Genomic DNA, 72,089 nt, shown 5'->3' on the forward strand with positions numbered 1-72,089 from the left:
GACAATCAGGCCTGGGGTGGCCGAGGCACTTCCTTATACCGAAATGTTTTCAACTCACCATTCGGACGTTAGTTTTAATGGAAGATTGGCGGTAAGAAAGAATAGAGTCAGATAGCCATTTGTGGCTGTGACTTCTCCAGCCCCGTCGCGTCCAGGATGGTCCGTGCGTGCGGACCTCTCAGTGGTTTTGCTCACCGACCTGCTCTCAGCTGACGCTGGACCTAAGCTGTCGGCACAGCCTGGAACCCCCAACACCTGGGAGGAGAAAGGGTCTCCTGAAGGCTCGTGGGACTGAATTGCTTGGTGGCCAGGCTGGACCACCGAGGGACACTTGTGTAGAAGACCAGATTCCTTGCTTAAATCTTAAGGGTTTGAGAATCGGGCCATTTTCCCGTGTTTACTTTGCGATTCAGTCGTGTCGTTTCCAAACTGCTTAATTCAACTTTTGTAAGCGTATTAGTTAGAGAGGATTCTCAGGTGAGATTTTTCTGGTTAATTCTTTGACATTCCGATCCCTAAAATCAGGCAACAGATAGGATCACTAAAAAGATGTTAAATTGTGCTATAATAATTCAGGGGCCCTTCGGAAACCCATTTGGATCGTCAACATACCTTTTTTTTTTCTTAATGAAAATGTACAGACATGCTGAAAAAGTGATTTTACAAATATATCAAGTTGAGATCTTTTTTAAGATATGTAAAACATCTCTGTGTAACTTCTTCCAGCAAGGATCTCTAACGTATAAGCTAGAGACTCGCTCTTCCCCCTGATGTGCCTCTTGTTTTGTGCTCAATTTAGTATCCATTTTACCTCTGTTATTTCTGCATTTATTGGATTGCAACTGTCTTAATGAGATTTAAATGAAAAATCCTGACGTGCCCGGTCCAGGCGTCATATTGAGCCCACATGGCTCGCTAAAGCAGGTACCATAGCAGCGGGGATCCCTAGCTGTCACAGCTGTGAGTAGGCTCCTAATTGCTTGTGACATGGGGCTGCCTTTTGATCTTGACCATGTTCTCCTAATTATTTAATCTTTGACAACATGAAAACATGTTTAACCACATACCATGAATAAAGATCCAGCCTGACTTTTCTCCCGGGGCCTGGTTGAGGCTGCGGACTCTGAACGCTAACAGCAGCGATGGTGAAAAAAATGTTTATTTCCTGCGCTCCGTTGCAGAAGAACTTGGGGGGCGGGGGGGGGGAGGGGAGGCCTCTCCACTCCAGACTTCTGCTGGTACATTTCCTGTTGGTTCTGAATGACTCTTGAAGCTGTCCCATTCTCAAGCAGCCTGATCAGGTTCACACTGGCTGACAAGAGTTTCCTGGCCTCGGGAAGGGAGAAAGGTCACTCTAGACAGACAAAGAGTGGATTCTGCCGTTTTCTGCTACGTACCCTGCCCATCATTTCTCTTGAGGAATATTCACATTTTCTTTTGTTTCGTTCACATGTCTGTTTCCTTCAACTGACTCTAAGCTGCTTACTGGTAGGCCTTTACTTGTTTAGCTATGTATCACCCGCGCTTAGTAAAGACGCCCTGAGCGAATGAACGAACGAGCAAGTTAACGGTGTCGTGATTGGATGGGTGCGTGTTAAATGATGTTTGTCTTCGACGACTTAGCCAATGGCAGAAGTGTAAATCCTGCGGCCTCCGAGTGAGAAATGCAGAAGAAAACCCGCATCTTTTTCTTAATCGCCGCAAAAATATTTTCACATGAACATTCCCTCCTGGGTCTCCGCAGCATAGCCCAATGTTCTGTAACTGACCAAGGCACTTCAAACTTTTTTGCTGTGGAGGATAGTTTAAGACGCCAAAGCCCAGAATTTACATGTTCCTTGGTAATGTCTCACTTTCGTTTACATACGTTGGAGGTATTTGTCTCAGGTCCTGAACTATGGCCGTTTGCTAGCAGAGGTGTTTATTAGGATGACAGGTTGTCCATGTGTTTTGTTTAATACCTGTGCACCTCTGTGCCTTAGAGGACTGTCCCGGGTTGTGAGAGCCTCCACTAAATTCTGACCCGGCCAGTTCGCACGCCCCTGATGCACGCTCTGCTCTAATTCTTGTCATTGGATCGGCAATCTCTCACATCTGGGGTCGCTAGATGTTTTCTGTGAAGAGCCAGGTAATAAATAATTTGGGCTTTGTGGGTCTCTACCACAATTGCTCGACTCTGCCGTTGTAGCTCAAAAGCCAACATGGACGGTACCTGACAAATGGGGAAGGATGTGTGACAATAAATCTGAGATTTGAATTTCTTGCCATCTCCATATCACTAGATATTAGCGTTCTTTTGATTTTTCCCCCCAATACGTACAAATGTAAAAACCACTCTGAGCTTGCGGGCTATAGTTTGCTCACCCCTGTTATCCATGGAAAGTGTGTAATATGGAACCAATGTGCAGCCTATGTGGGTCAGAACGAAGGTAGCAAGCACCATGAATGGAGGAAACCATTTTTCCCGAAAGGACAACACGATGATTCACTGTGAACTTCCTTTCAATTGGCTTCCGATAAACTTTTTTTGGTTCTTATGGCTGCTCCGGGCTTTAGTGTTCCGCATTTGCTCTGTGTTGCCCTGAGTCCCTTGGGGTCTTGCACAGGCTCGAGCCTCAACTAGGAGGTGCCGGTGTTCTGTCCGCACAAGACGTATTTCTGCCAGTGCCTTCTCTTCTGTGTTGAGAACAGCATGACCGCTGTGCCTGTTGCTTTGGCTGCAGGGAGGAGAAGACTTTTGGAGGGAGAAAGAAGATTCCTAAGGCGTCTATAGCCATGAGAGGTGAACCAGAGCTGTTGGAGAGGACAATCCACCAGTCTGGACAAGATTCTCTTTGGCCTCCTTGAATTTCTCTGCACACCCGGGTTTCTCCAGTCTGTGTGAGGTCTTAGGTGTCCTATTCTTAGTAATAAGGGAAAGGGGAAGGGTAAAGAGAGGTCCTTCTTTCTTCCCCGAACAGCACTTTTCTAACTATAAATGAATTTAGCAATTCACACATCCTGAGGCCTTTACCCTTAGTCTACATAAAAGCCTAGATGTTACAGCAGCTGGAGATTTCTAAAAGAAAACTCCTAAAATTTAGCCCCTAATTTTTTTCTTTTTTTTTTTTAAGCTTTTAACTTTTAGAGCAATTTTAGATTCACAGCAAAATTGAGGAGAGGTACAGAGATTTCCCACATAGCCTCTATTCACACACATACCCCACCCCACCCCAATAGTCCCCACCAAGGGAGTACGTTCATTACAACTGATGAACCTACATTGACATAACATTATCACCCAATTCCAAAGGCTACTTACGGTTCATTCCTGGTGTTGAATATTCTCTGGGTTTAGACAAATGCATAATGACAGGTGTCCATCATTATAGTATCATGCAGAATACTTTTCCTGCCATAAAAATCCTCTCTCCTTCACCGATTCATTCTTCACTCCCTGCTGAACCCTGGCAACCATTAATCTTTATACTGTCTCCATAGTTTTGCCTTTTCCAGAATGGCATATGGTTGAAATCATACAGTATGTAGCCTTTTCAGATCGGCTTCTTTCATTCAGTAGGAGGCATTTAAGATTCCTTTGTGTCTTTTCATGACCTGATAGCTCATTTCTTATTAGTGTTGAGTAATACTCCATTATATGGAGGTACTACAGTTTATTCATGCATTCAGCTACCAAAGGAAACCTTAATCATTTCCAATTCTGGGCAATAATAAATAAAGCTCCTATAAAAGTCACGTGGAGCGTTCTGTGGGGAGAGATTTCAGTCCTTTGGGTAAGTACCAAGGAGTGCAATTGCCGGCTCATACGGTTACGAGTGTGTTGAGTTTTGTACAAATCTGCCAAAGTGTCTTCCAACATGGCTGCGCCATTTTTCACTCTCAACAGCAACTAATGAGAGTTCCTGTTGCTCCATAGCCTCACCAGCATTTGGTGTCATCAGTGTCCTGGATTTTAGCTATTTTGACTGGCATACAGTGGTATCTCATTGTTGTTTTGATTTGCATTTTCTTGATCGCACATAACGCGGAGCATCTTTCCATGTGCTTACTTGCCATCTATATATCTCCTTTGGCGAGACATGTGTTAAGGGTCTGTGGCCCATTTTCAAAACCGGTTTGTTTTCACGTTGACTTTTTAGAGGTCTTTGTATATTTTGGATAATGGCCCTATGTCAGATGTGTCTTTTGCCAATATTTTCTCCTAGTCTGTGGTTCATCTTCTCATTCTCTTGATGTCTTTTGCAGAGCAGAAGTAGTTTTAATGATGTCCGACATGTGAATTCGGTCTTTTAGGGATCATGTAGGTTTTCTCCTATGCGATCTTCTAGGATATTTATAGTTTTGACTTTTACAGTTAGGTCTATGATCCATTTTGAGTTCATTAAGATTTTTTTTTTTAATGTTTGTTTATTTTTGAGAGAGCATGAGTGAGGGAGGGACAGAGAGAGAGAGAAGGAGACAGAATCTGAAGCAGGCTCCAGGCTCCCAGCTGTCAGCACAGAGCCTGGCGCGGGGCTTGAACCAACGAACCTCAACATCATGACCTGAGCCGAAGTTGGACGCTGAACGGACTGAGCCACCCAGGCACCCCCATTTTGAGTTCATTTGTGTGAAGAGCATATTGCCTGTGTCTAGATTCACTTGTTTGTATGTGGATGTCCCCTTGTTCCAGCACCATTTGTTGCAAGACTCTCTTTGCTCCAATGCACGGCCTTTGCTCCTTTGACAAAGACTGACTGTATTTGTGTGGGTCTATTTCTGGGCTCTCTATTCTGTTCCATCAATCTGTTTTCATCATCACCACTACCACACTGTCTCCATTACTGTAAATTTATAGTAACTTTCAAAGTTGGGTAGCATCAGTCTTCCGACTCTGTTCTTTTTCGTCAATATTATGTCCCTTAATTATTTTTGTAAACTTACCTTTGACATGAAATGAAATGAGACATAGAGACAATAGGATTTGGAATCATCAGAAATCAAACTCACCCTGGGATATTTTAATTCCCGGAGTATTTTTCTCTGGAGCTCATTCCAGAGATAGACAAAGAAATGGAGTAAGGCTGAGGAAAGATTTATGTACATCTTTTTTTCTTTTTCAGTAAGTCTTGTGTTCCAACTCCCATTTGTCACATAGAGCCGCATTATCTGATACTTTTTCTTGAAAATAAAAAATGATACATTCACATAGAGATGGAAAGGTATTTTCTTAGAAATTCAAGGAGCAAAATCAGCTGTCAATAAGCTTTTGGAAGGAAGGCAAAGGATTTGCTAAGAATGTGAGCGTGATAGAGCATTTCTAGCAATACTTGAGACACTATTTGCAACACCTGTTCTAAACTAAATAGAACATTCTATGGAAGCATTTGGAAAAAGCAACTTCATCCCGCCCACATCTTTTGTGTTATCACAGAACTACAGAATGCCAACATACTCATATCATTATGGACACATGTGTCAAATTGATCACACTCCAAAATCTCTATGATCAAAAAGTTCTCAAGTAATTTTAGTCCTTGACATAATCCACTTCTCAGTTTCAAGACCTTTTTAAACTGTTTCCACGAAGGCCGACTTAAAGTCACCCATGTGTGCAGAACGAAGAATGGAATGAGAAACATCACATAGCATCAAAATGCAGAAGGGGCTCTCATTTCAAAACAAAACCAATATTTGGGTTTGCCTTGCCCGCACAACTGTACTTTTGCACAAATGTCTAGGTTTTGGGCACATGGTTCTTTTATTCAAAGGTTAAGAGTAGGGGCCAGGGTCTGTTCTGATTTTACGGTTCAATTTTCAAAAATTTGTAAGCCATAAGGACGAGTTCACTCTAACTTCTCCAAACAGTTTCCATACAGGGTTACCATCACTGGAGAAAAATGTACTTCACGGTGATTTGTTCTACGTGGGCATCACACAGAATTGGGTAAATGGGTCCAGGCCCACTCAATCCACGCACCCATAATCTAAATAAGACGCATAAGCATTCAGGGGGACCGAGGGCGGCTCATCCTGCTGTGACAGAACTGCGTCTGTCTCCACGTTAATGACTCTCCTCTGCAAGTTCCCCCTCGGACACCCCTCTCAATGGAGAGAGTTAGTCCGTCCAACAGAGTCTAAGCGACACTTCAAAGAAGTGAGTTTTGAGAAAGAATAAGAAAACAGCTACCCGGCCCGACGAAGCGAACATTTCTGGTAAGGCCTGCCGGGCAAATGTTCTTGGATGCCGAGGCTACAGTCACACAAAGCCTGACGGTGACATTGTCGAAGACACGGGCAGACGGACGCATGAAATACGTGAGAAAAAGCGGGGTCCTCACTCTCAGCGCTTTCAGAATCCGGACCAGGTAGACTGGCTGTGGGAAGCGGCCAGATACAAAACACAAGGTAGCAGGGAGTCTCGCAGCCGTCCAGAGAGCATCTGTGCCCCAATCCAAGGGATTAAACAGTTAATGCACAGCCCCAACAGCAACCGTGCGTGGACCCTGAGCGTGCAACCCCACAGCCCAGCGCTGGCTCGGAGCAGGGTGGGGCTCGCAAAGGAGCACAAACGCACAGACCGAATGCGAGAACTCCGTGGAGCGAACCAAGGGCTATAAATAGAGTCAGATCCTGGAGCCACCGCTGGATCTTGGCAAAGACCTCTCAAGATCACAATCGGAGCGCGGGGGGCACCCAACCAGCCAGGGGAGGAGGGACAAAGTAACACTTTAAACGCCGCAGGAGGGTGGGTGGTGACTCACTGTCCATTCACTTATTCACCCCACGAAAGAATAGATCGTGGTTTGGAGTCAGATGCTGCCTGCTTTTACGAGTGATGTTCCCGAACATCAGGGGATCGCCTCTCTGGGACCATGTCGAGATAGAATCAAAATGGCAAAAGCGATCTCGGGGTTACAATCCGTACTTTGTTATGCTGGACTCGCTCCTTGCTTTGGGGAGTGTTTAAGAAGAAAATTCTGTTTCTCGCTGCGGCCCCTGCGACTATGGCTCCGTGGGCCCCCAGGGACGCTGAGCTGACAAGGTTGCCTCACAGGAGAGGAAAGCCTCGTTCCGGACGTTGGAGAAGGGCACCCTGAGGGGGCATCTGACGCCCTGGCGGCTTTCCGACAGCAGGTGGCCTGGGGCGACTTCTACAAGGCAATGGACATAATATTCACAACCTGCTGGTGCTTTACATTACAACGAGCTTAGAAGACACGGGGGACAGTACATTTCTCCTGACATTAAAAACAATAAGAGAAAAAGTTAGTGCGGGCCCTCTATACTATCAAACCTGGATTACGCCAAGCATTTGATAAATGTTCCCTAGGGGACAAAGGTAGCAGTATGCTGGCAATAGTCAGGGAACGGGGTGCAGAACGGACTCTTAGAGAACCACAGACCCTCGGATGAAAACGTCACTTGTGATGGGACTACCGATGGTTTTAAAGCTGCAGGCCCAGCAAGCTTGGTAGACGGCATCACGGAGCCCCACACGCCCTCACCTGGCTCTCTTGGTTCTCCCCTCTTTCCTTTCCTTTGTCCCCCACTGTTCCTTCCACCTCCTGCCGGTGCCTGGGAGACCAGGAGATGATCACAGAACCCCGGCGAGCGATTTCTTCCCCACCCTGGGATACTGATTTTTCTCAACACGGGTCTGGAGACCACCTTGAGGGGTGACAGGGTAATTCAATTTCCAATCCCATTTCATTCTTGGTCTCCGAGTAGAGGCTGCCCACAAGGCACCAATTAGGGGAGACAAGAGGCCAAAGGAAAATAGAAGTTTGCTACTGTATTGCATGTGTGTGTTTTGACATTTAGTTTGAACTTCAACCTGGCCTGTGCTCCTTCGGGAGCTTTTAAAAAGAAATAAACTTCGTCTCATTACCATCAGATACAATGATGGGGGAAATGGGCTGGAAAAATCCTGAATCTTTTCTGAGCCCTATTTTGCGCCTACAAAGAGAAGGGCAAATTCTTTACTGCTGTGCCATTCGGCTATTATGTTTAACAATCTAATTAGAAAGGCGGGTAGCCTATTCCCATTGTAAAAGCTAAGACAGTACGCACAAGCAAATCCAATTAGACAGCTGTCCTTTACAGATCGGAGCTGCCCTCCGGCCAGGTTCTAATGAAGGACCCGCCACCCCAGCCCCTCCCCGCAGCCCCCAGGAGATGGGTTTTGTCCATAAACTGGGCCAGATGACAGTGGCGGTACTTTCGGGGCTCCCCACCCTGCAGCAGGCGGCGTGGTTACCTGCTTGCCCGCACCCAGCAGGAAGCCTCCGCCCGGGCTCCTGGCCAGCTGAGCCTTCTCGAGTCCCGGCCATCAGGGTCTGCCCCACCCTGAGTGCCCTTCTCCTTCTGGACGGGGGTGCCCACCGCGTCCAAGCGGGTCAGACTCATGCTAACAGGTGGCAATAAATCAGAACCGTGGCTTTCACTTTTATGAATGTTACTTTCCGCACACCAGGGACTTATTTAACTTGAAACAGACCGAAAACTATACATCGAGCGGCATGCTCGCCATGCCTTTGTTTTTCACCACGTATGGCTTAAATTAAGGCGCCCTGTGTTGAGCAGATTGCTCACTGCAAGCTAGCGATCTGTTTAGTGTTTGGCATGTCCCATAAGGCAGTTGTGGTTATTCACAAGTCTATTAATTAAAAGGAGAAACCAGTAAGAGGACTACTACACGGGCCGGGGACCGTGCGGTCACTTTGAATAAAAAGACATATTAAAATGAGCACCACCAGACCCTCCCGCGTTCCCTCCCTGGAAGCATCTGATCAGTAGTCCTTGCTGGAACTCAGCGTGTGAAAAAATGCCCTTGTCATCACCACGTCCAAAAGGAGGAGTTTTAGGACAAAAATTAGAGCGACGTTGTCTGAGTCGACAGGATTGAAGGGGTGTCAAGGTTTCCATGTTTGAAGCTCTGTTTTCATCAGGCAATGACTCATTGAAAAGCATCCACCGCGTGTTGAAATCAGGCCTTATCAGAGCAGAAAGCACAAAGGATCCTTACCTTCCCGGAGAAGAAAAAGAACACTCTGCGTCTATCAGCAAGATAGGTACTAACAGAGACTACCCTTATTTTCCTTGGTATTTCGGGGACCAAAGTATTTCTCATGTCATTCTATCTATCCCGCAGCCACGTCCCAAGAACCCTGGAACCAATTTGTGTTATGTGGGAGGAACCGAGTGATTAAATAGTTTTCCCAACCTCCCAAAAGAGTTTGCCAACCGATATAGCCATGGCAGAAGTTGGAATTGTTGGATAACCACCATTCACCTCCTTATGAGTTACCAATTCCCTTTTGACCAGGAAGAATCAGATTTTGAAACTGTCCTGTAAAGCGAGTGTTATAAAATTTATATTTGGTTGACATTTTGTGAAAATGGCGATTTGCTTTTGCAAAGATGTTCTACGTTGGACAGTTCCGGCATCATGAGCAAATCAGCGATACCTCAACGGCAAATCAGCTGGCAAAATGTATACTTGGCTTAGTGAAAATTTGCAGAACCAAAGAAAAGAAGGGGTACAGACATAGGCTTACTTATCCGTGGCTTCCAGGGACTTATAATCTAATTGGGGAGCCAGACACTTAAACATGAAAATATAACCGATTGTTCAGAATAGCCAACATTATACGTATTGGAAATGGGGGCCGTGTTGCATACCGTTTGATATGGCCATGGCCAGTCCTGATCAAGGTTTTAAAATAATTTGTAAATAAATAAAGGTATGAGCAACATATTCATCAAATTCGAAAAGTCCTGAAATTTCAGATGTAGTTATGTGCTGGATGAATGAATAAGTATCTAAGGGCAAAATGACAAGTTGGAATAATGATTTTAATAGAGCAAAATTTAATGGGAACAAAAATAAAGACCTCAGCTGATATCCCAAAATACAAATACTGAATTACTGAGTGGGGAAAATATTTTACAGCACCCTTAGAAAAGACTGTAGGATAAAGGAGTTGAGAGTGAAGGAGAAGAGGACCAATACTTATTAAACAGCTACTGTGTCCCAGCCACTGTGGTAGGTGCTTTTCCCAGGTTTTCTCAGTCTTCACAGCAATGCTGGGATCTTAAGCATCTTGCATCGGGTGAGCATTTTGTATGCACCTTCTGTTTGATTTTCACCAGCATCTCGCAGGGTGGATGCCACCTTCATTTTACAGAGATGACTAAGGCTCAGAGAGGTGAAGTCGCTTGGCCAAGGATGACCAGGGAGCAACTTAGGATGAAAAATGGGACTTGCCATGAAGTCTCTGTATTTATTCTTCATTTCGTTTCGTTTCGTTTCGTTTCGTTTCATTTCGTTTCATTTCACTTCACTTTATTTCATTTCATTTCATTTTTCCCATACCGTCTGTCTTTCCAGCAGGCAACGTGACTTCATCGAGAGGCATGTAGTACCCAGAATAAAGAAGAGAGCAGTTCTGTTCTGTTAGAAGAGGGCTTTGTCAGAGTAGTAAGTGCATGGATTGTGCTACCAGATGGCCTGGGCTTCCTCTGAAGCTCTGCCACTTACGAGCTGGGTGCATTGGACAACATACTAAAATAACAACAACAACAAAAATCTCTGTGCCTCAGTTTTCCCATCTCTAAGGTGAGGATAAGTGTGGTACCTAACCGCTCTGTGGTTGGTTGAGACGACTCAGTAAGTTATCGTTTTTCGAAATGTGTTTTTACTGAGATGTATTTGACATACAATATTACCCCAGTATCAAGGGTAGAACGTAATGATTTGACCTCTGTTCATATTGTCAAGTGACCACCTCAATAAGTCCAGTTAACATCCTTCACCACATACAGCTACCGATTTTTTTCTTGTGAGGCAAACGCCAAAGATTCACCTTCTTAGCAACTTTCAGATGTGCAGCAGTGTTATTAACCATAGTCCCCACGCTGCACGTCGTATCACTGTGGCTTACTTATTTTAGAACTGGAAGTTTGTGCTTTCACCTTTCGCCCGCCCCTTATCCCTGCCCCTGGCAACCACCAGTCTGTTGTCTGTATCTGTGAGTCCAGTTTCTTCTTTTCGATTCCACATATAAGTGAGATCACACAGTATTTGTCTTTCTCTGTCTGATTTATTATTGTAAGATTTTATTCTCTTTTATGGCTGAATTATATATATATATATTTATATACACAGACATATATATATATATACGTATATATATATACACACACACGTATTACACACACATATATACCTATATATACGTGTGTATATATACCTATATATACATATATACGTGTGTGTGTGTGTGTGTATATATATATATATACACGTATATATACGTGTATATATACACGTATATATATATACATACACCTGTGTATATATGTATATGTACATACACCTGTGTATATACGTATATGTACATACACCTGTGTACATTATGTCATATCTTCTTCATCTATTCATCCATCAATAGACACTTAGCTTGCTTCCATACCTTGGATAGTATAAGGCTAAACATTCAAGTCAGTGTTTTTGTTTCCTTAGACAGACATCCAGGCCCAGCTGGGTCATATGGCAGCTCTATTTTTAATTTCTTGAGGAATCTCCATACTGTTTTCCACAGCAGCTGCACCAATTTACATCGCCATCAACAGTGCACGAGGGTTCCCTTTTTTCCACGGCATCACCAACACTTGTGTTTTTGAGGACTAAGCCATTCTGACTGGTACGAAATGATGTCTCGTTGTGGTTTTGATTTGATAACGATGATTTGATGCTGAGTGCTGTTGATCATTTTTTCATATGCCTATTGACCTTCTGTATGAAAAATGTCTATTCAGATCCTCTGTCCCTTTTGTATTAGTTGGATCGTGCTTTGTTTAGTTTTCTTTTGTTTCTATTGAGTTGTAGGAGTTCTTCGTGTATTTTGGATATTAACGCTTTATCGGACATGTGATTTGCAAATGTTTTCTCCCATTCTGCGGGCTGCCTTAACATTTTTTGATGGTCTCCTTTGCTGTGCAGAAGATGTTTAGGTTGATGCGGTCCCACCTGTTGACTTTCGCTTTTGTCACCCTTGCTTTTGGTGTCAAATTTGAAAAATCATCACAAAGACCAATGTCAAGGAACTTACCCTGTATGTTTTCTTCTAGATTTTATGGTGTCAGGTTTCACATCAAGGCTTTAACCCATTTTGAGTTAATTTTTGTGTTTGGTTTAAGATTATGGTCCAGCTTCATTTGAATAAGTTATTTTACGGAAAACTCTTAAGGACTGTCTATACACCGTGATTTCTCTGCTCACGTCAAGTCTTACCTAGAATCCTGGGCCACCATTTGAAGGGCACATTGGCAAATAACCTGTCCCATTAAAGCTTCCCCCAAAGTGATGACAAGGCTGGAAACAACTTCCCTGTAGTACCATGGCAGGCTCTGAAGGCACTTAGTCTGTGTGATGAGAGCCATTGAAAAATGTTGAAACTAGTCTTATTCCAAGTTTGACCCTGTAAAAGACTAATGGAAGAAAAAGAAGAGTTCTTTGTTTGGTAGTCTCTCTCTAAGTCATGATAGCAGACGACTCTAGGAGCTCCAAAGGACTTTCAGCCTTGGGAGGTGCTGTTGAGGCCATTGCTTTAGGGTTTTCTACACGCTGGCACAGTGCTCTCATATCACATGCTTCCCCGTGGTCGATGTCCTTCACGCACGATGCAGGGATGGTACTTTTATTGCCTGTGACACTGACGAGGCTCCCGAGTTGTGGAAGAGTGGAGCAACTTTCCTCACAACATATTAATTTGTTAACAAAATATTTGTTGAGTGTCTATGATGTTCCACGCATTGTCCTAACTACTTGAACAAAACAAGCCCCACTCATTGCCCTGATGAGGCTGGAATTCGCTACAACCACCAGCGACGGAACCGGGAGCCCAGTTCAGCACTGCCCGACCTTGAGACCTCACACGTGGGGAACAAATGAACTGAATGAAACTACAAGCGCAAAGACTAGACCTTCAGACTCTCTGACCCTTCCTCATCAGCCAATTTGATCCACATTAGGCTAACCTATTAATTAATAGTTGTGTTACATACTATATATTACTTCAGCGCGAGTCCCGCTTCAGATCTTCTGTCTCCCTCTCTCTGTGTCCCTCTCTCTCTCTTGCACTCCCTCTCTCTCTCTCTCAAAAAAAAAAAAAAAAAAAAAAAAAGAGTCATGATTCTGGTCTTACTTCCAGAAAGTACCATCTTGTGAGGCTGTGTTTCTTTGCTGTATTTTCACTGTCACAGAGCTCATCACATCTACCCTCCCCACGCAAGATACGGGAGTTGGGGAATGTTCCCGCCACCCAGATAGATGGGGTGGGGGGAGTTACTCAAGAGGCTTAGGAAATGACTCTTTGATAGGGCCTCTTAGGGGGTGCACACCCTAAGGAAAGCCCAGCAAGGGGTGGAGCCCGCTAGACAGTGCAGAATGCTTATGCTCAGGGGGGCGGTTGCTCTGAGCTGCGCGGCAGTGGGCAGAGGGTCCTGGAGGTGATATGTGGGGCATTTTACAGCACCCTGGAGCAGGAGACGAGGAAGCACAAGATTCTGTCCTGTGTCCAGAAGCCTCATGTTAGACAGAAAGCAGGAGCTCAGAGCAACACAGGTCTGTGCTGGGACATCTGTGGATTTCCTTCCGCAACTCAGTGAATATACCTGTTTGCGATGGCTTTCTCTGGCGTCTAGGGATCTCTCAGGAACGTTCTTCAGGAGCTCAAAGTTTACCTCTGCGTTTAAAGTTTTAAACTCATTCTTTGCTGCTGGTGCCACGTGAAACAGTCCCTCTCCCCCAGGGGTACCCCCACCCTCGAAAGCCTTGTTGTAGGCAGAGAGCACAGAGCCTCTTGCCTCTCGTTTCTCTCTCCTGTCTGCTTCCAAACTAATGTTTAGCCAAGTTAGACACATTTATTTTACTTTCTTGAATAGCCGATTCTTTCTAATTAATCTCGGGACTCATCTCTACTCCAACCGCCTTATGTTGATAATAGTGTAGCATTTTAAAATAAGCTAATTTGCACATGTAGACACAGCTATGAAATCCACAAGTTATAATGAGGATATATATACACTTTGCGCATCTATATGCAGCACCTTCTGGAAAATGCCACTTCTAGACTCCACCCAACCCTGTCGACTCCCATCAGAGAATGACAGAATGGCAAACATTTTTAAGGCCCTTGTCACACATTCTTAATCTATGCCTGGAGACAGCCGCACAGACACAGTGTTTAAATGTTGGCTCTTGTTATACAAATTGTTTGCATGAAAATGATCACAAAAATCACTTATATGGGAAAGGAAAAAACACCTTTCGTTTGGAAAGTCTTAAGAGAACAAAAAATGAACGACAAGTTCTCATATCCACGTAGGAACTTGCCATTAGATATCCTTACTGGAATGATTTTAGGGGATTCGAGTGAGTGCAACCAAACGAAACACGGGTTATCTGGTGACCACAGAATGCCCACAGGGTCGTTTGGAAGAGAATTACAAATATCTACGCACATGACTAGTAGCACTGGGGAGAAATCCCACTGTGAACACCATTGTGGTCTTCGGGGTCTATATGGACCTGGGAGATAGAGAGAGAGAGAAGGCACTCCATAGGCCGGGAATACGTCTCTCACTAGCATCGTGCTGCCTGGAGAACCGCTCCCATTAGCATGAAATGAAATTGCGCTGAAGCACTGAAGGGAGGAGAGCATGGAACGCAATGTGCAAATGAAAAGGCCAAGAAGACTGGTCCTTATCTCAGGTGTGCACACACGCGCATTATCCCGTGCGGCTGCCAACCGGGCGTTTGGGCCCCGGGATTAAGGCCTAAAAGGATTCGTTCTCATAATGAGAGAGAGTGCCAGGGGTTTTTCTTGCCTCCCGAAATAAGCTAATTCCCCCGAATCAAGAAATAACGAACAGGGGAGCGGCTGGCAGGGTGAGTGGGGCTCGGACAGGTGCCTCTTTCAAAGGAGTCTGAAGAACAGAAAGGCAATCGCACACGAAGGAACAACTAAATCTCCGCCTGTCACGCCAATCTAATGTTATTAACAGGCCGAGGTAGGACACGATTCGATTCGATCGGGGTGGGGGATGTGTGCAGATAAGATAGCAATTGATCGGAGACGGGCTTTAAGTGTGCTCTCTGCTCAGGAGCTGGGAGGAGCATTAGGGTTGAGGTTAACCCTTTGAGAGCCACCTTCTGCATAGATGGCCATAGACACCACCAGATGGCTCGGACTCCCCTTTGAACCCAATCACCCTGAGTGTCTCCTTGACCTTGCCGGAGGGAGCGGTCAGTCCTATTCAGCGTACCGTGCCGTGGAGGGATTCTGACCTAGACGCAAACCGCATCGGGCGGCAGGTGGTTCTGGGGACCCAGATTCCCTGGGGTGACTCCGACTCCTATCTCAGAGATGGTGTCGTCGCAACACCTCCGAAACGTGGTCCGGCAGGGAGCAGACGCTCAGTGAATATTGGCGAATGAGCGAATGACTTCATGAATGCTGTTCAGGTACCTCAAACTCCTTTTTGACCTGGGCCTCTACCCAGAAACCCGACCGCGCGTCCGACTGGCTACACCAGGAGGCCTGTTTCAACACCCTCCCCCATTCTGCCCTATTTCTTAAGCTTCTTACCTGTACGTGAGGTTTGTGTAGGATCCCGGGAAGACATAAGACACAGAAGCCTTCTTTCTTGGCCTGAGAAGAGATTTTGCAAAGCTCTCTCATTCCATTCCCCCTCCAGCTGAAGTCATTATGTCTCAGAACATTTCTGGAGCCCCGGAGAAGTATTTGTGTTGCGAGACTTAGGGCTAGCCCAGATGGAGGTGCTGTAGACCGAGCAGAAGGATGTTTTCATCCCCCCAAAAGAATTCACATGAAGTCCTAACTTGAACGTGATGCATGTGAAGGGGGCTTTGGGAAGCAATGAGGCTTAGATGAGGCCATGAGAGCGGGGCCTTTATGATGGAATTCATACCCTGGGAAGAAGAGGAAGAGACAGGAGTTCCCTCTCTGCCATCTGACCACACAGCAAGAAGGTGGCCGTCTGCAATCCAGGCAGGGATCCTCAACAGACACCAAATCTGCCAGCACCTTGCTGTCGGAAGTCAGCCTCTGAGACCGTGGGGCAGAAATACCTGTTGTTTGAGCCACCGCGTCTATGGCATTCGAACGGACAATGGCTGGAGGCAGGGAGAGGGTGCAGAGGGTGCTGCCCCACCCCTGCAGCTCCCGGTTGGTTCTCAGCTCCAAGGATGACAGGTGCAATGCTCTCCGGCCTGTACCACGTGGTTCCCAAATTCCGAGCCCTACCCTCCGCTTGAGAGCAGCGCGTCTCAGATTTAACACACGCGTGCGACACGTGGGGATCTTGTTCACATGCAGGTTCTATTCCAGGAAGTCTGAGGCGGAGGCCTGGGTCTGCGTGTCTAACAGTTCCCCCAGGTGATGCTGATGCTGCCGGACCTCGGGCCACACTGGAACTGGAGCAAATGGAAGCTGCTGGAGGACAAAGCCAGCCTCTGTTGTAGTTCTGATGCCTGATTGCAGCCCCATCACATGGCAAGGATTCGTCCTGCAGCTTAGTGGTACCAGTGGAGGGCTTTGCTATCGACACCCATCGTGACTGCCCGGAATGTGGCCCTTTGAGGGTGCTGGCTTCTCAGCGAAACTTACACATTGGTAGATGATATACCATCTGATTACCTTGACCAGGCCTGCCACTGCAGTTCACACACACACACACACACACACACACAGGGCAACCATCAACAGGCTCCATGGCCGTGGACTGACTTCACTGATGACTCACACAGTACACACCTGTGCAGCTAGGCCCCACAGTCACAGGGCTGGCCCGCCTTGTTGAAGAATAATGTCTCCTTTGAAAAAGCCTAGCAGTTTACCAGGCTGTTAATCCTCTTGCCAATGTAACATATGAATATCCAGTTTCTTTAAGAAATACACATGGTATCTTTGTCTAAGTAAATTTCGGACTGGTGAAATTATTTTGACATTATTCCCGATGGAAAGCGTTGGGGGCAAAGAATAACCGCCAACACGTAAGCAACGAAATAAACAAAAACACAGTGGATTCCATTCAGTGCAAGTCATAGCCATCAGCAGTTTGAGGACGGTGTTCCTTGTAGGCACTGAAGGACAGGTTTACCAGGAGCTTCAACTGAATGCTGTCTTATGAACACGGACAGCCGGAGCGTTCACAAGAAGCCCAAGGAAATGTTTCTAGACAAAAGCGACCCGCTGGCCAGAGCCTGTTCCCACTTGGCGAGAGCGAGTGGCCTGCTCGTCTCTGCCCTGTCCAGGTGCGGATGTCCTGTTTTTTCCCGCCCCAGCATTGCAATCAGTTCTCAAGTCAATTGGGAGACATCGCCGGAGCCCTCAAGTCCACCAAAGTCGGTAAATAATGTGCGTTGAGCATCCACCACGTGCAGCGCTGGGATTGTGAGAACAGGTAGAATGGCCACCATGGTGGAGAAGTAGCCCGCAGTGCCATCAGGGGACCGGCAGAGAGTCCTAGTGCCGGAGGAACGTGCTAGCCATCTAATGCACCCACCACCGGGACAGGAATCTCAGGTAAGCTGCAGAGGCCTGTGTATACCTCCGATATGGCCTTTCCAGAGTGCATGCTCACACACAGACAGACTGTGCTTTAAAATGTCATTACGATGAACCATCACTTGAAAATCTCCATGATTTTGACAAAATTGGAACAAGTGATATAAAAATAAAAGGTCAGAAAAGCCCTGTATGACAGAGCTTAGCTGGCCTGGTATAGATTTCTTCAAAGGCCTCTTTTGCTTACCACTAAAGCCAACACGATGTGTCAAAGTTGTTTAAGATAGGGATCAGTTTTAATGAATGCGACCTCAGCTTTCCAAGGTGTTTAGGTCTGGGAACACTTAAAGTACATCTGTTATTATTTTGGTTGTGCTGAATTTCTTATTTTACATGGTTTCATTTCAAGAGGGGCTGTTTGAAGGAATACAGAGGTAAGCTCCTATCACGGTGTTCTGATTTAATTTTCGAGGATTCTTTATTTCTATAGTTCGTACGGCCTGATATTTGCGTTTGCTTTTCGTAGTAATTGTACACTGAAATTCGATTTTGAAATTTACATGTCTGCCCTTTGTGATAAAACTCAGTGCCAAATTGTCTCTCAGTGGCTTAATCTATATTAGATTTATCATCCTATCAAACCCACATTAAGTATGCCTTTTACTCTGTAGACTAGTTCCTTTATGAGAGGATTCACAGAGATCTGGCCCTGCCACTTGGGAGCTTATAGTTAGAAAGTGATAGGAAACAATCAAACTATCATCAAACATGTTTGTGAGCTAAATAAACAATGGAGGATAAATTAAGGCTTGACTTGCAGGCAGAAATGGTACTCCTCTCCTTGCCTCTCCTCTTTCCCACCCTCTCGTATCTATTTTACCGCTCTTCTGTGTGTCCTTCAATCTCCATCCATCCATCTGTCCATCCGTCCCTCCGTCCATCTTTTGTTATATACCGTCAGCCCATCTATCTGTATAAACGGGTCCAAAGAGTAGGACAGAGTTGGGTTTTGTGATACGTAATATGCCCTGTAGCCTCAGGTGTTGACGCTGTTTTGCCAGATCACGATCGAAATAGTCTCCATATTGATCTGTAACAATAACTGGACAGGTTCTTTTGCTATAGACCCTGTGTGACACACCCTTATTAGCTAACCAAAGGATTGTCCAAGAAAACAAAATAGCATAACTGTACTGTTAACTTGGGTATAAACAGGGAGTTTTGATATTAATATTGGTTTGCTTAGCCTTACCAAATAATTTGTGAAAACCCTTCACCCAGATTTGGTTAAAGAATTAGACTTCCTTCTAATTTGGTCGAGGCTCCACTTCTTGGGCCATCAAATTCCTGCTCAAATTTTGTTTTCCTCCCCACTAGCCTGTTACCTTCTTTTTTCAAAGCCGCTATCGCTCTTTGGGGGAGATCTTTAATTTCTCTAGGTTCACTCGAATTCCAAATCTTCATCTATATTGTACCTTTGGAAGTGGATATGCCCTCTAACACGTGCTGGTAAATACCTGATGCTGATTATTTATTACCTGGCCGTGGGGTCTTACCTGCTCCTTGTTGCCGGCTTCCCTTTCCAGCTCCGTGTTTGCTGTAAGCAGCCTTGCCCGCTCCCCCCTCTCTGCATTTTGCTCTCAGTGTCTTTGTTGTTCTAAGAAGCAGGAGAAGGATTATGTCTCTCCCTTTCTTCAGACACTTTTTGATCTGGACAGCCACTTCCGGAATGGCGTCTAATCCTCCTTTGAATGCAAACACTGACACTCCCATGTTGTATTCTCAAACAGCCTTGGAGATAACACTAGTTGGATGGCCATTATTTGGGATTTCATTCCCTGGGTCCTGTGGTTCAGAATTTATTCGGTTTAAAAGTGCTTTTGAGAGTAAGAGTAACCTTGCAAATCTGTTTAAGGGTAATCTTGCAAAGTCCTCTCAGTTCTCTGGAGTCCTACCTGCTGTTGGCATAGGCCCTTGGCTCTGCTTCCAGAAGTGCACTCCTTCTAGCTTTGGCTGGTTTCTGCACTCCGGCCAGGCTGTGTCCAATGGCGTCCGTGAATAGTTACCCGTTCGCCCATTTGGCTCCCAGCTGAAATCCCTCTCCTGTTGTCTTTCTCTTGCTAGAGATTGTTCCCTGTGGACCAAAACTCTGGGATTCAAAAGAGACGTGGATGGGAACTGGACCCTAATTTCTCCAGGTGTTTCATATATGATGGTTTCATTACTATTTGATATATTTCTCAAAACACTCTCTTATTGAACTATGTGGGAAAATCCAAAACATATAATCGTGTTCAAATGTACCAAATGGGCCCATTTCCTTCTATTTGAAAATTGATAGTCCACATAGGTATAAAAACAACAACAACAACAACAACCAGTCTGAACTCAAAAGCTAGCTGTGGGACTCAGGGCAAAGTCCTCAAGCTTGCCAGACCTCTGTTGCCCATGTGGTAAGTGGAGGCAACACCACTTTCTCCCTTTTAATGAGGTGCTGTTGGGCTAAAAACCACTTTCATACTGTTTAAAAAGGCGAGTCCATTCTAAATGTTATTTGTTAAAGCATGCCATTCCATTTTTTTCCCTCTGGGATTGCTCATAACCTGCCTGCTAAACTTTGAAAGTAGTTATCTGTTTTACTACATGTGTGTTATTGAGACAAGTGCTTCATCTAAAAACATATATTTGCCATTTTTGAATGAATTAAAACCATTTTATTCAGAACGAAGTGGCCAATTCCAACATGCTTTCCTAGTTTCTATTTTTTTTCCTCCTAGAATTATCTGCAGGGCATGACCTTATTCGGGTTCAAACACAGAAAAAGAGCAATGGCGAACAAATGAATCTCCCTGATCGCTGTCACTTCCCATCACACGCTCTTGGTGCCTGGTCCTAACTGTTACCGAAATACCTCTGTTGAAAAATGAAAAGTGTAGTCTTTAAAACAGCTACAAGGTAGGCCCCCCAAAACTTGGGCCTGACAAAAGATTTCCTGATTGAAAAAATATATAATTTCGCTTATTCTCCAAGCTTTAGAAATACAACTTTCAAAGGCAGAACAATTCAAAAACATCTTTACAAACCCAAATTCCCCATGAACGCAGGGGGTTCAGTGGGGGTCCTTTGGCTTGATCTTCCCAAGAGCCATGAGGAAGCTAGTTTGGTTTTTTCATTCCCATTTTATAGATGAGAATACTGAGGTTTGTACCAACTCACTCAAGGTCACATGGCTAAGTGGAGCGAACTCGGGACTAGAACCCAAAGATCTGCCTTCAGTTCTAATCTTCCTTTTATCATAGCCCCAAAGAGAAATGTCTTATAAACCTTCTCTATAGGCCACTATCTGGAATTGTTCAGATTCAGCTGGATTTCTAGGCATAAGTTGGGTTATTTTACATTGTACAGACACCAACCTATTCTGGCCTAATCTTTTTAAGGTCTGCATCAGATCCTGGGCTAACTCTGTCTGACTGCTTCTACGAAGGCTTAGTTTGGACCACTCTTTATAGAAGCTTAAGACACTGAATTACGTATTTTAGCGGTACAGGAAAAGGTTTGTTCCGGAGGTTCTGTTCCTTTTAACAACTAAGGATTAGAGTGTGGTAATTTATGCTTTGGTACTTAGAAAGTTTATTTTCTGTCCCGGTTTACTCCCTCTTACTGCTGGCCACTGGAGCGCTTAGGGGAGCCGTGAGGGTATTTTGACGTTTCAAGGTTGGCCGTGTCACCGCATAGACACTAGGCTGACCGTAGCCAGCACATTATTCCCTGCAGAGTCAGGGCAGGTGTTTTCTGGTCATAACAAGCTGAAGACCTTCGAGGGCTTGGTTGTGTTTATTCCCTGACCTCAGAATCTTCACGGGGCATCTTGAGGGTTCGTAGGAACACATGCTTTTGTTAAATCCCTGCTCACGCAAACCTTGGCACGAGGCTATTAATCAGGGTGTATCATTTCCACGAGGGCACGGCCGCCTTTCCTTGCCGCCGGAGGACGGTCTGAAATAACCACTACTTTTCTCTTCTCTGTGGACGGTCCGCGTGGGAAAAGGATGTGCCCACATTAGAATGTAATTATTCCTCCCCTGGGCTGCCTAAAATGTGGTCGGCCAGCCTTCTTTAGATGCCCGGCGTGTATCCCGCAGGCTGCGGTATTTTATTTCTGAATGGACCAGCCTTTGTTTTTGTTGCATTATGCAATTCATTTTCATCACACATTCGAGTATGTTTCCTATTTTCCAGCTTATTGTCCTCATTCACAGCACATTGTCTCCGTTCCCGCTCCCAAATTCTCTCTCTATTTTCTCCTTCCCTCTCTCTCATTTGAAATAGGAGGGATCTTACAGGAGCGGGCACCAGGGCAGCCGTATCCTTTGAACCACTGGGCCCGGGCTGGCAAACCCCCTCGCAGTTGAGAATCGCTTTAAAAGAGTCAGCTCTGGGCTGGGGGCGTGGAGGGGGGGGGGCGCTTTCCAATTAGTGTTTCTCATCAACCTGACCACCCTAAGCCATTAAGCCACTGTAATAGTTTTGCTAATTTGATTTCCTGCACATAAACAACCTTTGCTGGGCTTTGAAGTTCTCAGGAAAGGCATGAAGGGTTTCAAATTGCAATAATTCAACTCCAAGCATAAGGCTAATTCATCTTTTTTTTTTTTTTTTAATAAATCAGTAAAACAGAAGTTAATTAAAGGGTAAACAATGGGCAGCATTGTGGCTGAGAGTCACAGAAAAGGAACCTTTGAAATTCTTTGTGTAATGGATATTACCTGATTACACTCAGAGCAGGGGGTGGGGGCGGGGGCGGGTGGAAAAGATCACATTACCCAGCTCTGAAACCAATTTGACAATAAATTTCATATTAAAAAGAGACAGAGAGAGCGAGAGAGAGAGAGAGAGAGAGACAGAAAACCAACAACAACAGATGCTTTTATTTATTTATATATTTATTTTTACTTACTGAGCTGGCTGGCGGCTTCCTAAACCCAAGCTTGCCCAGGGAGGCCCTGCCGCCCCAGCCCTGGGGAGGGCAGGCTCCGCGGGGAGCCCTCACCGAGCGGGGCGCGGCCCAGAGGGCAGTTTCCGGGCATTGCTGGTAGAGAGGATGTCACCGCAGAGTGATTAACACCAGGCCAGGTTGTGCAGAGGCCACAGACTGGGACTCCCCGGGGGCACGGATGCCTTTGGGTTTTGGGTCTCTGCGGGGGGGCAGGGATGAGCAGCGCCCCCCTCCCCCCTCAACCTGCAGGCTTGGCCGAGAGAGGTGCCAGGGAAGGAAGATGTGGCTAAAAATAGCCCCAGCCCAGAGTGTTTTCAGGACTGGTCTTCTTGTATTTGATCTTGAGAGAACAGAAAGACGAGCCGCGCCCGGGGCTGAGGCAGCAATGGCAGCACTCTTGGCAACCGGACTCATTTTCTTTGCCGATCAAGTGGTGCAAGGAGAGGCCGTATTTTATTTAAGAAGTCGAAACCCACATAAGAGGAAAGTGATGTTGCATGGCGTCACCTGTCACGCTACGGTTAGAAAGTAAACGCCCTCCTCGGTGGTGCCCCCTGACTGTGCACAGAGCTGCGTGCCCGCGCACGTGTGCGTCTGGGTCTGCACACGCATGTAAACGCGTGTGTACGTGGACATGCGCGCGGGCACGTGTGGCTCTGTCGCAGCGAGCCCGCAGTGGGGAGCGGAGAAGAAACTAGAACCGAGGTCGGCAGAGGGGTAGGTGGTCCCCCATGTGGAGTGCGTTAAGAGGTTCCCAGCGGTCTCTCTCGCAGAACAATCCGCTCCAGAGGGTCCCCCCCAAAATCTGAATTTCGCCTTCGCTGACCGAATTCCCGTCATTTACGGTTTAATTTTACAGATGATAAGAGTCTCTTTCAACAGGCAGGCATTCCTCTTAAATGTCGACAAGCCATTGATATCTTAGGATCAATTAGTCTAACGGAGAGATTTCTGTATAATTGCAAGCTAAAATGTCAGCTCAGTGGAGAAAATAAGGGAGGCTAGTTTTTAAAACATCCAGGTGGGGGGTTGGGATAAAGATAAGGTCTCTGGGGAAAAGAAACGGGGTGGGGGGAGCTGCAATCAGGGGTGTGAGAGTGAAATAGGGGGATTCTGAGGAAATACGTTGCTTCTCTACTGGGCAGCCCAGGATATGGACAAGGAGGCCCAGGTAGGATGCCCAGACTGGCGGCTGGCACAGGAGGGCGATACCTGCCCGGCGGGTGGGAAAGGGGCCTCGCGTGGGGCCTTCAACCGCTCAGAACCGTGGTCGAGTGGCCTGGAACTGACGGGATTCTCTACAGAGTCGCTGAAGTGCCCAGGGCCCCCCTCCAGCAGTGTGTCCCCTGTGTCCCAGGAAGGACCCCAGCAGAACCAGGGCACCCCAGGCCTCGAGGACCACTTGGGAATTCTCCTGACAGAAGTAACTTGTTCAAACGCTGGACTCCGGCGTTCTCCGGCGGTAAGATTTGTGGACTTCTGCACTTAAAAGTGCTTTTTAAAGTGTTTTATTTATTTTTGAGAGACTGAGCGTGAGCTGGGGAGGGGCAGAGAGAGGCGGTGGACAGACGATCCGAAGGGGGCTCCGCGCTGACAGCAGCAGCCTCGACGCGGGGCTCGAACCCATGAACCGCAAGATCATGACCTGAGCCCCAGTCGGTCGTCAACCACCTGGGTCACCCAGGCGCCCCTAAAAGTGGTTTTTTAAAACTACAGTTGACCTTTGAACAACACAGGTGTGATGTGTGTGGGTCCTCTTACACACAGATTGTTTTTGATGAATACAGCACAGCACTGTAAATGCGTTTTCTCTTCCTTCTGATTTTCTTAATAACATGTTCTTTCCTCTGGCTTACTTTATGAAAGGAATGGAGTATGGAATACATATAACATACAAAATATGTGTTAATCGGCTGTTTATGTTATTGGCAAGGCTCCCAGTCGGCAACGGACTATTAGTAGTTAAATTTTGAAGGCGTCAAAAGTTGCATGCGGATTTTCAACTGCATGGGGGGTCAGCACCCCTAACCCCCATGTTGTTCACCACATGAACAACCTGTTTTGAACTTTAACGACTTATCTACCTAAAAGCTTACCCATAAAAGCAAGTGTTTTTGAAAGATTTATCGTTAGCGACGAAATTTACTGCAGCTGACAGAAGGCGAAACCACATTTACTAAAGTCCCCTTACGTCTCGACTGTGCAACAAATCGTATTTCGATTAATCTAATCATCACCATAACTCTGTCAGGTCAAGACCATCGGTCCCATTATATAGATGAGGAACATGACTTTCAGAGCTCCTCAGCGTTAAAGCCAGGATGCCAGTATATTCTTGCCTGCCTCCCAGGCTGGTGTTCGTACGTGCTATGTTGCCTGGCTGAGAATTAATGTCTAAAACATGCAGATATTGCAAATCTAAATGTTGATCATGCTGAAGAAAAGCATTGACCTTTCTAGACAATATATGTAAGAACATTCTTTTCACTTCCTTTTTCTCAATGTACAAACAGAGCTAAGATTAACGTTGAGCCATATGGAATTAAAGGAAAGTAAGAATCGCATCTCTCCGGCTAATTTTTGCCTGGTTGCAGAAATGGTAATCTGCAATTCAGGAAGCTAAGCAGAATGTGCCTGGTGTCGCTTATTCCTCTCGGTTGCCAACTAATCCTCCAGACCCCTGGCTCCCGTCGGGAGCAGTTGTGTGTATACCTACAGAGGTAGAAAAATCCCCAGGATATGCCTGCAAATGAGCCCAGTCTGGTCCCTGCCCTTACAGAATTTACATTCTAGGACGAGGGACCAGGCACTGAACAAGTAACTAAAAAAACCCATGATAAGACACCTTGGTGTCCAGGAAAATGGATGCATCTGTGTGTGTATGTGTGTGTGTGTGCGTGCGTGTGTGTGACAGAGGGTCATTAGAGTGTCACCATAGAGGATGCATTCTGAAGTGAGTGTACCTGCTTGAATATCTGAGCTCTGCCAATTCCTTATTATGGGATCTTGGAAAAGTTCCTTAAGGTCTTTGTGCCTCAGTTTCTTCTGCTATAAAATGGGGCTAAGGATACTCATGAATTCATAGAGTTGCTTCACGAATTAAATGAGTTAATATGTATAGTTCTTGTAGCGGTGCTTGGCCCGCAGTGAAGGCTGCATGCATGTTAGCTAAGGGCGGTCTCAGGGTGAGAAGCAGATGGCCACGTGACAGGTGGAGGGAAGGGATACCGCAGGGAATCAGAAGAGTGTGCACAAAGTGTCCAGTGAAAAAGAGACCCACCTGAGAAGGCTTTTTCCACGTAAGAGGATTTTCCTTTACATTTATAGAAAGCTTACCTGTAATATTAAAACAGAGCTAAAAATTTTAAAAACGAGTTTTCATATCAAAATAAATGTCATATGGGTCGTTTTCAGCCGTTAACTACGTCCTTAAAGTCGTCTGTTGCGCGATGATACCAGTCAGATTTGGAGAGCTTCTTGTTCCCCAAACTAAATGGCCCCAGGAGTCTGGCTTTATGAGCTAATTATCTTACGTTTGTCCTTTTCTCTCTCTGCTCACATGGTCACGCTCTAAGCTGTCTTTCTGTTTTTGGCATCCCTTGATATACCTGACTGTAGCAGCCTAGAGCCCTTCTAATATCCTGAATTTAATCTGCTGAGAGGTGAGCAAACCTGTAACTGCATTTGTATTTGGACGGGAGGCTCTGAGGGCGGGGCTAACGGACTACGACACGCCTCCTTGGATCCTCTGCACCTAAATCTCTAAGAAACACTGTTCGCTGGGGGCGCCCGGTGGCTCAGTCGGCCAAGCCAACGACTCTTGGTTCCGGCCCAAGTCATGACCTCACGGTTTCGTGGGTTCAAGCCCCGCATCGGGCTCCCCACTAGCAGAGCAGAGCCTGCTTGGGATCCTCTCTCGCTCCCTCTTCTACCCCTCCACCACTCACGCTGTCTCCGTCTCTCTCAAAATAAACAAGTAAACTTAAAAAAAAAAAGGAACGCTCTTCACGTACTTACCGCTCCTCTCTTGGGTTTTGATGTATCTGCAGTAATGACTGTCACATAATTAATTGGAACAGTATTGTTCCAGTGCTTTGTGGCACGTAAAGGGCTCCAGCGGGATTGGTTAATGCCTCTAACTAAATAAGGAGAGTCTTGATCTAGGAAAGTTTGCGTCTGCCTTTTGAGAATCCTAGAATCTTAGGGCCAAATGTAGCCGGGAGGAATCTGATTCCATGCCCTTCACCCACATACGACAGGCCCAAGGTTAAAAAAGGGGCAGGCGACATGTTTAAGGTCACACACAGCATCCTCGTGCCAAGGTGACCATGACCTTCCTTTTCTGGGCTTTTCTGCCTCACCAGAACTGCTAACTCAGCAAAGTCCCCAAAACCCTTTGCCTCCTCGTCCCCGGGAGAAGGAGTCTGGGCGCTCGTTGGCGGGGGCCTCCCGAGTGCCATGGCTGCCCCCGCGGCCTCTGGGCTGCCTCCTCCATCCAAGCTTCCCAGTGTCTGAAGCAGGAGATAAAACAAAAGAAGGAAAAACAGTCTGTGGGTTTGGAATTTAAATAAACAGGGAGGTTAACCAACAGGCTGGTTTCAATAGATTGGAGGCAAAAGGGATTCCTACAGCTGGAGGCAATTAAATAAAACTAAAAAAGGATTCTCACACTCAAACTACCAGACAAGCTCCAGAGACCAAAGGAGGCTTTTGTTGACGTGAACAAACCCTCACTTTGGCCCGAGACTAACAGAAGCAGCCTTTGTGGGCATACGTTTTGGGGTGAGAGCTGGCCTCCATTTTATTGGTTGCTTCTCTAGTTACTATAATGGTGAGAGTCCTCAGAGAAGATAACCCTCTAAGTAGGATCAAATGATGTCCCATGCCAGCAACACAGGGCTGGGACGTGCCTACAAGGTTAAACAACTGGCTTGCCCCCTCAGAGGCAAAGAAGTGAAAAGGCCCCGATGTGCAGTATTTAACCCAGTCTCCATGGTGGAAATACTCCACCACGGCTGATTTGAAGCTATGAACATGAGGTCACTAGTCTGCTGATTGTCCGGTCGGGAACGAGAACTAATGACCAACTCTTGGGCCAGGTACTGGCTTCACCATGGACCATCTGAGAACGCCAGGAAAATTCTCACATGTCCTTGCAGAGAGGCCAAAATAGGTCATCGACCTGCACACATAGTGTAACTTGAACTCCATCTGTCTGTCTATCTATCTATCTATCTATCTATCATCTTCCTACTCACCTACCTACCTCATTGCGCCTGGTTGTAAAATTCAGTGTGGAACCAGAACTTTACGATTCTATTTTTTGGTGATTGTATTCACGATACAGTATTGCACGGGAACATTACATTCCTGGCTCAACCCAGGGAGTTTGCTGTATTCTTAATGGTGTCTAGGCTCTCCTGTATTTGTCTTCAGAGCCTTCAACACCTCTTAACTCCTAAGTATTGACTTGTTATTGTGTGTTTTCCTTAGAAGCCGAGCTCCTGAGGGCAGGATGTGTGTTTGGCTCACTGCTGTACCCCAGCATGTGCAAAAACGCCTGGCTCTCAGCGGGTGCGTGCTATATGACGTAAGGCAAACTCCTCCTTACGACGTCATCCAAACTCTTCCTTATACGTTGACAGAAGCTTTAAGGAATGATTTTCCTGAAGTCACACAGCGATCTGTGGCAGAGCTTCATGTAAAAGCTTGCAGTTCAGGTCCCTTCCCTAAATCATTCTTTGCCTCATCTTACAGAGTCTAAGGTCTAAAAAGGACACATGTATTTCCAGATTGCACATTACAACCCGCAGGGATTAGTGGAATAAACAAAGCTGTGGTCTACTTGTTCTGCTCTGCCCACTCTCACACCTTCACATCACACTCTTCCCCCTTTGAATCCTATCCTCTTCAGGAAAGGTGGGTGACGTTAGCTTGCTTTATGGGATCAGATTAACTTATGGTCTGTATCTAGCTCCATGGAAGTGGAACCCTGGGGGCATTTACATCATTTTATTTTATTAAAAAAATTTTTTTAAGTTTATTTATTTATTTTGAGAGGCCCAGAGAGTGAGCGGGGGAGGGGCAGAGAAAGAGGGAGGGAGGGGGAATCCCCGCACTGTCACTGCAGAGCCCAGTGCGAGGCTCCAACTCACGAACCGTGAGATCGTGACCGGAGCCAAAATCAAGAGTCGGATGCTCAACTGAGTGAGCCCCCCCAGGCGCCCCCATTTGTATTATTTCTATTCCAAGGACCATTGTCTGTAGGTCTCATCATTATCAGAAGACCTGCTTTTTGTTCCGGCCCCATGTTGATATCAGCAAATATTGGTATCAGGTACTTTTTTAAGTGCTGGAGCTATCGAGATGAGTAACACAAGGCCCCTGATCTTTAGGAGCGCACGTTCTTCTGGGGGGACTGATCAAGGGTTAATAACGACATGCTGTGGGCAAGTGTAATGACAGAGGAAAGTTCCAAGACATGGGAACCCACAGGCGGGCGACTCCACACAGAGAGTGACCGGAGGCCCTTTGAAAAGACTAATGTGGGTCATCATGAACCAACTGCTTAGGAGTTTTCTCGTCTCCAGAATGAGTCACGTTCCCGAAAATGAAGGTCTCTACCCATCTACAGGAGGTTCTACAAAAGCAAATCGCGAGGCTCTGTAGGGATGCTTTGTCATCATATCCTTCTTCCGGATAGCGTAGTCAGACTGTGGACCATATCCCCCTGAACATCGGGTCCACTCGGTGATTTGTAGGCACGTCCTAGGACCGCTTCAAGAGACAGCGGCTCTGATTTAACTCCCGCGATGACTCCTTGGTTGTGTCCTGAATGGAAAATGGCGATGACTCATTAAAGCATCTTAGCTTAATTAAAAAATAAAATACTGGATGGAGATTCCACTGACTGAATCAGCAAAACCCTTCGGTCGCAAAGAACTTGACTTTATGTGTGGAGTCATTGTAAAGTTACTGGTTTTACAAAGTATCGAGGGTCTGCAGGCCCGGGGCTTTAAAGGAGTGAGGGTTGGCAACCTGGCTGGGGGTCAAGTGTGGGTTTTAATCAGATGGCCGAGTCGAGCATTAAACGTCTCGAGAAATCGTCACTGAATAGTTTACTTCCTGGATTACTTTAGGCTCTCTGAACTACGACCCGAATCCACACACGCAAACACAGAGTCAGCGAGACCCAAAGCGTGTTTGTGCCTCGGGCGTCATAGGTCGTCTCAGGTAATGGTGTGGCAGGAAAATGGTTTTTGTCTCAGCCCGTGGGTAATGGGGGCAAGTTACACCGGCTATGATTGGCTGCCCCGTGGTTCACCTGTAGCGGACCGAAAGAGAACGGACACATCAACATTCGCTTATCTGACTTGATGAATGTTATCATGTGGAAAAGGTAAATCAAGAATGGCTGACATCAAACATACCAATCTCCTTTTGAACACACAATGCCCTCATTTATATAAATCTTGGGCGCTGGACGGTGGCCCCCCGTTGGAACCCTCGGGCGGCCGGCCGGGCTGAGAGGCCTTCCGTGTTAGGGTGCCGCACTGGAGAGACGTTTAAGTACGAGGAGACCGTGGAGCCTACAGTTCCAGTAGTTTCCTAATTAATGTGTTAATTGAGAAGTAGAGCGGACGGACGTGGGGTATTTAAAGTTTTGAGTTCCTGCCCTCCCTCCCCCTCCACAGCTCCCCGGCCTCCTTTCAAAGGAAGGTCTTAAGTGGCCTACTGGTGACCCCAGGCGAGGGAGGCTGGGCAGAAAGGATAGATTGTGATCTGCTTAATTAAGCAGCCCTGTCTTATTCTTACACCTTCAGCTCGAACATTGTTTTCCCCTGAGGCTATGTTTCTGTGTGAAGTTGTTCAACAGTTTTTAAAGAGAGGATTTGAGAGCTGCGGCAGGAATTCCTAACTTTCTGAAGGCTGGTCCCCCCCCCCCCCATGCCTCCCAACACCCCTTCATTTACACCTTCCATTTCCTTCCTTGCCCACATTGTCTCCCAGGTGGGCCCTCTGTCGTGTCCAAGTGAGTGCCCTCAGCGGGGACAAAGGGGCCCAGAGAGGCCTAGCTGAGAGAAGCAACCAGGTGAGGCCGGCTAGGGCCTGCCTGACCTCCCAACGGACACCATGCCCCCAGCCCGGGCTCCTCGGGGCAGCCCCTGTTCCTGGTCAGACGGCCTTGAGCAGTAGGTTGCTCTGTTTTTCATTTGCTGTTTTTCCTCATTCTTCGGCTCTTAACATAGTCTGGACACCTTTCTCTGCTTTTTTCTAGAAGGCACATTCTCTGCACCGGGAGTCGGCTTCATTGCAAGATCTCCAATTTAGGCATTTGAATGTGTATAAAAAAAAATTGGGTTGGCAAATGATTCAGCCTTAATCTACTAGAGTTTTAATGAGCACTGATCTCGGATCGTGATAGCTGAGGTAGGCCGGGTTGCTTTTATCTTTGAATACGAGAAACTTGATACGTTTCAGAAAGCAAAATGGTGATTTAGGGTTTTCTCTGTCTCTGAGACAACAGCTCAAGAAAAAATGAGGGGGAGGGGCGCGAGTACAGCCTCTTCTAGTTTGATACATTTGTGATTTCAATTTCCTTATACTTCCGTGGCCCTCCACTCTCTGCCCCTGCCTGGGGGCCAAAGCTTTGAAATATTTTCAAACAATCAAAGAAAGACTTAATGCCTTCAGGTTAGAGGAAATCTGGAAGGCTACCTTGTGGGCCTTCCTGCCAGCTCAGAGCCCAAGCCACTCCCCCTCCCCCATCTGTAGTTCATTCTATTCCCAGCTCAAGTAGGAGCCCCCAGCGAGGGAGCCAGTGGATGTGGCCAGCACAACAGGTGCTGTGCCTTATTGAGGACGCTCAGGGTGGCTCACCCTCTCCGTGACTTCTCAAAGGATTTCAAGGCTTCGCAACAGATTCTCTAAAATGCAAGGCTGGGGACCATGTTCCAGAGATTCCGATCAATAGGTGTGTATGGTGAGGAGCTAGGATCTCTTCTTATAGAGCAATTCTAAGTTCAGAGGTCACACTGTGAAACTGAAAAAAGATGGTTTCCTCATAAACGTTTGAACACTTAAAATGAGAATTCATTTATAATTTTATTATGCTGTGTTTAGAGTCCTGCCATTTGAAAAATAAACACAGGGGTTAGTGAATATATATCTGCAAGCATCTATCTATATATCTATCACCTTCCTACCTACCTACCTACCTAGATAATACACCATCCTCTTTTGTAAATAGCTGTTGAGTCAAATAATGGTGATGTTGTTAAAAAGTCAGCCTCAGATCCTCAAAATTCTCTCTCTTGGTACCAACAAATGCGTGGGGCAGGTCTTTAAGTTCAGACACTGCTACGACTTTTCTGGATTTCACTGTCAGGTAGTAACATTTTGTTAAGACCTATCTGAGGAGGAAGGCCAATGACCCGTATGGGGATGACACGTGGGGACAATATATATGGGGGACAATTCCCCGCCTCACTGGCTGTTTTTGGTACTCTGTCCATTGTAGGACACACACGACGCCTGCCTGCCTTACCTTCATCCTCTTGGCCCCCCTCTGCCATGCTCTCAAAGACTTTCTTGTCTTTACATGTGGAGGACCCTTTTTCTTTCGGGTACCCAGGCTCTCCTTCCTCCATCCGACAGTTCTTATCCATCCCATAAACTCCAGTCCCCTCTGCTTCCCCTTCTCCTGTGGGGCAGTCCTCTTCCCAGAGCTGCTATCTTATGACATTCCAGACCTCACAGACCTAGGTGACAGTGCTTCGCACCGTCACTGTCCCTGGGTCCTGCACAATATATCATGCCTCTTGACCCCTTAATACGTCCGTGTTCCTTTTCTTTCTAAGAATGAGAGCAAGGATATTACCAAATTTAGGACATTTAAGATTGATATAATATTTTTAACCTAATCTGCGGCTCATATTGTAATGTCATCAGTTGTCCTGATAGTGTCTTTTAATAATGTTTTTTCCCCAATATACCACCTAGCTCAAAGTCATGCACTAAATTTAGTTTTTTGGTACATAACATGTAACTGTTAAGAATGGCTCTTCTTGGTGATATTTGCCAACAAATAATAGTGGACATTTTTGCTAATGTAAAAAATTGGGTTAATCTATAAAATTTAGTTGGTTTTATATTTTCCTCCCATCAACCTCTGTGGACTCTTTGACACTGGGATACAACATATCTGGGCTCCATACTGTGGAGCTACCTGTTTGAGTTGCACTGTTAGCAGCCAGAGTTTATTCTGAACTGGGCCAACTATTGGCAAGCCTTTGTGTGTAAAGTCTTTCTTCCCGAATACTGGGGCATGCTCTGGAATGTTGCCTCTGTGTTGTCTAGCTTAATGCTCTTTGGGTTTAATCATTGTTCCTTCAAGAAGGATGAAGAAATCGCCTGCTATGGAGGGAGCTCTCACCTTGCCCGAGAGCATTATTTAAGACATGGGGCTTGGCTCTCCTTCACAAAACACCTGACTCAGGCAACGGTATCAGTGTCTCACCCGAGCAGTACATCTGAACAATTCTTTGCCGAAGGTAAACAGTTGCTTAAAATGTGCAAAATCAGGAGTGCCTGGGTGGCTCAGTCGGTTAAGCGTCTGACTTCAGCTCAGGTCATGATCTCACAGTTCATGGGTTCAAGCCCCGTGTTGGATTCTGTGCTGACAGCTCAGAGCCCCGAGCCTGCTTCCGATTCTGTGTCTCCCTCTCTCTCTCTGCCCCTCCCCCACTTATGCTCTGTCTGTCTCTCTCAAAATAAATAAACATTAACATTTATTTTTTTAAAAACAGAGGAAATTTCTAAGTCAGTCCCTCCAGTTTTGCTTGACTCAAGGCTATTTTATCCTTGGTTTTGGTGTTTATTTCAAGAAATTCAGAGTAGACAAAATGGATGTTAATAACCAGCCATTCAGTAAATACACTGCGAGGCTGTTTGTAAAATCTGTACCACTTCTCGCTTCCCTTGTACTCTCGTGGCTCTCTCCGTAATGGAGGGGTTTCGTTAGCCACGTTCTTCCATCTTCTATTCCCCTTCTCCTACTACATGTTACACTCTTGGTCTCCAGGGATCCGTTTAGAGACGCGTCACCCCGTGGGTCGGTAGATTGCCTTTGAGGGGAGAAGAGGGCAGGGCTGAGGCAGGGAAGGTCTGAGTTTACTCTCAGTCCTACCAACAGCACCAGATCAAGCCATTTACTCTCCTTGAACCTCCATGTTCTTTTTTTCATGAAAACAAAAATAAGAATAATTGCCGGTAACACTTCAGTGGATGTTGGAGGAGGGGGAGGCGTCAAATGAGATAGTCCCGGAGAAAGCAACTTGAAAACCGTTCAGTGCTATGGAAATACAAGGTCCTACTGTCATGAACACTCACTCCCCAAACAATCAGGGGTATAGGGAAGGTGAGGGGGGTTACCATGGAGCAAACTGAATAAGAGAAATGGAGAAACTGTGTTGTTCAGGCCGTCAGTCACTGGGAGATCTTTGAGCTTTATGTCCGTTTGCTTGTAAAGATATTTGTCCATCACAAAGTTTTTTCATTTTGGTTTTATTAGCTATGTGGTAATTGATTTGAATAAAAGGTTGTTTTTTATGAAAATAAAAGGTTGTTTTTAACGTTTATTTATTTTTGAGAGAGAGAGAGAGACAGAGCATGAACGGGGGAAGGGCAGAGAGAGAGGGAGACATGGAACCCGAAGCAGGCTCCAGGCTCCGAACTGTCAGCACAGAGCCTGACGTGGGTCCCGAACAAACAAACCACCAGATCATGACCCAAGCTGAAGTCGGATGCTCAACCGACTGAGCCACCCAGGCACCCCGGTTGTTTTTTTTTAATGTTTATTTATTTTTGAGAGAGAGAGAGAGAGAGAGAGAGAGAGAGAGAGAGAGAGAATGCCAGCAGGGGAGGGGCAGAGTGAGAGGGAGACTCAGAATCTGAAGCAGACTCCAGGCTCTGAGCTGTCAGCACAGAGCCTGACTCGGGACTCAAACTCACGAACCATGAGATCATGACCTGAGCTGAAGTTGGATGCTTAACTGACTGAGCCACCCAGACACTCCTGAATAAAATGTTTTTTAAAAAATATTTGTTTAATTGTGGAGTATTTCATCTAGGTATAAACTGTACATTATCTATCAGATAAACCCGAGTGTTTGAACTATGGCCATGTTGCCACTATTTACTTTCAGTGTATCTGCAATTTGTATATAATTCGAGGTTGCTTTCCTTCTTTGAAAGAGTTTTTTTTTTTCATTTCTGTCACAATTTTTTTTTCTCGTGATGCTCAGTAGTGCACAGTATTTGCTTATTTATTCATTATTTTTATCTTCTGGCTTCCTTTACCCATTTCTCCAACCTCCCCCCACCCCCTCCTCTGCCTGTGGCAACCACCAATCTGTTCTCTGTATCAATGAGTTTGTTGTTCGTTTTGGTTCTGTGCTGTTTTGTTTTTAAGATGGAACATGTAAGAGAGATCACACAGTATTTGTTTCCTCTGTCTGACTTATTACACTCAGCATAATGCTCTCAAGGTCCATTCACGTTGTCACAAATGGTAGATTTCATTCTTTTATATGGCTGACTAATATTCCATTGTGTGTATATACCATTTCCTCTTTATCCAATCACTCATCGCTGGACCTTTATGTTGTTTTCACATCTGGCTATTGTAAATCATGCTCTAATGAACATGAGGTGCATATATCTTTTCAAGAGTGTTGTCATTTCCTTCAGGTAAATACTCAGAAGTGGAGTTGCTAGACAATATGGTAATTTTATTTTAAATTTTTTGAGGAATCTCCATTATGTTTTCCACAGTGGCTGCACTGGTTTCCATCCCCACCAATGGTGCACAAGGGTTCCCTTTTCTCTACCTCCACACCTACAGTTATTATTTCCTATCTTTTTGGTGATTGCCATTCCGGTAAGTGTAGGGGATGCCTCGATGTGGTTTTGATTTACATTTTCCTAATGATTAATGACGTCAAACATCTTCTCATGTACCTATGGGCCATCTGCATGTCTTCTTTGGAAAATTATCTATTCAGATCTTCTGCCAATATTGGAATCAAATTATTTGCCCCCCCCCTTTTTTTTGTTATTGAGTTGTGAGTTTTTTATGTATTTTGGATATTAGTGCCTTGTTGGATACACAATTTGCAAATATTTTCTCCCATCCAGTATGCTGCCTTTTCATTTTGTTGAGGGTTTCCTTTGCTGTGCAGAGGCTTTTTTAGTATGGTGTAATTCCATTTATTTATTTTTGCTTTTGTTGCTCTTGCTTTTGAAGTCAGATTAAGAAAAAATAATTCCATGACCTATGTCAAAGAGCTTACTGCCAAGGTTTTTTTTTTTTTTTTTGTCTTGTTTCGTTTTGTTTTAGGAGTTCTATGGTTCCAGGTCTTATGTTCAAGTCTTTAGTCCATTTTGAGTTAATTTTTGTGTACGGTGTAAAATAATGGTCAAGTTTTATTTTTTTGCATGTGGTTGTCCAGTTTTCCTAACATCACTTATTGAAAAGACTGTCTTTATCTCACTGCATACCCTTGGCTCCTTTATGATAAATTAGTTGACCATAGATATGTGGTTTTATTTCTGGACTCTATTCTGTTCCATTGATCTATGTAACTGTTTTTTATGCCAATACTCAATCACTGTAGCTCTGTAATATAGTTTGAAATCAGGGAGCATGATGCTTCTGATGTTTCTTTCCCAAGATAGCTTTGGCTACTCCATTGTTTGTGTGTGTGTGTGTGTGTGTGTGTGTGTGTGTGTGTGTGTGGTTCCATACTAATGTTAGGATTATTTGTTGTATTTCTTTGAAAAATGCCTTTGAAATATTTATAGGTATTGCATTGAATCTGTAGATTGCTTTGGGTATTGATTTTAATGATATTGATTCACCCAATCATAAGTACAGAATATTTTTCCATTTATTTATGTTTTCTTCAATTTCTTTCATTAATGTCTTATGGTTTTCACCTCCTTGGTTAAATCTGTTCATATATATTTTATTTTTTTGATGCAATTATAAATGAGATTCAAACATTTTTTTTTCTTTTAGTTTGATGTTGGTGTATAGAAACCACAGATTTTTGTGTACTGATTTTGTAGTTTGCAACTAATTTTGTGACAGCATGGATATTACTTTTGACTCATTAACAACCTGGGATGGAGCTGACCCAATTTGAGAGCTGTGGCTAGAATGCATTGGTTGGAATCTGCACAATTGTTTACATTACTGTAGCTGTTTCTTGTACCTTACGAAGTAGAAATGAAGGGCACATTTTATTCTCTATGGCTTATGTCATATGTGCAGAATTCTTAATCTCTATCCCTGATCTTTACAATGCTCCCTATAGTATATGCCAAAAAAATGTAACCAAAGATCTTTATGGTCTAGGAATTTCATTTCTTTCATTATGTCATACTAGAACCTATAATCACAGAACATCACTAACTTCTGAATTAAAAATTTACTGTGAAGTTGAAATCTAAGTCCCACTCACATAAAGCAAACAATCTTATAAATGACACTTGAACTTTATTTCCTATATTAGCTTCTAACCTTTGAATTATAGCCTTAGGCTTGCTAAATAATATACATCCGTAAATATGTAATGTAATTAACATGGGTCAATGTCTTGAAAACACGTAAAGACATAGGCAGCTGTGGGATTGTTCCATGGGCCATTCTAGTCATCACTTTCAGTCAGGATTATTGGCCTTGGTCTTTTATACCATGAATTAAGGCTAAAGATTCAGAGACTTGAACTTCTCTGATCACAAGGTTGAGTAGGTGCTTTTATTCCCATCGCTTTCATGTAAACATGATTTGCCACCTGGGAAGATTTTAGAATCATTTCATCACTCTCCATGTGGAAGCAACCAGGCATTTTTAGACCATTTCATTTTCTTTTATTTTTTTAGTGTTTTTCTCCTAATGTTTATTTATTTTTGAGAGAGAGAGAGAGAGAGGGCATGAGCAGGGGAGGGGCAGAGAGATGAAGACACAGATTCCAAAGCAGGCTCCAGGCTCCGAGCTGTCAGCACAGAGCCCGATGCGGGGCTCAAACGCATGAACTGTGAGATCATGACTTGAACCGAAGTCAGACACTTAACCGACTGAGTCACTCAGCCTCCCCTTCACTTTCTTTCTTATGGTAAGTGTTGATTCTTCTACGCTGCTCCAAGATTATGAATAAGTCAAAAGACTCCCACGCACATAACTGCCTTCTTACCTTCAGATATTTCTCAAGCTCTATCTTTACCTTTAAAGCAGATCAAATGTGGTAGGAATTCTTGATTTTTCCAAATGCTAGTGTTTTTATTAGACTTTTTTTTTATCGCCTCAAAACGAAACAGTGGAAATTATGAGGAAATAGTCATCTTTCATTCTTTATATATTCATTTTGTGTTAACTTTGGGGCAGTCTTGTGCACAGCTTTGAGGAAATAAGGGTAAATAAAGTAATGCTGCCTTTAAGGATCTTAATGTCTAACGGAGAGAAAGTCCTCTCTCTAACTGGAGTATGATGAGGACTAAACCAAGGTAGAGAAAAAGAAGACATAAAAACAAAGGTTACGACTAGCAATAAGATGAGTATAAAATATGTCAAGGTGAGTTGTGATTTATGTGTATGTCATGATGGCAAAGCTATATTAGATAAGATAAGGGCTACAGAAACTTTTTACTTCACAATAAGTGTAGGCATGAGCTTATTTCAGGAGTTTTGGGGACATTACACATACTGATAATGTTAATACTAATAGTAATAAGAAGTAAACTAATAGTGAGTGCTTCTTATGTGCCAGGTACCTATACGGTGTTCTATGGGTGTATCACATTAGATCCTAGAAATAAAACTATGTGTCAGGAAAACAATAAAGCACTGAGGCTCATTAAAGCGACTGGGATTGGACCTCCTCGGCTCAAATCCTGCATCCGCTAATTCCCCACATGACCATACGCAAGTTGCCTAAATCCAAGTCTGTGGTTTTTTGTTATGTGGTGTTACTTTGTTTTGTTTTGTTTTTGTTTTTGTTTTTGTTTTTGTTTTTGTTTTGTTTTCTAATGAGGACAACGTTGATGACTTAGTCAGAGGGTAGTTATGAGAAAATTGAGTTAATTCACGTAGCACTGTGTTATTTTTTTTTTTTAACAAATAGGCAAAACCCTGATTTAGGTAGTTTATGTAACTTTCCAAATACCCCAGGCAAGTTTAGCAGCAGAGCTGAGATTCACCCCAGATCTGTAGACTCCCAGCCAGTATTCTTTTTACTCTGTGTTGGACATACTTTAACAATAGTCATTATATTTGTATGACGTAGTTATATATCATATAAATCTTAACAACTTCCAACCTCAACCACCGTGACATCCACAAATGAAAGTCGATTTCACTTCCTCATTTTAGATTACAACTTGTCACTTCCTCATTTTAGATTACAACTTTATTTGCGTGCACTTCTCGTGTGTCTAATAAGTTTAGCTTTAATTAAATGACATAATTTTAGGTGGTATCACAATTTGGCATGTCTAAATCATCCCATTAGCTGATATCAGATTAGATTTGGAAAACTTTATGTTATGACTGAGATGTGTAAACACTGATCTACTCAGACATACAGCTGCATCAGTGATGCTATCTTTAGGTTTATTAGTTTTGGAACATTTTGGAGAATGTGATATTACAGCTAAATGGGGAAACTAATATTTAAGTAATGCCGACACAGCATTACCAAAACCAAAACCAAAAGTCTCTCTGTTATTCTCTTTGATGTCGTCATTCAAGGGAGCGTGTTAATAAAAGAGGGCGTGGCGACCAACGTAGAATGGCAAGGTTGACAGCCACAGGGGGCAAGCTTCATGCTGCAAAATTTACAAAATTTACAAAATGGAATTGCTGCCACACATGCCTCATTTTTCTTGGAATTCTGTTCTTTCTTTCTAATATCCAATCTTATGGTACCAAACCAAAGCATTAAAGCACTAAGAATTTCCGATAAGCTTTAGGGAAGGGAGTCAGATTTCTATTTTGCCACATGACACCACAGCCTACTTCCATGAGTGAAGGTGTATATTAATTTTCAGCATTCTTTTCTGTTTATTTATTATTATTATTATTACTATTATTACAATTAATTTCATGATAGCTCAATCCATGAATACTCTGAGGAAGGGTGAATATAATTCAAATATCAATTAAAGGAAAGAATGAATGATGACCTGTGTTACAGGTTTTTTTTTTTAATTTATTTATTTATTTTTTGAGAGAGAGAGAAAAAGCATGAGTGGGGGAGGGCAGAGAGATAGAGAGAGAATCCCAAGCAGGAGCAACACTGTCAGTGTGGAGCCCGATGTGGGGCTCAAACCCATGAACCATGAGATCATGACCTGAGCTGAAGTTGGACACTTAACTGACTGAGCCACCCAGGCACCCCACATTTTTTCTTATGGTAGGAGACAGAAACTTCTCCTAGTTATGTGAAAAATAAGAATTCCAGATCACATAAAGACAGTATTTAGAAATACACACTGTATCCTTCTCTCTTGCCTCTCTTTATCATTCATATAGCTGAAGAAGGAAGGTCACGATTGGACACGTTACTTATGATTACTGAATCCACATCAACTCTAGGAGCTATATTACCCAACATTTCATCTTGATTGGTTTTCTGTATTCAGTTTCACTGATTTCTGTTCTTTATTATTTTCAGCTTTCTTTGGGTTTACTTTGCTCTTCATTTTCTAGGTTCTTGAAATTGGAGCTTAATTATTTATTTGAAACTTTTTCTTCTCACTAATATAAACATTTAATATTATAAAGTTTCCTCTCAGCACTGCTTTAGCTATGCTCCGCAAATTTTTATTTTCATTTAGTTCAGTGCATTTTTTAATTTCACATGAGACTTCCTCTGCAATCCATAGATTACTAGAAATTTGTTGTTTAATTCCTAAATATTTGGAGGTTTTTCCATTATCTTTCTGGTATTGATTTTTTGATTTCTTGTGGTCATAAAACACACTGTATGATTTCAGGTTTTAAAATTTTTTTGAGGTTTGTTTAATGGCCCAGGATATGGTCTACTTTGATGTATGTTCTACACAAAGAATGTGTCTACATAGAGTTTTCTATAAATGTTGATCAGATCCTATTGGTTGATGTGTTGCTGAGTTTTTATAGATCCTTGCTGATTTTCTCTCCAGTTGTTCTATCAGTTGTTGAGAGAAGGATGATGAAATCTCCAACCCTAATTGTGAGTTTGTCTATTTCTCCTTTTAGTTCTATCAGTGTTTGCTTCATTTATTTTGCTGTTGTTTAGGACATACAAATTTAGGATTGTTGTGACTTGATGGATTAACCCTTTTTTCATTATGTAATGTCCCTCTCTGTCTCTGGTAAATGTGACTCTTTCTTTCTTTCTTTCTTTCTTTCTTTCTTTCTTTCTTTCTTTCTTTTTATATATATATTTTTTTATGTTTTATTTTTTATATTTGAGAGGAAGAGACAGAGAGACAGAGAGCGAGTAGGGGAGGGGCAGAGAGATAGAGAATCTGAACCAGGCTTCAGGCCCCGAGCTGTCAGCACAGAGCCTGACACGGGGCTTAAACTCACAAACTGTGAGATCATGACCTGAGCTGAAGTCGGATGCTTAACCAACTGAGCCACCCAGGCACCCCATGACTCCTGCTTTCTTTTGATTAACGGTTGCCAAACATATTTTTCTCATCATTTTACTTTCAGCCTACCCATATCATTGTATTGAATTGAGTTCCTCATAGACAAAATGTAGTCCTGTTTTCAAGTTCAGTCTGCCGATCTCTGTCATTGAATTGGTACATCTGAACCATTTACATTTAATGTAATTATTGGCACATTAGGGCTTAAGTCTGCTATTTTATTTTTGTTATCTGTTTGTTCCCTCTGTTTTTAGCTTCTCTGTTTTCTTCTTCATGCCTTCTTTCTGTGGGTTACCTGAACACTTTGTAGAATTTCATTTTGAGTTGCCTTTAGAGTTTTTGAGTATTTATCTTTGTATAGCTTTTCTAGTATTACTCTGCAATTATCATAAATATTTTCTCTGCTTATGTTTTGGATATAGAATTTGCAGTTCTTCTCCCTTTTTAGCATTTAAAAAAATGTGTTACTTCCTTCTAGACTCCATGATTTCTCATGAGAAATCTACTGTCACCCAAATTATTTTTTCCTGTAGGTAATGAATTATCTCTCCTTTGCTTTTTTAAAGATTTTTTTTCCTTCAATTTTCAGAACTTTGACTATACTGTGTTTTGGGGTGGATTCTCTGACTTTATCCTGTTCAGATTCTTTCAGATTCTTGAATCTATAGATTTCTATAGGCTTTTGTCAAATTTGGGAAGATGCAACCATTATTTCATTGAGTAGGTTTTTTTTTTAAATTTTTTTTTCAACGTTTTTTATTTATTTTTGGGACAGAGAGAGACAGAGCATGAACGGGGGAGGGGCAGAGACAGAGGGAGACACAGAATCGGAAACAGGCTCCAGGCTCCGAGCCATCAGCCCAGAGCCCGACGCGGGGCTCGAACTCACGGACCGCGAGATCGTGACCTGGCTGAAGTTGGACGCTTAACCGACTGCGCCACCCAGGCGCCCCTCATTGAGTAGTTTTTAAACTGCACCTTCTTTCCCCCTTCCTTCTGAGTTTCCAATGACAAGGATACTAAGTATTTTGTTATAGTCCCAAAGGTCCCTGAGGCTCTGTTCAATTTCTTCAGTCTGTTTTGTCTCTATTCTTAGGATTGGGTAATTTATGTTGTTTTATCTTCCAGTTCATTGAGTTTTTTCCCTCTACCTCCTTCATTCTGTTATTGAGCTCACCCAATGAGTTTTTATTTCTGTTATTGTATTTTTCAGTTCTACAATTTCCATTTGGTTCTTTATATCTTCTATTAATTGATGAGATTTTTTTCAAACCTTTTCAGATGTATTCATAATAGTTCATTGAAGCACCTTTATGATGACTTCTTTACAATTGTAACATGTTTGTCATTTTTGTGTTAGTCCTTTTGATTGTCTTTTTTATACCAGCTGAGATTTTCCTTGTTCTTGGTAGGATGAGTAATTTTTTATCGAAACCAGGACATTTAGGTATTATGTTATGAGACTCAGAATCTTATTTAAACCTGTTTTAGGTGGCTTCTTCTGATATCTCTGTCAGAAAAATGAGGGGTGGATTATCTCATTATTATCAGGTATAAATAGAAGTCCATTCCCTTGGCCTCCATTGATACCCAAGGTGGTGAGAGTTCCTTGTTACTGCTGGAAAATGATAGGAGCTCTGGTTCCCAAATTTATACCTCCCTGGAAAGGAGAGATGAGAGTGCCTCATTAGTGCTCCCCATCAGGGAGGTGGCTTTAATCATCACTGAGTAATCATGAAAGACCTGACTCTCATGAGGCTTCCTGTGACATCATCACAGCTGGGAGCTAAGGAGTTCCTCATTCATACTGGGTCAGAGTGGAAGTCCACGTTCACCACAAGATCTCCACTGACACTGCAGTAGGGTCTTATTACCATTTGGCAGTTGTGAAGGTCCCAGCCTCCTACTCAGCCTTCTTTGTATCATAACAATAGAGAGGATCAATGTGCCTCATTTTAGCCTGGATTAAGTGGAGTCTAGGTTCTGCACCCCGTTTTTTTCAGACATGGGTAAGGGTAGGGCCATGGTTTCTATTTTAGCCGGAGTAAAGCAGTTATTGTCTAAAAGTTTTCTGTCTTGCTAAGCTGCCCTTTTACTGGTTCTTTGGCTAGAAAGAGGGCTTTCCTTGGGTCTTATTTTTGTCTGTACCCATTAGCATTTTGGGGTTGCCAGCTTCTCCAGCTCTAGTTTCAGATATATAAAGAAAAAAACAAACCACGCCAAAACCAAATTCTAAAAACTCAATAACATACTATTCCTCTGGTTCTAGAGTCCCCGGTCAGTGTGACTTCACCACCTTTCATAACCTTCTTAAATTTATTTTATATAGAATATCCAGGTTTTTCATTGAACTTAGTAGGAAGAGCAAGGAGAAATATCACTATTTATCTGTCTAGAAGTAGAAGTCTGGCTGGTTGATTTTTATTTTTATTTATTTATTTATTATTATTTTTTTTAATGTTTACTTATTTTTGGGACAGAGAGAGACAGAGCATGAATGGGGGAGGGGCAGAGAGAGAGGGAGACACAGAATCGGAAGCAGGCTCCAGGCTCTGAGCCATCAGCCCAGAGCCCGACGCGGGGCTCGAACTCACGGCCCGCGAGATCGTGACCTGAGCTGAAGTCGGACGCTTAACCGACTGAGCCACCCAGGCACCCCAGTGGCTGGTTGATTTTTAATCACTGGGGACAGTTCTTTGATGAATAGTCAATTCTGCATTGGTGTGACACATGAGACACCTACCAGATAAGGGAACATTGGTAGGACAAGATTCTATGTGTCTTGCACGTCTCAGTGATTGGCTTCAGACCCTGATGCAACAACTGGAGAGGGTCTGTGTGGTCAGAATATCACTCTGTACTGAGACTATGCGTGGGCATTTAACTTACTTTATTGTGACAGCAACATGTATGTAATCAGAATAAAAGAATCACATATCATGATATCAGAAATATTTCATGTATTATGTAGAAACTGAAGTATATTTACATGCATCGTACTAAATATAATAAACACTAGATTCTAATATTAACTAGTGCTTCAATCGCACAAGGAGTTGGTGAAATTCTTAAGAAAACCGTCTGTATTCTTATTCCAATTTTATCTTCTTTCATTGTCCTGGCTCTATTCAATGTGTGTTCCATATTATTCCTGCCCATTAGACGCTAGTAATAAATAATAATGATTCCGATGATAGTAGTGGCAATAGTAGGGTATGAGTAGCTAACACCTACATAGTTCTTTCTACATAAATTAAGTAATTTTAATCACAGAAAACAATAATTAGTTCCTATTATTATCCCCTTAATACAGATAAGAAATGAATGAACAGGGAGATGAAATCACTTCCTTAGTTAGTAAGTGGCATAGCTGGGATTTGAACTAAGGCAGTTATGGTCACTTTCCCATTTCAGAGAGTTTAGTAAAAACTGCAGAACACCCTTACTAATTCAATTGGCAATTACTTCAAGTTCAAACTTGAAGCATAATCTTTACCACTGACTGCCTTTCTAAAGTGGCTTTGATTTCTTCAAAGTATCTGTCACCAATGATTAATTATCCTAAAAATGGCTTCTCTCTTTCGATGATGCTGTTGGGAGACACTCCTCCATGGTTTTCTCATGCTCATACATGTCTTGCTGTGTATCCCAAGAATGCAAGTCCTTGACTGCTCTTTACCTGGGCCATTTCTCAGGGTTTTGTTTGCACTGAGAACAACCTTGAGGGATTAGATACCATCTCTCCTTAAAAAGGGGGCATGCTTGTTCCTGCTAACTGTAAAAACAGTGACTTTCCCAGCGTTAGGATTTCTTTCCTATAATGCCTAGGTATCATTTGTTTCTCCATGTTCTTATGGGACTTGGGCTCGGGTAACTGATGCAGCTATGCTGACGCTTTGGCTACTGCCTTTGCTGTGAGTAGTAACACTGTTTTTCTCTGACCCAGGAATTGTGTGTCTTCTGAAGCATCAGTGAAACTGGCTGGCTAACTAGCTTGCTAGACTGCAGGGAGGTATGGTAAAATCCCAGACCCTTTAGTTTTGACAGTGATGCAGATCCACTCCTGCCTGATTTTTATTCAGGAAGAGTAAGTTTAAAATTGAGTCCAGGCAGAAAAGAATTATTTTATCAGTTAGAAGCATGAACTAACTTTCTTTCTTTCTTTCTTCCTTCCTTCCTTCCTTCCTTCCTTCCTTTCTTTCTTTTTTTTTTTTTGAACTTTCTGATTCTTCCTGTGTAACATTACTGGAAATTCTCTCTAATTGTAATAGTTTAACATTTTACCAGTCCATCATTCCATTCCCACAGCCCAAACATAGACCCAATTCATCAGTTGACTTGTTATTTTATAATGCTATCTCCATCTAACTACCTTGGAGAAAATTTTAGTCGATACACGTTGATATGTGCTGTTTTGGTCAAGCCAAAGAGTGAAAATAAAAATAAATGGAGAATGTATGAAAATAAGTAGCTTATTTTTTGAGAGAAGATCCAGGAAATGGTTTTTAAAGATGAGGTGAAATCAAAATGGAACACATTCCTTTGAAAGTTATTACTTTATACACAACGAAGGCAATGATTGTTGTTATTTTATGCACATTTTTATTTTGCCTCCCAAGCCTGAACTTTCTAGATAGTCAAAAAAGTGGATGGATTCCTCACCTGTATGGGACACAACCGTAACTGGGCTCTCCTAAGTTAGGGTCTCCATACATGACATTTAATATTAATTACCAGACACAATGACAATGGTAAGACATGACGACATAGCCAGTCAGTGAACCATGATGCAAGGTTAGTGGATATTTTGTAGAGAATGACAAACAGCAGGAGACTTGAAAGTGGCAGAGGGTTTGTTGTCTGAAAAGAGGCAGAACACGAACAGCAGAGAGAAGCTAATGACAGCCTGGAATAAGGTTTTGGAAGAATTGGTTTCTATTAGTAAATTAGCAACAAATACTCCTCTTTCACTGTCGTGCCTTCTAGTGATCGCGCAAACACACACACACACACACAGACACGCACACACGCACGCACGCACACTCAAAGGTTCAAAGGAAAACCTGTCTTCTAGTAACTTAAACCCAAGCTGTGTGGCCTTCCAGCAACCCAGACAAAGTCGTGACGAGAATGGGCGTACGGTTTAATGATTTTCAGTTTCAAGTTCTCTCCCTCAGTTTCCTCCTGCTTCGACAGGGTTTTGATATAGTATTTTAGTATTCTAGTATTTTCGTGTTCTGACTGCTTCTCCCTCTGACCTGCCTTTCTCCTGGCCACCTTATTTTCTAGACACTCTTGTCCATGCTGCTGTTGCTTTCTTTTTGTCCATATTTGCTTATATATATTTTTAATATGCCTTTTAAATACCTTCTTTCTTTCTCCCCCCCCCCCCCCCCCAGTTTTTGTCTTTGTTTGCCTGATCTTCTGGGCAGTGAGCCCAGTCTGGGTTGTATTTCTTTTTGTGTCTATATTCTTTTCAAAACAATTCCTCCCTTTAGAATTATTATTCTCATCCATTTATTTTCTCATCAGAGACTTGAGTGATGTGTAAAAGGGACCTCCCAGCTGATCCTTAAGGGGAATATTTCCTTCTGTGTCTTTAAAAATATTCTCTCATGATGTTAGAAGATGGGGCTTAATGCCTTCCTTACACATTTGGCTGCCGAGTAAAGTGGCATTTGTTTTGACCAATGCTCACTTCATTTTCTTTCCTCTTACTGAGTCGGATAGAAATTGTGCGTGTGTCTGTCTGTGTTTGTGTGTCCGAGTGTAGTGTGGTTGCTGAGAATTCTGTGCGTGTGCCCGTGTGTTTGCGTGCCTGTGGGTTTGGGCTGACTGCGATGCACTGTAGATGCGTTCAATGCTCCAGTGCGCTTTGGCATGTTTATTTTGGAATGTCATTTCCAATCAAATCTAACATTTATAACTGGCCTCCCTTCATGGCTTTCTGGGCCACAGTTTAAATGCCCAAGAATAAACATGTCAGCTCTAAATGGAAGATTATGGCAGTAACCAAGACAGATTGCCATCTCATCAGCTGCTTAAAAATTAAAATTTCCTTCTGTGGTTAGACTTGCTTACAGCTGTGTCTATGGGCTGTGAAGAAAGCAGATATTGAGTAGAGTGAATGGGATCTCGGCTGCGAGATATTAAAAACACACAGGATACCTTGTCTGTCAGTAACAAACAGTCACAGAAAATTCCAAGTTGAGCCATGCTGCTTTTAAAGAAATAATCGAGTGATTCTAGCACCTAAGAAGATTAATTGTGTGGTGGGATGTGGATTATGTAGCTGTTAAAACACAGAGTCATCTAGTCATGTGTAAGTGCACACATTTTAAAGAGGTCCAGTTTCAAAGGGAGGTGTCACTAACGTGTCATGTTTGCTTTGAAAGTAGGGTATTTTTCACGAATAACGGCCCCCAACTTACCGACGCATTCTTTGGATTTATCAAGTGCAATAGCAGTGTTTCAAGTAATCTGCCAGTGCCTTCAGTGAGTATGAGCTTAATACATTTCTCATATTCAGAAGTCAGCACAAACTGTCAGCTGCCAAAGGAATGAATGAACCCTTGCCAAATGAATGCAGTGAAATATGACTTCGTTGGTGATGCTATAGTGTGATTCCGTCAGAAGCTTCTCTTATGAAGCATCACTCATCGTGGTGCTTTCCTTGATTGTTACAAAGGATGCTGTTCCTTACCCTTTGCCGTAGCCAACGGAAGGAGTCTGAGAAAAGACGTCTCATAAGCGATTCAAACGGATTGTTTCTCATACGGCCCTGGTCTTATTGCCATCTTAAGGTGGGGCTTTATCAGTGAAATGAAACAACTTTCTGGATCCTCTGACAAACAAATAATAAGGTAGGGTCTCTTCCTTTAAAAATCAAGCTGCGGCATTGAAAGTAGTGGTGGTGTTCAGATCGATGCACGATACATTCACGAATGTGTCATCGTGTTCCCATGCTTTAATCGGAGAGACTAGCAGACTAGCAGCTGTTGACCTAGAAACGGTGCATCGATGCTCGTGGCCGTTGTCTGTATGAGTTTCCTTATCTTTGTAAGTCGGGTCCTATTGGGTTTCAAGGCCTGCTGCCTTTAATAGGCCGCTCAGAGCCATGGCACGTGAAGGAGCGTTTCACTCTGGTTTTGCTCATAAACAGGCCTTCGGGATGGAGTCGCACCCAAACTGATACACGCAACTCAAATAAGGAAAAGAATAAAACCTATGGCAGTTACAAGAAGTCAGTAATGTGTTTCAAGAAGTGTTTAGCTCGTTAAATGATTGCGTAAGAAAAAGTTGCTTTCGCTACGAAGTCTGAATTATCTTTAGATGAATAATAGCAGGACATTATGTCTATTTTTTCATTAGTATAGTGTCTGTGTTCATCCAGGCAGAATGAAGGAAAGCATTGATTTTTTTTTTCTGTAAAATTCAAGTCCATAACTTATCTTTACCTAAATATTGCACGAGAAAAACTCGGGTGGATATGAATAGGGTCTAGATTATCTGCAGAATTGATCTGGCTCTCATTTCATTATTTTGTTTTTACATAAAAATATGTCAGCACATGACTCAGCAAAATAAAAAAAGAAGACATTATTGTTTAACAGGCCTCCATATTAATGTCAATTGTCATCAGTTGGACCTAGTTGATGTAACACTACTTATATGATCTAGACTCTGATTTGTATAGTCCCTATAGTTCTAAAATTGTAGAGTTTATGCTCTATTTTCTGTAAATTTAACTATAAGTAATGTATTTACAGATAATTTTTACTGTTTATCTCCCCGGTTGTAATCATGCACACACTAGTCCTTTTCGTCCCATGCGTACTTAATTATAAAAATAAAGTTCTTCAACAGTTATCTAATAATACATACCTGACAATCCCCTGGTTACAGTAAATTTCACACATACTGACAGTACTTTGAGAAAACCAATTTATAGCCCCACTCCCTCCCTAGCAGAATGTTCTTTCTATCTCAGTAATGTCCAGCAGATGAGATTAAGACATGGGTTAGCTGGCGAGCGTTAAGTGGGGGTATAAAGAAAATTGGCCTGAAACAGCTCAAATTCACAATAGTCCATGCCAGGCATGGCATTTTATTTATCCGGCATCTTAATAAATGCTTCCATCATAATTCTCTTCAAAGTAGTCGTGGCACAGCTTGGATTTCTTCCTTCTGACGGTCTTGATAACTAACTCTGCAAGCACAAATTTAGATAGCAGCAGCTTACCTGGAGGATTTGTCCAGTTTGCTCACTCTACGTACCAGGCCAGCACCTGGATTGAGAGCCAGAAGAACATTTACTCGGGAATAGCGGATTAGCTGTTTCTCTAATGTCTTTAACAAAAGAAATTTTGTTTGAGGCCTTGATTGGCTTAAGGCCTTTCTTAACCTTAAATGGTACCTGAAGGGAAGCTCTAGACACGGGAGGGGATTAGGACGAGGATTTTGGATTCTGGTGGCAGCGCTTCCTGAGTGCTTACTTTGGGTGCCAGGTGCATTGGCAGGTGCTCTGTATTCAAAGGAAAGTACGAGGAGTAGTGGTCCTTTCTCCTCAGAGAAAAATGTGTGGGTGGGGCTCTTAGCCTGGAAACTAGTGAATTTGAGTACATCCAACACAAGGATTCCTGACTAATAGCAGAAGAGAAGTAGGTAAGGCATTGACTTGGTCTGTTCCAGGTGCTATAATAAAATTCCACAGACTGGGTAGCTTATAAACGACAGAAAAGTATTTCCTGCAGTTCTAGAGGCTAAGTCCAAGATCGAGACACCGTTATGGTCACATTCTTTTATTTATTTTTATTTTATTTTATTTTATTTTTTCAACATTTATTTATTTTTGGGACAGAGAGAGACAGAGCATGAACGGGGGAGGGGCAGAGAGAGAGGGAGACACAGAATCGGAAACAGGCTCCAGGCTCTGAGCCATCAGCCCAGAGCCTGACGCGGGGCTCGAACTCCCGGACCGCGAGATCGTGACCTGGCTGAAGTCGGACGCTTAACCGACTGCGCCACCCAGGCGCCCCACATTCTTTTATTTTTAATTACTTTTTTATGTTTATTTATTTTTAGGAGAGAGAGAGAGAGCGAGCAGGGGAGGGGTAGAGTGAGAGGGAGACACAGAATCGGAAGCAGGCTCCAGGCTCTGAGCTGTCAATGCAGAGTTCATCGTGGGGCTCGAACTCAGAACCACGAGATCATGACCTGAGTTGAAGTCGGACTCTTAACCAATTGAGCCACCCAGGTGCCCCAATGATGGCCATATTCTTGTGAGACCTTCCTTCCTGGTTCATACCTAGCACCTTCTCTCCATGTCTTCACATGGCAGAAGGGGCAAGGGATCCCTCTAGAGCACGAACACCGTTTCATGAGGACTCCACTCTTATGACCTAAGCACCTCCCAGAGGCTCCAACTCCTGACACCATCATCTTTGGATGAATTTGAGATTGAGGGGAGTCATAAACATTCAAACCATAGCAATCAGCAATCGCGTATGCATACTTAAGACCAAGATTCGTTTGAGGGCATACAAAATGGTATGGGATTTATTTGAATTTATGAGGAAGATAAAGAGAGGTTTCCTATCGAAGCAATTTTTTCTTTAATCTAAATGCCTGTGCTGCGATTTCTCACACATTTTTTTTTCACTCCTTGTGCCAGTAGTCTACTGGTTTTTTCACTTTATCCACCAGAGACTAAGGGAATAACATGTGAGGATCAATCTGTCCTTGGGAGCTGACCTAAATGATGATAGTTCTCCGGGGAGAATACAGCTAACCACGAAACCTGAACAAATTTTATTTATCGTAGAGCCAAGATGTTGACACCCTGACTACATCCAGATTACAGTCAGAGAAAATAACAGTAGATCATGACAATGGCAAAAAGTAGCGTAAAACGTGAGGCAAAGTATTGAAAATGCTATTATGCAGCCTTTAGTAACTGTATTAAATCTTTCCCTTCTTTCTAACATTTTTAATATTTATTTATTTTTGAGAGACAGACAGACAGATCGGGAGTGGGGGAGAGGCAGAGAGAGACAGAGACACAGAATTCTAAGCAGGCTCCAAGCACAGAGTCCAATGCGGGGCTCTAACCCACAAATCGCGAGATCACCACCTGAGCAGAAGTCTGACGCCTGACCTGCGGAGGCACCCAGGGGCCCCTCTTTCCAATTTAAACCTAACGTCACTACTAATATTAGGCTCTACCCCCACAACTCCATTAGAACATTCTACCTAGGTTTCACTCCTTGATTCTGCAGATAATCCTCCCTAGATTACTGAGAGGAAGTTATACACAAAAAAAGTGAAACAATTCAACTTCCTTCTTTCCTTCTTGCAACTCTTACTGCTCAGCAAACCTTCTCAGTCTCTATGTTTCTTCTCCAAACCAGTCTTTCCTCAGGGCCCTTTGTCCCCAATTCTTTTGTTTCATTATTGCATACCTGAAATTTATGCCTTCTTCACTAATTTTTTTCCCTCCAACTAAGCATATGGTCAAACAGCCTATTCTTAGAGAAACTCTTCCTTGGGCTTGAGTCATACTCCAATTACTGCCTCCTTCCTTTTCTTTCTCATCCAGGGCCATTCATTTATTCAGCAGAAGTTATTAAGCACCTATTAGGTGCTAGGTGCCATGCTAAGCTTTTTAAATCTCTAATAAAAATAAACTTTTTCAGATTAAAAAAAAAGCACATATGTTTTAAGTTAGGGAAATACAGAAATGAATAAAGAATAAAATCAAAATCACAAGTAATCCCACTCACAGACTGAACATGGAACTCTAATACTTCGTATATAGCCAACCATTTATATATAGCTGCAGATTGATAATGATGTACTTCAGATATAGAAATAGAACAATATGGAGCGTGATTTAGATTTGTAGATACTGCCTTTTTATAAAAGCTTTCTATAATGGGATTTTTTTCTTCATGATCTGCAATAGTCTTTGTGTTTTTAAAAATTTTTTTTTAATGTTTGTTTATTTTTGAGAGAGGGAGAGACAGAGTGCAAGCTGGGGAGGGGCAGAGAGAGAGAGGGAGACACAGAATCCGAAGCAGGCTCCAGGCTCCGAGCCGTCAGCACAGAGCCCGACGCGGGGCTCGAGCTCACGAACCGCGAGATCATGACCTGAGCCCAAGTCAGACGCTCAACCGACTTGAGCCCCCACCAGGCGCCCCCAGAGGAAATAATGCAATGGTCTTTGAATGCCCACTTTGTGATCGTGACGCAGTGTCCCATGTGACCTGGATAACTAGCCGATGACCAAAGATTCATACCCTTATTCCATTCCGTAAAGTTAGTCTGGGATGTGCAGCCAAGATTATGTTTCATAGTCCACCTTCGTTAAGGGAGAACCATGTGGCTAGCTCTTATTAACAATGGTATGTGTTATTTCTGGGCCATGTAAAGATGCTGTTTCTTCTCCAAGCTCTATGACCTCCCTCATTTGTTGGCTGGACATCAATGACCAAAGTCGCTTTAGAAGCTACGCATTGCAGATTGCCAGAACCTCTACCAAACTAGGGCCATAAATAACCACGCAGAGTAGATCACCTCCTACCTCCTCCTCCTGGCCGCTAAATTTCACATAATGAGAAATACAATTTTACAGGAGTAAGCCAGTGAGATATGGGGTTTATCTCTTATGCTAATGAGTATTACTGTGATACAGAAACTAGTACCTTGAAGTCGATGCTGCCGTAATGAAAATCTGAAAATATGTGACATTCCTTTAAAGGCGAGGCAGGGGATAGTAAAAAAACCTAACACTGATGGTTGGGAAGATGGAGATCCAAGTTATGTGTGACAAGCCATTTGGTTACGTTGTTTGCAAGAATGTTTAAGGACAATCAGTTTGCCTGTAGCTCTAAGAGAAGAGGTTAAAAACTAGAATATCGGTGAGATACGTGGGTTGAATTCAGATTGTGTTAGCTTCCTAGGGCTGCCGGAGACTGAGCGCTTAAAAAAGCAGAAATGTATTCTTTTGCGGTTAAGCTTGGCAGTCCAAAATCAAGGTGTTCCCAGGGCCATGTTCCCTCCAAGGCTCTAGGAGAGAATCTCCTACTCCTCTTCCTGGCTTCTGGTGTTTGTCAACACTCCTTCACCTTCTTTGGTTTCTAGCTGTGTCACTCCACTTTCTGTCTGCTTCTCCACATGGCCGTCTTCCCCACGTGCATGTGTCCGTGTCTCCGAACCACTCTTCGTGAACATTCCAGTCGTCGGACATGGGGCCACCGTCATCCAGTGTTCTCTTCGTCTGAACCCAGCTACCTCTGCCAACACCCTGGCCGCAAATAAAGTCACGTGCACAGGTACCAGAGGCTTGTGCTTCGACATATCTCTTGTTTGTAGGCAAAAGCGAAAGGGGATGAAAATAGTCTAGATGCCTGCAGTCCTACACGTTAGAAAAGGAAGATTTTGCTCCATCAGGTGATTTGGAAAAGCAAGACCTGTCAGAATACCTACCACCTTTAATATACGGTCACCACGATGGAGAGAACAGATTGTACGTGTAAGAACAGAGATGCCCACTGATGTGTGTCCAGAAAGATGGGCTGTGGCAGAGATGACTAATTGCCCCCAGGGCAAAAAATTCCCCTTTCATTTTTGCCTACGAGCAAGAGTATTTTGTCTGAACTCCTACATTTTTCAATGTCCATTTTGTGGGTTCAGCAGATGACAAACCACCCAACCAGCGTCCCTTTTCATAAAACAAAACTGTGGCTGGGAAGGAATCCAGCTGCAGGAAGGGAAGGGATGTATTTTACTTCTACTTGGTCAACGAGGGGTTAGGCTCTCTTCTTTTCTTTCTTTCTTTCTTTCTTTCTTTCTTTCTTTCTTTCTTTCTTTCCTTCTTTCTTTCTTTCCTTCTTTTTTTCTTTCTTTTAATGTTTATTTTTTTATTACTTAAAACATTGTTTTTAAATGTTTATTTCTGAGACAGAGAGAGACAGAGCATGAGTGGGGGAGGGGCAGAGAGAGAGGGAGACACAGAATCCGAAGCGGGCTCCAGGCTCTTTAGGATGACTTTGGGTTTAACATTTCAAAAAGAGTAAAAGCCTCTCTCAGCCTGGATCCCTTCATAACTGGATGGGGGAAGAAATGTATTTTGTTAAGCAGCTGATATTTCAGAGTTTGTAATGGCAATAGAAACCTTTTACCGTAACCTCCACATGAGACGTCTCTTAATTTACCTGAAATATCCTCAATGCTTAGGCCTTTTAGGTGTTTTTACATTTACCAAGGTTAACATCATGTTTATCTGTGATGTTTTTTATTTAACCCTGCTTGTTTCTTTAGGATACGTTCCTAAAGGTGAAATTTGGGGGTTTATGAGAGGTTGTCGATATCTGTTGGTCTCCAGAAAGACCAACTTTCAGCTTATTATTTCTGTCATAACTGTGCAATAGTACCCTATTTGTACAACGACTTTACAAAAATTTGCCAAACTGACGGAAGAAAAAACACATCATGTCTCGACTAAACTTTTGAAGTGCAGCCTGGATGTGATTTCATCACTGTGTCAGCTCCCCTTCACCTTCCAGACCTATTCCAATACGACTTCCACCCCATTAAGCAAATGAAAATGCACTTCTTTGATAGTCTCCAATGACTGCCTAGTTATCGAATCAAATGGGTGTATTTAATTCCTTGTCTTTAACTGTTCGCGGCACTTTGACAACATTGAACAGATGCTTTTTCTCCCTTGTCCCTCCTATTTTTTTGTTTTGTTTGTTGGTTTTCCTTGGCTCCTGGTTTTGTCATTTCATGATGACGATGATTTCTGTGATGATGATGCCAGTGATAATGATGATGAGTGAATACCTGTGCCTGTTCATTCTAAGTTCCTTGTCTGGATCTTTCTTTGCCTAGACGGTGCATGTCGGAGTTGTTTGGTATTCCCTTCTTGTTCTTTGACTTCATATTTTCTCTCTCCGCCCATATTTCCAAATCTGCTTCTTACATGCTAATGGCGTTCATATCTCTGTGGTTAACTGGAACCGTCGTCAAACACCCTGTAGCAGGCTGCCGCTGAATATTCCCCATCTGGATGTCCCATTGGGACTCCAAGCTAAACAGAACCGAATTCACGATCTCTTCCTCCTCCACATCTATGCCCTTTTTAAAAATTTTTTTTAACATTTATTTATTTTTGAGACAGAGACAGAGTATGAACGGAGGAGGGTCCAAGAGAGAGGGAGACACAGAATCTGAAACGGGCTCCAGGCTCTGAGCTGTCAGCACAGAGCCCAACGCGGGGCTCGAACTCACAGACAGCAAGATCATGACCTGAGCCGAAGTCGGACGCTTAACCGACTGAGCCACCCAGGCGCCCCTCTGTGCCCTTTTTTATTTCTTGTGTAACTTGCCTGACACATTGTTCAGGCATTCCCCTGAACTTGTGGCATCATCCGATCTTAAATATTCACATTCAAGTTCCAATGAGTTTCCAGTATTCATTCACATGATGTGACCCAAGATTAGGTAGTCATCACTTAGAACATAAACTTCCTTTTGGGTTTCCGCTTCTTTGGGTTCTCCACGTTGTCCCATGACATGTAACCATTCTCTGATTAGCTAGTAATGATCCTTCTAAACCGTAGCGTGATAATGTCATTGCCCGTCTTAATAAAGTTCTGTTCTCTACCATTAGCATACAAGATAACGCCCCACATTTTTAGCCAACACAAGGTCCTATCTAGTTTTATAGCTTCTTCTCCACAATCCATAGCACACACTGTCCAGGAACATAAAGTTACTAAGTGTTCCCTGTTCGTGTGATGTTTCATAATATTGCATACGTTTTTTTTTTTCCCTTTGGATATAAGTCCATTATCATCACTATTATTATTTATTATGCTTTGCAAACAGACTTATTCAACAACTCACTCACTAGTCCCTTCAGGTACTGTGGGAGGTAAAGAGAATATAATGATGAGCATCACACAGCTGACCAACAAGACAGTATTTATAGAAGAAAGTGAGTCACAAAGAGGGTTTTTTTTTTTTTTTAATTGCCTCAATCCTCTCTCTGGTAAGTGATTTTCCCAGGATTAGAACCCAAGCAGTCAGATTCTAGAGCTTTGCTCTTAACTGCTGCACTACCCTGCCTCTGTATGGGGGGGAAAATATGGTGGGAATTGTACTTAGAAGGCTGTCAGAAGTCCAAAGTAGAAATTGGGATTGGAAACAGACAGCGGCAGCAAAGGGGAACAGATCGGGGAGATCTCTTGGGGCCATGATTGAAAGAAGACGGCAACTGATATTGAGGGTCTGCTTGTTCTAGTGAAGAAAAACCCCGGTGTAGAAGTGAGGGTGACATCAGGCCACCAGCCTGCAAGGGCGGGAATTCTGCCTACAGTCACCGAGATGGCTTTGAAACTGATTCTGCCTCAGCTGAACCCTGAGGTGACAGTGGCCGTGAGGTGAGAAATGTCTGTTGTTTGGGCTATTAATTTATTACCCGGTAGTGAATAACTAATACAGGGAATAAGAGAACAACAAACATTTTATGCTAGCGTTTCTAAATTGGAGCCCTTGAAATTTGTGACTCTTGATGAGGGACATTCTTAGCGACAATATAGGTGTGCTATCATAAGTGTATTCAAGTATATTTCAACTTTTTTGGCATATTGGATGTGCTGACGAGATTTTTCTTAAATATGCTTTTTCAACCCTGGTATATTTACCTATATGGGAATTAGAATTGCATATGTAAATCATCAAGAAATGATGTGCATTTTGATGAAGCATAGAGTAATTAGAATATGTGATTAAATTAAGCCTCAATTATCATTACGTAGCTCTAAAAAATCAAAGCAATGTCCCTTGACCTTACCGTGTATTAACATTTCCTGTGCAACACAGATGCCCCCAATTCCTTGAGAAACGCACACCATTGGCTCTTCCGATGAATATTTATGTCACAATTTTACACACACAACATGGCGAATGGCTGCCGTTCCCAGTACACTAGCTAATTGTGTCTGTATGCGACTTAATTTAAGTAGCTGTCTTGTTTAATTCATTACCTTAATACTTTCACCTCCCTCTCTATGTTTTAAATTACCTCCAGGATGAAATAGAATGTTCTAATTCTAAGGGCAGAAAAACAGTACTTGTGCGCAATTTTTCAGTCACAGTTCAATGATTTTGATAGCTGGTGTTACATTTGCCTCATCTAGCAGAGTGGATAGAGATATTCTCGTAGCTCAGAGAGAATCACCGAGGTACTAAATACCACCCATAGGACAAAGACAGGCGTCATTAACAAGGGCAAGTATCATGGCACATTTTATTGTGAGCTATGGCTGCATGATGAAGTTTGGTTTCCTGACAGACATAAATCACATTCACAGATTAAACTCATTTTCTGTGGCCTAAAGGAGCTTTTCTAGATTCAGTCATTAAATTTTTAGTTTAATCATTTTCATATGTGGAAAAAATGATGTCTTCTACAGAGATGTAATGGTTATCCCTACTCCGGAGAAATTTACTGCATTATATTGCTGGGGCTTAATAGAGATTTAGGTTTCATGTGGGGAATAGACTGGAGATAAAATTTAATGGTGCATCGAACCACAAAGGTGGGTTGTCATCGTAAGTCATGTGAAAAAGCTGGGAGTGATGAGACTTGCTATCTTCTCCCTGAAAGAAAAATACAAAAAACCCAATTTCAAATAATACCGTCTACCATAAATTTTTATTTCTATGTACTTTTGCCTGTCACCAAGTATCACAGGAGATCATTTCATTCACTCTGAGACGTGTTGACTGTAGGTCTGTATTTAACACCAAAAGATGGAGACAGTCAAGCAGTGTCCTATCAACCTGGGATTCCAAAAGATGCTTTTCCCTCTTTGTACCTCACGATACAAGATATAAGCAGATGGGTTTAAATGATTGAGTGGGTTTTCCCTAAGATTTGATCCCCAGAATGAATCTCCAGACATCCTGAATGTCTCCATAAACACGTATTCTTTTTTCCTCATTTTGGCCCCCAACATTAACTAGCTTTTCTACACAGGGACTTTTGCTCTGTACCTTTTGTGTCTGTTTCCCCACTCCCCCCACCCCCGCACAAAAACTGTTCAGTTCTGTGTTTCGTTTCTTGAGATACCTTCCAGGCAATTGCTCAGAACAGGGCTATCAAATGGAACTTTCTGGGTGATAAAAATAGTCCACATCTGTGCCGCCTGGTACTGTGCCACTAGTCATGGGCAGCTTCTTGTCACCACTCGTGACGGGTGCAGCTCCAGAATGACGTTTTCCATCTCACTACATTTTAGTTAGTTAGAATGTAAATAGTCGCACGAGGCTACTGTATTGGATTGTGCAGTCTAGGTAATTGAGTGATAATATGTGCTTATTTGAAATATATTGTTTCTCTCAGTATAAAATTTATTATGTTCCTTTTGCATTTATTCTATTCTATTTTATTTTATTTTATTTTATTTTTTATTTTATTTCATTTTATTTTTTATTTTATTTTATTTTATTTTTTATTTTATTATGTATTTTATTTTATTTTTTATTTTATTCTATTTTATTTTATTTTATTTTTTATTTTATTTTATTTTATTATTTTATTTTATTTTATTTTATTATTTATTTTATTTTATTTCATTATTTGTTTTATTTTCTTTTCATCATCTTGAGGGCTTATTAGGTCCCAGGCACTGTGCAGTGTTCCTCAGCACAGATACTCTTTTATTTGTATAATTTGTATTTATTGCTGAACTCGAACTGGGTCCTGAGCCTTGTAGGAAGCGAGTTTTGACATCAGCGCGAACTGCAGATGACTTTTCTTGGAACTTCCGCGTGAAACACCAAGGCTCTCTGAGCACTATGCCCCTGGCAGCTGGGGTGTGGCAGCTATGACTCGTGTCCTTCACAACCAGACGTGGACAAGCTCTAGGTGCACAATCGGTGGAACTCGTACCCGCAACTCAGTGGAAAATATGTTACGAAAAGGACCACTCTGCCCCTCTTGTTTTGTCTTGTCCCAAGCTTCTTTTTGAGATTTTACACTCAAGAGGGGAAATTTTCTCCTAGTGGAATAAGAACCTGATATTGTAACATCAATGACATTTTTCACAGATACTCTGAAGTCCAAATCCCAAATTCCTACATACAGAAAGACACTGTTGAAAGCAATTTACTTGCAAGTATTCAGGTATTGTAATAACAGCTACGTAAATTTTTCAGAACATTTCTGCCTCATTGGATTAAGATCAAATTTATTAAAATATGTCTGAACCAATTAAGTAAATTGTGATATAACGTAAAGTACAAAACACCCACCCATGATAATAATTTCTATCAACATTTCACATCTGCAGTTAACTTGGAGCAGATGCTATAAGACGTGACCCATTGTTTTATATTTGCATGTGACAACATGTTTTGATGTTTGCCTTTTAATTATAACATCCTGCAATGCAGGTTTTTTAAAGTACATGTGTGGTAAGTGTCAAAGCCTCCGTTAAAATTTTATTTCCAAAACCCTTTGTAGCATTTCCAGTGATCCCATCTTTTTCCATACAGTTGACAGGGATCAACAGATTTGGGTGCTGAGAATGGCGTTGTGGATTCCATACCTTGGTTAATGGACACACACACACATTTCCCTTGTGCCGTTTCCTGCAGACGAGATGATGAATCAAAATTGTCTGTTTATTATTTTTTTTTGCGGAGGGAGCTTCTCTATAATTCATAGGAGGCGGCCGGTGGCAGTCTAGCCTTTCAGTGATGCTCCTGTGATTGACAAATGACAAGAGGAACTCTGATCGACGCTGTAGCACAGTCGCCAGAAAGAGCAGGTGGGATGCTTGGGCGCATCTCTGACATTTCTGTTTCCACTGAGCATGGAGGTGGAAGAGAAAGAAGCTTTTAGCAATCTCTAATGTTAAGAAAGGTACTGATTTTCATTAGGCTCTATCTGAGTAAAACAGATGAAAATATAATGACTCTTGAGCTGGGATTGAACGAGAGGCATATTAGGGAGCACGGAAGCACAAACATCTTCCTACTACACTTTTTAAAGTTTATTAAAGTAAATATTTGCACAGAAACCATGGTTCAGTAGCAGAGGCAGGAAGGGAATAAAGGAAACACATGAACATCAGATCTGGTTCCTGGTGGCCCCACGTGTTTCTAGACTTTCTAGAAACGTTTGCAGGCAATATGCCCAGGTGTGCCAGGGTACAGCTGTCTCTCCTTCATAGCATCTTTGATTCTCCCTTTCCTTCCTTCCTTCCTTCCTTCCTTCCTTCCTTCCTTCCTTCCTTCATCTGTCTGAAGCTGTTACTGGGCACTTATTTATTAGGAGCTATATGAGGGCTCATATTCTTCCTCACCCACTCTTCCAACTGGGTCAGCAGGGTGCCTGTGGTGAGACCAGTACCAGGCTTCTGGGGGCCTCGTGTGGACCCCAGTGGGCAGACCTGGCCGTAGAATTCGGCAAAGAATGAACAGAGAACCAAAGATAATGCCTAGTCACAAAAGCAGAGTCAAGACTCAAACACACGGTCCAAATCCAAAGATTCTGAGTAAATAGTTAAAACCAGATTCTAGCAAAGAGATCACGAGCAGGGACAGAAGAACAGTAGGAGACACTGGTTGAGAGGGGTTGAAGGAGTGAGGAGTGGTTGGTGCCTTCCATGGATGTGTTTTACTTCTATACTGTCTCTGCAGCCTGTTAAGGGCATCAGAGTCCGTTTGGAAAGTGGGGAGAGACCAAAGTATATAATAAATGGTTTCTATCATCAAGGAGCCTTTGGTGTGGAAACATATTGCTTGTTGCTAGGGAGAAATCATCACATGTTAGAAAGATAATGACTAGAGAGGGTCTAGCCGAGATAGAAATGATTATTAAGCCACAGGACACTCTTTATAGGGCATGCCTATCACTACTCCACGCATACGTGTTGCTGTTTTCTCTTCTTCTTTTTCTCACAGAGGCAACTCCTGGATCATCTCTCGAAGTGCCCTGTGGTTGATCCACTTGGAGTGTTTTCAAAGCATAAATCATAGCATTGGATGGTGCTATGGCTTGGTTCTTCCAGCCCTCTTAACAAAGGAATCCGACTGACTCGGCAACAGTCCATTCATATGTTCTGGCTTCTGCTATTATGGCAGCTGAACACACACACATGCGCGTGCGCGCGCACACACACACACACACACACACACACACAGGCTATGGCCCCGTTGTAGAGATCTGACCATCAGCTTGTCAGACAGACTGATTCCAAATTCTGAAATATGCCTCAGAAATACAGGAAAGGAGTTTTCCTCACCACTGGGAGCTCATTAACAATGTGGAGAAGAGAATCTTCTGGTTTAAATTATGCCTTTTATACAAAAATTCTCCAGGTTATTTTTACACCCTGCAAGAACAATTAGAAAGTGGTTGGTGGTTAAAGATCAAACTGGAGAAGGAGAACACACCCTGTTTTGCACGTGCAAAATTAAAACTACCGGCCTCTACCAAATACATGTGCGCTTCTTTGGCGAAGATAGGTTTTGTATGTGTGTGCACACGGGTGTGTGTGTGTGTGTGTGTGTGTGTGTGTGTTTCATATAGTTTTGGCTTTCTTTCACAATAACAAAGATATAGAAAATGGTGCCAAGGAGAATTGTCTGCTCTTTTCTTTACTTGCGATTAATTGAAACACATTTAAAATTTTTTTTCAAATGCAATAGCATGTGTGATGGATAATGACGGGTTCTTCCTGGATCACTCACTTTCGGCTCCACGTTTTGACATTATTCTGCTAACTGGATTAGTTGTTAACTCCTGAGGGTGAAAGGCTCTTTGAAATTCCGATCAACTGTATGGACCCTCTTCCTAGAAAAACGTATGTACACGTACCTGAAAAATGGGCTCACCAGGATTTATAAAACTGGATCTCATCCATAGAACCAGAACCTCGGTTGGGTCTGTAGTCCTCAGTCTGGTTCCCAGTCTAGAAGCATCGGCATCACTTGGGAGCTTGTTAGGAAGGCATATTTTTGGGTCCCACCCCAGAACCATTCAATCAGAAACTTGGGGTGGGCCTGGAAATTTATGTTTTAAAAGTGGGCGGGGGGCATACTGATGTATCTTGAAGTTTGAGGACTGCTGGTACAGGAATATGTTGTTGGTGTTAGGAATCTGCTTCTTAACTGAGCTGGTGCTCCCAGAGTGTGAACCTCTTGCTCATCCCTGGGCTGTAACGTCAAATGGGTGAGGAAGAGAACACGTATTTCGGGGTGGATCAAAACTAAGTTACCCATTTCCTTTGACATCATCGCAGGCCATGGGGAATCAACTTCTGCCCCAAACAGAATGATGATCAGACTGAACATTCCTCATCTGCTTCTTGTTATGTGGACCCAACATAGTACCGAGCTCAAATAAGCTCTTAATTGTAGTGAACGAATTTGGCCTTTGTAGAGGTATGTGTACATGCATTCTTAAACTCCATTTAGCAAAAAAGCCATACTAAAAAGGACAGTTTTAATTTGAAATGTGTAGAGATACATCGCAAACATTAAAAGAACTCTTGAGATTACCAGTATCCTATGGTTTCTCTAGTCTTGATATATGGGAACACCTTGAGAGTTTGTGACTGTTGGTCCCCAAAGAAGTACTTTTGGGAGAGTGAGGAAAGCACAGGAATTAGACTCTGAAGAGCTTGGCTTGAGCCAGCTTCATGGATTATAATAGGTGTGCAAACTTGAGCAATTTGCTTAAGTTCCCTGAGCCTCAGTTTCCTTATCTGTAAAATGGAGCTAATATTCTCTACCTCATAGATATATTAGGAGGACCAAATTTAATGCACTGTCTAACACATAGTAGGTATTGCTCCACAACTATGTCTTCTTCGTCTTTCTCCATCTAGACTATTCTTCTCCCCTCTTCCCCCCCTTCTCTACAGCTAGCACACTATATCAATACGACTGACACGAGGAGTTAGTCCAGAATAAACTTCCCAATGTTAAATCAGCTTGCTATAATGCAATTTTAAGGGATATTTCTATTAGTATATCTTTAAAAGAAAATGAAGGCTGAACATCTGCTTTAGTGATTTTCTAGATTAAAAACAGTCCTCCTATATAAGTAGAGGTCTCAACTTTTGGCATCATGATATTACTGTAAAGAATATAAAACGGTTTAAAAGGCAGGAACTGGGGACTTTTGTCTTACTCTCATTTTGTAGAATAAACAGGACTAACTCATGCATCAGACATCATCTTTCAGTTGGAGTTGAAACCTTAGATCATTTATGCACTTTGCTTCTATGAGAGCCCTTTTTGAAAATGGCTTTCGGATGGGACAAGGGAGAGGTTATCGGGTGACTTCTTAGAATGCTTTCAAACAACACATGTCTCTGAAACCCTGGGATAATGGACCATCTTGCTGCTCAGTACATGTTCTACAGGGACTGTCAATATGGGTCACACCTGGGAGTGGTTCAAAAATGCAGAATCTTAGGCCCATGGTCAAACCTACAAAACCAGAATCTGCATTTTAACAAACTCCGCAAGTGATTTGTACTCATGTTAAAATTGAAGAAGTGCTCGTCTGGCATTCTCTTTTGACACTGGGTGAGCTCATCGTGTCATTTCGCCCACTTGTGATAAATTAAGGAGAATCTTCCGAGGCTGTTTGAATGAGTCTTCCTTTGAATGGAAGGAAAGAAAACCCAAATATTATTGAGCACTTCCTACAGCCTCTCGATGGACCTAAAATTTGAACTCAGGTCTAAGATCTTCTCATTAATTCATATTACTTAAGGCACATGAAGAGGCATGAGTTTGGAATTCACAAAACCTGGAAGATATACCGCTAAGCAAGAGTGTGGAGCAGGGTGTTGGTTTATGGTGTCCAGGCATCACCTTGTGCACTCTCTTTCCCATCCTCTAACCCCATGTTCCTCTTTCTTGTGTTTCATTCTTATCTGAGACCTCCCTGAGCAATGACAGTAGCATATCAACGAAGGGAGTTGCCTTTGTTAGAGATTTTTATTATAGCCTTTCAAAAATGAAGTCCCCAAAGTCTTAAAACCCAAAAACTGTGAGGTTCTAGGCATCATAATGGATTGGGCTTTGGGGGTAACGACCCTTGTCTTGAACTCTTTTAAAACATCCTAGGAAGGTGTTGATTGAATTGTACAGTCTGTTTAAAACCCAAGAACTATACTTTGTGTCAGAGATGTAAGGAAAGGCTGCCATATCCATGACACTTGAAGTCGAGTTTCTTCTTGGGTATACCATCTTGTAAGATTTCCATGAGCAGAAAGCTAGCGTGTACCCAAATTTGTAATGTAGCTGGTGCCCCCTGCTGGAAGAGGGCTGCTTAAATTTGCATCTTTGGGGGCATCTATGCCAGAAGCCCCGTTCGGACACCGTTTGCCAACATAGCCTACGGGTATCTGGGTGAGTCATTTAATTAACCTCTCTGCTTCAGTTCTCTGACATGTAAGAGTGGGATGACAACAGCAGCCCATCCTAAATTTCTTGTCGGAAGGTAGAATTAATTAGGGATGACAGTAAAATACTTTATGAAGCCGGGGTACTAAATAGTGATAAATGTTTGAACATGCCTCCAGTATCCCTATGGCAGGAAAATGGCAGCGCGCTATGTATTATTATCAAACCCAACGTTGCTAATTTTATTCTCACTACTTTCCGAGTTGAAATGCATCCATGCACCTCACACATCCCAACTGATATTATGTAAGCTGAAGATTTTGACTGATAATGGGCTGTAGTGCACAGTTGTGGGTGAAGAAAGTGCTTCCAATGGAGAGACAGAATAACTCAAGCCAGTAAGAACATCTGTGTGTAACAGGCACATGACTTTGGAAATCTCATCTTTTCTTCATTGAAATATAGCTGCAGTACAATATCGTATTAGTTTCAGGTATACAGCATCGTGATTTGAAGTTTATAGGCATTGCAAAATGATCACCCTAATACGTCTAGTTACCACTGGTCACCATATAAAGCTGATGCAATATTATTGACTATATTTCCCATGATGTACTGTCTGGCATGGAAATCTCTTTTGATTTGTGCTCTTTAATGATTGGGCTCTTATGCCTTACCGTTAAAGTCAGAGTGCCATTAGAGTCGCAAAGAATGAATTCCACTTGAAGAAGAAAGGGAGTATGAAATTGAAAATGACCTCCCTAACACAAGAGAAAGAGTCCCCTCTCTCTCTGACCAAGCAGCTGATGAGAAAAGGAAAAGAGAATGCGTTACAGCAGAAGGTTCAAAAGGGGTGTTCTCTTTTCCATTCTTGAATGGGAACCCCAGTGGGAAGAGGCAGACGGAGGTAGGGCAAATATCTAGGAACCTTCTGGAAGTGGCGGCTGTAGCTGGGAGGCTGCTTGACTCCAGGAGAGGCTATGCTCGTTTTCGCATCCAGCAAAATGCACTCTCAGCAGAAGCACTGAGGCAAAACAGTCTTCTGGTTCCCATTGCCTGTGTATGGTGCGCTAGAGATTTTTAAAATCCCTTTAGAAAGTGGTGAAGGAAGGAATGATCCTGGGCTTGAGACCAAAGGAAGATGTGCGACAGGTGGCTGCGACCATCGGTCTCAGTAAGGAGAGCCACCACAGTGCCCAGTGTCATGGAACCAGGAACATCACAGTGACTGTGGGCTGAGGGACGAGACCAGATCGCTTACCCAGAGCAGAGACTTGAGAAAGTTATAGTTTTGTACAACCTTGCTCTCTGGGCGCTCAGGCCACAGCAAGAATATGGAAAGTCTGCCCCCCAAATACCCAGATGTTGTCTAGGAGAGGAGCAAGAAGATATACTGAACACTGAGGATTTACTTTAAAAAGCATTTAAATTATTGGAACAGACTAAATTGAGCAGATTGAGCGATTAGATGTATTCCAGCAATTCTATTTCTGGGCATTTACCTGAAAAGAAAACACTAACTCAAAAAGATATATGTACCCCCACGTTCATTGCAGTACCTAAGGCATGGGGGCAACCTAAGTGTCTATGGATGGATGAATGGACAAGGAAGATGTGCCACACACATACAATGAAATTTTATTCAGCCATAAAAAAGAGTGAAATCTTGCCTTTTGCCACAACATGGATGGACTTTGAGGACATCATGCTAAATGAAATGAGTCAGACGGAGAAAGACAAGTACAGTATGGTGTCATCAGTATATGGAATTTAAAAACCAAACTATAGAAACAAAAATCAAGCTCAGAGATACAGAGGGCAGATTGGTGATTAATCTAGAGGTAGGGGCTGGCGGGGGTGGGGGGTGAGTGGCGAAGGTAGTCAAAAGGCACAAATTCTAGTTATAAAATAAGACATGAGGATATCATGTACAATGATGACTACAGTTGATAATATGGTAGTGTAGGGGCACCTGGGTGGCTCAGTCGATTGGGCGGCTGACTGCGGCTCAGGTCGTGATCTCGGGTCTGTGAGTTCGAGCCCCGCGGCGGGCTCTGTGCTGACAGCTTGGAGCCTGGAGCCTGCTTCGGATTCTGGGTCTCCTTCTCTCTCTGACCCTCCCCTGTTTGCACTCTGTCTCTCTCTCTCTCAAAAATAATAAACATTAAAAATTTTTTTTTTAAATAAAAAAATAATATTGTAGCGTATGTTTGAAAGTTGCTGAGGGAGTAAATCTTAAAAGTTCTCTCCATAAGAAAACAATTATACCTAAGTGTGATGGATGTTACCTGAATTTATTGTGGTTATCATTTCACAATGTGTACAAGTATCAAATCATTACGTTGCATGCCTGACACTAATAAGTACAATGTTATATGTCAATTACATATCAATAAAAAAATAAGAGACAGGATCAAAATGTTTGCTGTGACTTAACATTTCTCTAGAGATATAAGCCAATGCAGCCTGGGAAGAGAATGAAGTTAAAGAAATTAAAATTGGAAAAGGGGGAGGCACAATTTTGTTTACTGGCAGATTGCGTGATACCATATCTAGACAAATCCTACAGAATTAACTGAAAAACTTTAGAACAATAGTAGGGGCATTTGGAACTAACATATAGAATATACACAGAATCTATACAGGAAAAGAAGCCCAAATATATGATATCATTGCGAAAGAGAAACCATCTTACAGTATATTTAATAAGACATGTGCTAAAAGCAGCAAGATTTTATTTCTGGACTTCATTAGCCTGTTTCATTGATTTCTTTAATAATACCTGTGCCACTTTTAATCATTCTAGATCCAATAACGTATTTTAAAATTAGGTAAACCTGGTCCTGTCTAGATTTCCGTCAATAGGAGACTTGCTTTCTTTAATCTATACCATCTACTACTCTTCATCCATAAAAACCACCTTGGATTTTTTTTAAGTAACGACGTAAAATTATTTCTTGTATGTCCAGTGAAATAAACAAGGCACAGAAAGTTTTGCGCAGTTGTGCAAAAGCAGGCATAAAGTGTAGACACATATTTAGAATGAATAGGGTATCCCCGGAATGATTGGAAAAACAAACAAAGAAACAAACAAATTGGTAACGTGGCTTCCTCTGGGGAAGGGACTGGAAACTAGCAGACAGGGACAGGAGAAAGACCCTGTTATTGTAAAAAGTTCTGTTTCTTTGGATTTACAAACCATACAGTTATGTTACTTATTCCAAACTAGGTAAATTTAACTTTGAAATATGATGATCGTCTCTACATAATAATCCTTTAAATCTAATTTTTTTGTATTAGAAACTTTTAATTCATTAGGCTTCTTGTAGATACTGTTTGCTCTCATCCTACGCCTCCACCGCCCCCACCCCCAGGGAAATGACACAAGCACTGAAACACTCCAACAATGACTTTCCACAGCACTCCCTTACATTTCGTCTTACTAAATTAAGTTTTACAATGATTCTGGCTTTGCCTTAGTTGAGTTATACACACATGTGATATTTACAATGAGCAACACATAGTTTATCAGTTTGCAGTAAAGCAAAGGGAGCAATTGTGTGTCACCTTGTCCTTAATCAGAAATACCATCTCTCACCAATGGGTTTGTCAGGTTGAAAAAATCAAAGTCAATGTAAATCCCACATCTTCCTGCTCCGTATTCTCATCCTCGTCCTCTTGCTCTGTGAATCTTAGGTAAGTATGTTTGTAAACATTTTGCACCATGTTAGTTTTTATATAATTGCTTTTCATGGTATAATCCCACAAAATCTCAAAACTTGTCCCTGTATCACTTGCACTGTGTTTCACCTCTGGTTATGGAATTTCTAAGGGCAAAACTAGCTCTTTCGAAATTATGATTGATATGCTATTTTCTTCTGTGATTTCTTTCAAATATCATTGGAATGCAATATATTCTTTTAATGAATAAGATTGCTACTATTCTCATGATACAGTATGTGAAATCTACAACGGAAAGTTAATATCACAATGCCTAAAACATTTGTTGAAGTTTTCACCCAATTATGAGGGAAATGTGGGTTTCAAATAACCTGTTAAGCCCTCAGATGCTCTGTTTTCTCCTTTGACCTGTTCCCCAAATGTAGATGTAACTTTTAAACCATGAAAAGGATATGTTTAAATTTTAAGAGTTGTGATTTGTTGTTTATGCTGTTTCCTTTTGTATCTACTGTTCCCCTGTATCTCTCCATCCCCCATCCACAAGCAATTCTTCAGCTTCCTTGACCCTACAAGACTGTCTCACACCTCCGTACTGGGGTAGACCCAGGTTGCAATGTGCCCTCTTTAGGGAAAAGAACACAAAGATACAGAGTCAGTACAAAAGCAGATATTTGTTAACATAGAAATCGCACCCCAAAGTATACGTTTAAAAAAGCTGACAAAAATTTTACAAACATCATAAACACCAGAGAAATAGGATTGATTAACTGCCGAACACACCTTTATGCCATTTTATTTCCCTCCTAATTTTCTGACTTCTTGTTCTTTGACTTGTCACGTGGCAACTGATTTGAAAAAACAGGTTCTATTGAGAAAACAGGAAAACAAAAACGCAATTCAGTCTTTTTTTCTAGCATGGTTGACTGAAATAAATTAGAAGAGTTATTTCGAGTTTCCCAACACATCACTGGTCACACGTAAACTTTTTGGATTATTGTCAAATTTGAGTAACCTGCTATGGACTTTCTTTCCCACCAGAGCCGTCAGAGTGCAAATTGTGCACCCACGGAAGTGGGATATTATAAGTTTTCACCATATTTGTCAACGTCAGCAAGAAATTTAAATCTTCCCAAATGTTCATAGGATTTACTCTCTTGTATTAGGTGAGATTATCCCACCGCCTTTCAAAAAGCTACTCATCAGTTCATTTTTCAAATCTCTCACCCTTTCAGTAAACTACAGCTTTTTGCAGGATCTGAATTGCTGTTGCTACAACTTGCTTCTCAATGTCATGGTAATTTCTGTTGATTTCCTTGCTAATTTGTGTCACTTTTGGTTTTCATTTCGTTAATTTTTCTGAGTTTCTCTCAGTTCTTTAATAATAAATTTAAAGATGACAAACGAAGGTACCAGAAGGATCTGTAAAAAACACCATCCGGATTATACGTCCTCTGCTTAAGATCCTTTAAGGCTTCCTATTTTAATTAGCATCAAGTTGGAAGCACATGGCCCTGCCTTCCTCTCGCCTCACCTCTGACCACACCTTCTCTCTGTTCCTCAGGCTCCAGCCCCTTCAGCTCCCTTTGGGGCCTTGAACGTATTAAGTCTTGTCTGCATCCTGGTAGCTCACCTGCTCTTGCCTATTCCTGGGACCTTCTGTCTTTAGATTTCTGTGTTGAAGACTCTTTCTCATTTTTGTGGATCTGTTGAGTGAACTTTCCCTGGTCACTCTTTCTGAGCAAACCATTGGCTTCCTATCATTTCATTAAACATTTTATTCTTTGGATAACACTAAGGGAATATCTTCTAAACCTCTCTTACTCATCTGTTGCTTAGATTATGTGTTTCGCTGTTAATCGTCTGTCACCCTGGCTGGACAGCCAGTTTTTTGAAGACAAGGACCCCGTCTACTCACTGATTCTCCTCAGGACCATGCACAAGCCTGGGACAAGATAGGCAGCCGGTAAGTAGTTGTTGAACGAGTGTGTATGTGATGAAGGGATACTTCAGCCCAGGCAAACTTGGACAATTCTTCACGCAGAAACCTTTGGGAGATTCACACTGAATATTAGTGTTTTGAAGGTTCTGAGACTTTCTCAAATAAAGAAATTTGTGTCACTTGAAGAGTTTCATAAATGTATTTAACTACAGAAGCTTTTTTTTTTTGAAACATATTACCATCTAACATTTTGGAAATTTCATGTAAACCTTGATAATTAGAGAATTTTTTTAATGCAAAAGGAACTCGATGCTATTTCAGAGTTACCAACGTAGGACTTGAGAGGGAAGGTATTGGATGATAGATAATTCCTTCCTAACTCTTACCTATCCATTCGCTCATTCAACAAGCATTTCTTGAGTGCCTACTGCGTATGGTAATGATGTAATGCTCCAGAAACGCAACGATTGGCATGACAGTCACAATGTTTGCTCTTCAAGCCTGAGCACATAAGATGATGGTGTGAGTAGCACCTTGCTCCATAGGCGTAGTTTGAAGGGGCCCTTAACTCAGTCTTAGGGGTCTGGGACTCTAAGCCAAGGTCTGTAGGATCCTGCCTAGACATTTGCCAGAGGAAGATCTACAGAAGATCCCACCGAGCATTGAGAACGGCGTGTGCCCAGAGCTGGAAGCGGGAAGCTCGGGAGCATTTGGGGGAGGGGGGGAGGGAGGATTGAGAAAAGCCCCATATGGTTGAGCAGAGAGTGTGTGGGGGGGATTGATGAGAAATGAGGACAGAGAAGTAAGCGGTGGCCAGTTCACACAGAGGCGACCTGCAACCATTGATCTATTTCCTGGCCTACTAACCCAAATGTCAGTTTATTTTGACTCGATATTTCTGTGGCTTTACCGTATCACTGGGCACTTAGTAAAAATTGGGCGCAGTGTTGTGAAACGGATGAAGTCAAAGAGGCTGAAGACCAGAAGAACCTTTCAGGACATTGCCGGGGTGGGGGTGGGGGACATAGCTGCTCTTGGGTGTCTCGTGATGAACGACGAGTTCATGTACTACTTGCTAGCAAGCACCTTTCTGCGGCTGCCGGGAAAACACATCACAGAAATGATAGTAATTGCAGGCCTTTCTGGTGGAGCAAATGGCCAGAGTTACACTCTCAGGAAAAGGGAGCAGCCATCCCTGACACAGTTGGGAATCTCTTTTCAGTGTTCGAGCAATTCCAAGTGTCAGACTCATTTAACATTTCAGAGTGCATGATGTGGAACAAGCGGTAAATGGCCGGGGGTGGGGGGAGCCTAAGAGGAGGAACGTGTAGATGCTGCACACTTGTGTCCACAGTCAGTGGCCAATAAATGATGGCTAGACTCTGTCCCTTGCTCCCATCTGGAGAGTTCTGCTGTTCTTACATAATAAATGAATCGAAGGAAAACAGTTATTGGTGGGAGAAACAGCAGGGCCTTCACATTTTGGCTCCCTTATGTTATGTTGCCAACAGGAAGGCAACTATTCGAAGGGAGCCAATGAACACTTTATGAAAACTGCTTTCATCCCAGACTTTCTTACCTTCCCGACTAGCCAAGTCACTTTTGGGTAGCTCAACCCTTCTTGTTTTGGCCTGGGCCCAGGGCTTTCTTACACTCTGAGAATTCACATGAAGAATATTATATAAACTTTCTGTGAGTAGTTTCTTCAGAGCTTGAACCCAAAGAAATATGTAAACATTTTATTATCTCTTTATGGTGA

This window comes from Prionailurus bengalensis, chromosome A1, assembly GCF_016509475.1.
Source record: "Prionailurus bengalensis isolate Pbe53 chromosome A1, Fcat_Pben_1.1_paternal_pri, whole genome shotgun sequence".
In the NCBI taxonomy this organism is placed as follows: domain Eukaryota; kingdom Metazoa; phylum Chordata; class Mammalia; order Carnivora; family Felidae; genus Prionailurus; species Prionailurus bengalensis.